At 41.7% G+C, this 72089-nt stretch overlaps 2 protein-coding genes across 2 annotated transcripts; both read right to left on the bottom strand.

The window, feature by feature from the left end:
* Positions 1 to 5020: 5020 nt before the first annotated feature.
* LOC141802656 (microfibril-associated glycoprotein 4-like) lies at positions 5021 to 28757 on the bottom strand. Its single transcript, XM_074686230.1, has 7 exons — positions 28316 to 28757; positions 10209 to 10237; positions 8755 to 8904; positions 5963 to 6001; positions 5793 to 5889; positions 5415 to 5582; positions 5021 to 5274 (listed from the first exon to the last, which is right to left on the bottom strand). Exons 1-7 carry the CDS (start codon positions 28755 to 28757, stop codon positions 5021 to 5023), a joined length of 1179 nt encoding a protein of 392 aa, XP_074542331.1.
* Positions 28758 to 57755: 28998 nt separating this feature from the next.
* Positions 57756 to 59165, bottom strand: LOC141803402 (E3 ubiquitin-protein ligase TRIM39-like). Its single transcript, XM_074687398.1, has one exon. The coding sequence runs from the start codon at positions 59151 to 59153 to the stop codon at positions 57756 to 57758; it is 1398 nt and encodes a 465-aa protein (XP_074543499.1). The 5' UTR covers positions 59154 to 59165.
* Positions 59166 to 72089: the final 12924 nt, after the last annotated feature.

Raw genomic sequence — 72089 nt, forward strand, 5'->3', positions numbered from 1 at the left:
ATCACTAATCTTTACGTTGTTATTGCAGAATTCGTCCTGGCAGACTACCTGCGTTTGTTTATATCTGGCACGCCGTGCACGCGGACTGATACACTAAGCAGCGAGCGCCTCGAAGCCAGCTGTGGCTCTGCAGCGGAGGTAGCGCCGTCTTACGACACGATGAGAACTTGAGCCTTATTTAGCTGTGTTTTTGTGTGAAAGTAAAGCGCTGAAAATTCTCTAAATAAAGCGTGAATGCAGACCAATATCTGATTTTTTTCGGTGGGAGTCCGTTTATTTGTGTTTTTGGTCAAGTAAAATATGGCCCCGTCTGAGTGCAGAGGAAACCAGCAGAGGAGCAGGGAGGGGGTGTTTGGCGTGAGCGCCCTGGGCTTCTGCTGCACAAAAACACTGCTGTAGGGGTAATTTCTGTCTTAAACTTTGTGATAGGACCCAACTTGTTCCATCCTGGAGTATCACTTTAAGGGATCTCATGAGGGGGCGGCTAAAATTGAGAGTTTGACTGCATCTTACAACTACAGCTGTACTTCAATGAAGCAGACTGTCACAGCTCAGGCGGCACAGAGGAGACCACTGTCCGAAGCCAAAAGTAGATTACTGGTAACTTCCAGTGCAGTCTCTGTGCAATGGCAGGCCCTGAACCCAGACTGAAAGATGGAAGAAACTCACAGAGCGTACTGGAAACAACCCTCTCTATGATTTTAGAAATGAAAGAGAGGTTTGATATTCTCTTCACTAAGTGTCTCAGGGGGAATCACCTGTTTTCACCACTAAGTATTTTGGAGTCAAAGGTTTGTAAATCAAGTCAAAGTTTGTAAAGTGTGGCCTCACTGTAGCTGCCTCTGAGAGCTGCCCCTCTGTTAATCAGAGTGATTGTAATCACTGATAATAACAGTGATTACAATCACTGCTCACTCAGAAAGACGCTGAGTACATGCGTGTGGATTGATCCTCAGAGCTGATCATCCTGATGGACTGATTACATGTTCTCACCACGTGACTTGGTTTTTGTTTTTAAACTGAAGGGAAAAGAAACACACTGTATGAGCCCAGCAGCAGAAAAGCAATGAGCATTCATAAAGTGTCCCCATGTTCCCTCAGGTGTGACAGAAATCTGAGTTATCTGTGTGATGGTTAATCTAATTTTAAAATGTAAAGGAATTTCATCTGTTCTCGCTTTTTTATGTGATCTCGGCAGAGTAACGCTCCTCAAGGTGTCTATAATAAGGAATTGATGGACCCAACACATTCTGGCCTCCACATTGTCAATTAATTCCTCATAATGTGCGCCTCTTCAGGCATTATCACTAACGCAACATTTCCCAGCTCATCCTTTAACATATGTTCTCCCTGACAGCTTTTCACCCACAATTTCACACGCCGGAGCAAACTCACGAAATGAATTACATTTATCAAGCACAGCGGCTGCGCTTCTTCAGAATAATCAGTCAAAGTGAGATTTTCATGAGCTCTATCTCTCAAAGTCAGACAGAAAAATGGCTCCAATCACTGAAAACCCTTTTCAGAGTTTTTCTCATTGCGGGTGGCACTGATCCTTCACCCCTCAGAACAGGGAACTTGAGAACATTTCACAGAACAGTACACGCCAAAACTGGGGGATTTCATGTAGGCAGTGTTTTTGATTGGATTAAAGCACAAGTGGGAGAAATGGGATGCTGCTTTTAGCACACTTTTGGTCGTATTAAACAAATCTGCTCAGCGACAAAATGTTCTGAAAAGAAAACATTTCAAGTTTCCTCATTTTAACCTTATTACAGTACGTTCCCCCAGGTAACTGAGGTGGGATTTCATTTATGAGCCGGGTTACAGTGTGATTGTTGCCTCAGTTGCATACTGAAAAGGTCGAAAGTGACCTGAAGCATCAGAAAGAGCATGGTTAGCATTTAAGACAAGGGATGTTTCTCTAACTTCTGCCCAATCAGTTTTTCCCTGAAGCTAAATTAAAAACTGACTCTGACATTCCTCCCTTTGACTTCCTCTGAATGGGTGCAGTTGGAGTGCTACAAACACACAGGGCAAGAAAAATCTCATGAAGAAATACCAACTGTCAAGTCATACCAGACAAAACAATCAGATGCAGGTGATTTAATCAAGACATGTTGGAGTAAAAAAAAAAAAAAGGATGCTAATGGAATGACCAAACAGTGACAGGATTACAAAACACAAGTCTGAGATACACAGCAAGCGACCATGCTGTTGCGCGTACAGAAGCGGAGCACGGAGCAAGAAAAACACAACCAAAGTGAAACTTGGACAGCAGCACGAGATGAAGATCGGCGTGAGTTAGCTTTCTGCTAACCAGGTATGTGTCAGATACAAGGGGCAACAAGGGGTCAGTATAAATGAAGCCTATGTGGAAGTGCTAGAAGTCGCTGTTCGTCAAGGATTCGCAGGAGGCTGGCAGCAGAAAGACTGGAAGTCACGTACATACCCAGCCATTGAAACAGACTTTTACGGCATTAAAAAACATATTTACAGCCTGGTTCAAAAACAGCTTGGGTCTAAAACACTGATTTCTCTATCGACACACACTGTACGGTGAGGGATTTTTTTTCTATCTCAGAGGTTAATAAGTTAGTTGCTAGTTAGTTGCTAGGCGCTGCCCAAGTAGCTGCCTGTTGCAGCAGCTCTCTCTTCTTTGTCCATTTCTTGTAATTTTTTTTCGTCTCTTTTTCGTCATCTTTGTATTTGGAGTGGATCATCACTTTGTATGGTTCATTGTTGGTCATGGACACAAACTTTTTGTGGCTTCAGCAATATTTTTTACTACTTTTCTCTTGTGTTTGTCTGGAGATCCTACATGTAACCATGGCTGCATTGTTTACACGTGAAATTAGCTGTTAGCAGCCTGTAGCATGTCAATGCTAACTAATGTAAGGTTGATGATTTCCCTCAAGGTGAGGAGGAGGAGGTGAGGACGACGTGCTGGTTCTCAGGTGTGAGCTGGGAGGTGACGACGTGGACCTGTCCTTCCATCCATCGTTGTTGGGAACGTGGGATCTATCTCCGGTGGGATGGACGAGCTAGCCATGCTAGCCCAGCGGCAGAGGGGTTGCCTGAGGGCAGAGTGACATCGTGCTGTTCACGGACGTGGCTGACGGAGCTGACATTGGACGCCGGCACCACATTGGAAGAGCTTCACCTGCTGTGAGCAGACAGGATCCAGGAGACAGAGACTGAACAGACTGCTGGAGAGGCTCAGTCCTGGACCCTGTGGAGGTGGAGACTGGCTGGGCTGGAGAGTGGTGGACAGGATGTCGTCATCTATTTTCTTGTTGACCTTTTTGCACTTTCTATACACTTTCTTACTTTTGTTTTCTTAAATGCTGCAGTGACTCCTGAATTTCCCCTCGGGGATAAATAAAGTATTTTCTATTCTATTTCTATTCTATTATTAGGATTGTTCGATTTTTCAATCAGAGGCACAGCTCTGGTCACGTGACTGCCTGGCGCCCTGTAGCTGCTTGACACAGCTGGCGTCATGGCAAATGTGGCTGAGTTCGTGGATTGGCTTCATTTCACAGTTTCAGGAACACGTCACAGATGCTTTGTCCATGTTTTATACAGTCTATGGTCAGATAACAGTGATTAGCTTGTGCTAACATGCCAAGTCAGGTGCAGGGCTCTCGAGTCTGTCCCATGAAGAAACATAATGCTACAAGTGGTTTCTGGGCTAGTGAGTGTGTTCACGTAGTCACGGTTGGAGGCTGTGGGTGTGTGCTGCTGCTGGCACTGAGCCAAGAAGGAGGAGCCCAGTTTTAATGTTGTGTTTACTGACAAGTAGCGAAAGTTCCTGCTGTCCTTATCTTTAAAAACTCCTTTGGCCTAAACAAAACAACAACAAAAACAAAACAAAACAAAACAACAAAAAAAACTAACAAAAAAGAATTAGTTTTGCTCACAGACATCTTTCAGGCCTTCATAAAGCATCACTGATCAGCTTATGTCCTGTTGTAAAAGGTGTGTCTATGGTGCCACATCAAACTTGAAAATTTCACACTAACTAGGAACTCATTGTAACTCCTTCATAAAAGGTCCAACCTGCCAATTTCACACACACCATCAAGGCCCACCTCCCATCTTGAAGCTCAAATCTCTGATACTGCAGTAGCACCACGCTGCTTGGTAGTATCTTTCACATACATTGTCCAATCTGTTTTAAATTAACACGTGATCACAGTTTCAATCTGGATTCATAAAAAACATTTATTAAGGGGATAGGAATAGCACTACCTATTGGACACAAGTTATTTTACAACAATAAACACCTTCAAACATGCTTCAAATCATCCACATTCTTTAATTAACTCCCTCCCATATTACTGAAGATGATAAATATATCAAGTAGATGACAAACCTAGTGGTTCAAAGCAGAACTGCAACACACTCTATGTTTAAAATTACCAATGTATGCTTGCTGTAAGGGAGCTTATTTATTTACATGACATTTTACTGAGGCACACATGATGATGCACGTGGGGCAAGGACCTGCTTATCCACTGACTTTCAAATTAGTGATTTACCAAAAAAGCAGAAAAAAATACAGTGTATACAGTAATTTTTGGGATTGTTAAAATAGTTATTTATTCATGTTCCTGAACAGAAAAATATGTTTGAGTGGTTGTTATTTTTTGATTAATTTCTGACTTCTCAGTTTTTCTTAGCACAGTTTTTTTTTTTTTTACTGTGCCACTCAATTTAGCTCAAACAAGATCTTAAAAACTTGAGACATGCTCCAGATTTGGTTCATGAGGAGATCATCTTTTCATTTCAGAGTGAGGACACAAGGACACAAAGACACAGCTCAGACTTCTGCAGCAGCTCTTTTATGTTTAGAGAAAAGTGGTCCTATCAGGCCTTCAAACCTTCACTAAACCTCTCTTCAGGTCTTTGCTTTCTAGTGCAGCAGCTGATCTGAGAGCTGTTTTTTATTATCTGAAGGTTGGGAGGAGTCACACTGTTGTTCTGTAGATGGACTGCCAAGCCTTGTCCTGGAGACCTACTGCACAGGACGGATCTTCATACTGATGCTCTTCAGGGAGTAATTATGGCCTTTCCAAGTATACCACTCCACTCCAATAGCATGTAAAGTACCACCAGCGCCCCAGCGGTAAACCCCATTTGGATTAGCATGGTGGCAATTTGTGTACCAAAACCCTCCCAGAAATTCTTTGGCACAGCTGGTTTCGTAGATGTCCTGGTCTTTGTCGAAGGTGGAGAATTTATGTCCGTTGTGAACTCTCATTGAGTCTCCTACAGAGACAGTGAACAGTGACATCATAATGTGATAAGTTTAGATCTGACCAGCAGAGGCATCATCAGGTCACGTGTTGTCTTGTTGGTCAGGATCCTGATCTTAGACAAACACAAAATGACCTCTGTCACTGACTCACCTGCTCCTCCATCAGTGAATCCAGAAACTTCCAGAGTATATCCATAGATCTCTGGGCCGACAGAGAAGGAGGAGTAGCGAGCGTACGCTTTGTTCCCCTCAAAGTCCTCCATGTCCACCAGCAGCTCATACTTCTTCCTCAGAGTCAGGTGAAAGAGATTCTCCAGACCTGAGAGAAACAACACAGAGAGACATGAAGAGGTCTGTCTCCCCTGGTTCTTTTACTGTCAGCAGACTGAGATACTCAAGCATCTGCACCCAAACCCGCAAAAAAAACTTTAATCAGAGGAGCAATCATGAGCTGGTCCAGCTGAAACTCTGAGCTTCATCGAGAAGGAAAGCTTTAAGAGAGTCCATAGAGTCCTGGCTCATCTCTTACCAAGCCAGTACTCTCCAGCAGCAGTCCCAAAGCCCGTCTTGTAGTGGTCCCAGGGTCTGTAGAAGTTCACCGAGCCATCCATCCTCCTCTGGAAGACCTGGAGGACCAGGGAGAGGACTGGTCAGCTCACAAACCAGATTCCAATTTTACTTTTGGGTTAAAGCACTCACCGTCCAGCGTCCTCCCTGGGAGTCCATGTCACAGAACACCTACACACACACACACACACACACACACACACACACACACACACACACACACACACACACACACACACACACACACACACACACACAGACAGATTAATAGACCAGGGCCCTCATTCATAGAAGAGTCTGTGACAGGTTCAGGCTGGAGTCTGCAGCTTCTTTCAGAGCTCACACATTTTTAAAAGCCAACTCTCCGTGTTTCTGGACCTGAACTGAAACAATGAATAATATTTTGACTTCTAATAGTCAAATACATTTGTTTACAGAATAATTAATCAAGATATAAATGATGGCTATGTAAATGAAATGTCTGAAACTCTGCTGTATTTTAGTTTGGGAAATTAGTAAAATTCAGGAGACAAACTGTTGAAGGACAAGTGTCCAGTGACTCTGAGAGGGAAATGTTCCCAGGAGAAGAGCAGTGTGTTCTGTTTAGAGTTTTTTTGGTTTAAAAATCTGTCATTGATTCAAGAACAGTTCATTGTTAAAGCGTAACCATTATTGCAACCTTGAGTGAGGAGGGAACAGGACAGCTGCATACGCCACATAAAAACTGAAAAGATTTACCTGCAAATTCCAGTTCAAAGCATTAGATTATGGACATAAACCCTTATAAAACAAGCTACAAATGTAGTTATAGATAATATTGTCATTTGACACCGATTTGACTGTGATTTAAGGGAGCAGACAACGGTATTTTTTTATTTAGAAAAAAAAGAGAGAGAGAAATAAACATAGCATGTCATTATTGGCATAATACTTCAAAAATAAATAAACAAACAAACAAACAAACAAATTAATTAATTAATTAATTAATTAATTAATTATTATTATTATTATTATTATTATTATTATTATTATTATTATTATTAATAATAATAATAATAATAATAATAATAATAATAATAATAATAATAATAATAATAATAATAAACATCCAGGTTGTTATTTTACAGATATTTCTGTAGTTTTAGTTTTGTATACTTTTTTTGAACAACAGAAAAAATACCTTTAAAATTTAGGATCATCAATTATTTAGTTAATATTTAGAAATCACACTAGCATTGTTTTTTGCACAAGCCGGCTTAATCAATGCGGTCCCTGATCCCTGAACACATGGATCTGTGCTGAAGTCTGCTGAGACCTACACTGTAAAAAATTACCAGGATTTCACAATGTTTCACTGTATTTTCTCACAGTAAATTGCTGTATTACAACTTTACAGGACTTAACTGTAATAATTACAATATAAGACTGTAATTTTAAAATTTACAATAACAACAGTATTACTACAGTCAACTGCTGTGATATTTGCTGTTTCAATTATTACCAGGATTTTACAGCATTTTATTGCATTATTTCACCATGAAATGCTGTATTAAGACTATCCACTGCAAAAACACAGCAAATTCCATGAACTGAATTGTGGGACGTGCAGCAGATTTTCAACATTTTCAAGGCTGATGCCACCAAAGTAAGTTAAACATATTCTGTCAAGTTATTGTACCCTTGTTTTCCACCTTTACTTTATCTACATATTGTCATTTTGAACTGGTGTGAAGTTCATCATATTAATTCCTCTTTTCTCTGACGCTTTTTTGTTTGCTTTTCTGACGCTTTTTTATTGCGGCCGAGGCGCAGCGACTGCTTGGTCTGAATGATCCATGCCAGCGCGGAAAAAGTGTGCTGGAAAGACCCGGTAGCAGAGACGGTCAGAGCCTCTGTTACCTCAGCAACCGGGAGAACAGACTGACCATCGCGGCGCGCATCAGAGGCCATGAAGCGCGTCATCGTGTGGGTCAGCTCCCAGCACAGATGTAAACTGTTCCTTTGTCAATAATAGGAGTACAAAATCTTTTTTAGATCACGTTAGAAACAAAGACTGTATGTCAGCTTACACTGTGAAAAGGGAATCTCTAGTCAGTTGAGGTGATGTAATTTTTTTAATCAATCCAACTCAAAATTTTTAGATTAAGGTTTCCAATGTATTTTTGTGGATCATGTCAACTTGAAATTCTGCGTTAGTACAACTAATAAAAAGAAGTAGTTGGACCAACTTAAATGAATTGCTTCAATTGGTCACACCTAAATAAATTAAGTTCTTTGAAATGAAATAAACTAGTTCATTTAACACAACTTAATAGGTCAAATAAACTAAATATTTTAATTCTTCTCAAATCAACATTTTGCATCAGTCCAACGTAAAGTTTTCAGTTGTTTCAACTCAATAATCTGCAAAACCCGAAAGGAAAACCATGGGTGAGGAGGTAACACTGTGGATATGAGACCCTGATGCACATTAAGATACCAGACAGGGACAGTGTGTCTGTGCTCCATGGCATGGACCAGCTAGCTGTCTATGGGCCACTGCACTGGCTGGCTTTATGTGCTCAACAGCATAGACTGCCTGGCTGTGCCCAGTGACATTGGCTGCCTGGCTGCCTGGTTGTGTTCCACAGCATAGGCTGCTTGTCTTGGCTACCTGGCTGTGCTCCATGACATAGGCTGCTTGTCTTGGCTGCCTGGCTGCCTGGCTGTGCTCCACAGCATAGGCTGCTTGTCCTGTTTTACGGTAATTCCTTGGGCCTGGCAACCGTGAATTAACAGTAAAGTGTTGTTGTTTTAATGTAAACTACTGTGAATTACTTACGGTAAATTGCTGTGAAAATATTTGCAGCAACTTGCTGTGAAAGTAATGCAATTATTAACCAGTAACTTACTGTAATTTTACGGTGAAATTTTTTACAGTGTACCTGGACCGCAGACGTGGCTCCTATGGGGTAGATGGTGTACACCCCACTAGGCCGAGTGTTGTCATTGTTGTAGATGTCACTGCAGTCAACTGGCAGGAGCAGCTGGGCGCTGATCAGCTGAGGAGCCAGCAGGATGAAGACTGACAGCAGCTGGAGGAGAGGTACAGACTCTGAATCATCCAGCAGGTAAACCTACAGACCACCTGAGCTCCTGGAGGGAGGGGCTCATCATCACCTTCAGCAGCCAGGTTCAAGTGAGACTGGAACTAAACTGATGTTACCTGACTGCACTGAGATCAGGAGACAATATTACATCCTAATGACAACACAGAGGGACACAATGGACAGTTTTAGGAAAACTCTCCTAAAAAACTCACACTCAACCCTCCTAACAGCCTTTCTCCAAAAAAACCTCACCCAAAGGCCGAAGCAGCTTCTTTCATGACCCCAACTGGTAGACATGTCACCTGTTCACATGATGACCTAAAGACATCCCTTTCCTCAGTACAACATGGCTGTCTTATTTTAGCAACAGAAGCTATCCTCCTAAGCTACATATTTGAAAAGTGTGCAATAAGGAGCTGTAATCACAACTCAGTAGCATTCTGATGATTTCATAATGGAGTCCAGTTTGGGGTCAGGCAAAGGTCAAAGATAAACCTGTGTGACCATGTGAACACACTCACTAGCCCAGCAACCACCTGTAGCATTACTTTTTAGGAAGGAGGAACAGTGCACCTGACTTAGCATGTTAGCACAAGCTAATCACGGGTATTTGACACACACCTGGTTAGCAGAAAGCTAATTTGCATCAGTCTTTGTCCCGTGCTGCCCTCAAAGTTTCTAAAAGTGAGTGAAAGTGGAGCCGAGCTTCAACTACGTTTAGGAAAAAGCTTTGTCTATTTTGAGTTTTGTTTCACTGTGCTACACCAACTATCGTAGTCGCTCAGAATAGCTTTCTCCACTTGCAGTTATCAACATGTAAAGACTTGCGCACTGGGCGTGCTGTGATTGGCTGAGGTAGCCACATTAGGCAGAGGAGGGGGTTGATGCTGATAGAGGCCATGGGAGACGATTGAGCAGGATTAATCCTGTACAAGGTGACTTCTTCTTGTTTTAGGAAAATCCTGCAGACTTTATTTTTAAACTATGGTAAAGGTGCAATTAGGAGTGTTAAAACAGACAGCACAGCTGGTAGAACAGAAACAGAGGGTACACATTACAGGTAAATACTGATCAAGTCTAAATATTGTACAAAAACACAATTAAATGCACCAATAAATTAACCACAAATGATCCCTTTATCACAGATTGATATGCAACACAGCGAGTTTCATTCAGTCCAAGTTCAAAAAGAGTTAAAAGCATGCATTTCTGCATGGACCCTAACATGTGAATAACATTCATTAATAACACAGGTAAGCTGCTGGACACACGGGCAGCGACAAACGTACCTTCATGGTCAGGTTTCTGATGGAGTCAGCTGATGAAGCCGTGGATCTCAGACCCTCTGATGGCTCCCAGCTTCACTGAGCTGTATTTATTCATCCTATTATCTGAGTAACATATTAATAAATGACCAAACACATGCTGTTTCACATCCACAAACCACTCTGAAATCTGATGACCTTGGCTGTTTACATAACTTCAGGTTACAAAGGTTTTATCCAGGGACGTTAACCGGGTGTGAGTTTCCCACGTTCCTCTGATTCTGAGTGTTTCTCGGGTCAGAAGAGGACAGGTTCACTTAAACACATGTCAATATTCTACTTTAAATCTAAAAAGGCAGACTATCTCATTGATCACAAGTAAATAGTTCCAGCTTTTACTTGTAGAATAGAATAGAACTTTATTTGTCATTGCAACAAGTGCAACGAAATTGCAAGTTTGAAAAAAATATGTTTGAAGTTTTGATAATTTTGTCTCATAGCTCATAAAAATCTAAAAGCTGGTTGCTCACATTATGTGAATAAGTTCTAAGAATGATTTAAAAAGGATTCAAAACACAGATGCTTCCAGCTTCTGTGAAGTTTGATCATTAAAACACTCAGAGATTGGTTGGGGTCCTTCAGTATAAATTCCTGCTAATATATTTCTATATCATTGTGCCTGAGGTGAAGGTACCCAGCTTGGCAGATAGATAAACCATTCTTTGTGAAATGAGAGTCCACTGTTCTGGTGTTGGTCGTTTAGACTCAACACACAAAGGCAGTATGAAAAAGAAGATGTTTCCCTGGCTCTGAAAAATGATGAGAAATTATTTTAACAGCAAACATTCAACAGCTGCTTCTTGCTGCTTCTCTGCACGCTGTGTCTCACTGTCTACTATATGGGAGCCCTACATGGCCAAAACACTGAAGCTCTAAAGTCGTGTGAGAACTTAACAGAGAAATAATGAAATTGCATCACCACCCCATAGAGGGAAGCACAAATGTATTAGAGCTGGGGATGGGATGAGGAATGAGGTCCTTTTATAGGTACCGACCAAATTCTGCCAAAAGTACCAGGTTCTGGATCACATAAAATCAAAAGGTACCATGTTTAGGTACCTAAAGGTATCCTTGTGACTGTGAGGGAGTGGAAGAGTAGATGATTTTCCATGCTGGTCATGAACACAGCATTGCAAGGTTACATATTGAAGAATAAATATGTCCAATTGAAAAAAAAAATAATAAAATATATATATATATATATATATATATATATATATATATATATATATATATATATATATATATATATATATATATATATATATATATATATATATATATATATATATATATATATATATATATATATATATATATATATATGTATGTATATAATTAAACAAATTGTGTTTATTACCACATGAACACAAGAAAGTACTGAAAATTGGTACTGTTGAGTACTGATACCAATGGCCTGGTACCGGCTACTGAATCATTTCAAATGCGAAAGGTACCCATCACTAATTAGAGCACTGGCCAATGTAAAGTGTTTGCCACCGCTGCCCTAAATGAACAGTAGGGGAGAAAGGGGTTAGTTGTCACACTCATTGTATCTCACCACCAGAAGGCATTATCTCTGAAATTGTGGTATGGAAATTTACAGATTCATACAGCTGAACATGAGGTTAGAGGACTTTTGTGTTTATCATGTCAAATTGTAAATATTAACTCCCTTCAGTATTTCTCTTCTTGGCTGTTACACACTGAGATTTTCCTCACAAAACAACTGTTACCCTTAAAGAGTGTAAAGAGAAAGCTATAGTTTACATTGTTATTGTCTCGCTATCTAGTTGTTATACAGTTGTTAGCCTTGATGCTAGCAAGAAATTCCAGTTACCATGCCAGTTACCATTGCACCACATCTAAAGGACACATATATATAGAATAATAAAAGAATATTCAACTCTCACCTTGTATTTTCTAACTTTTACTAAAAATCTTTCCTCTCCCTAAATTTATCACTACTGAAACATGGGATTACATAAGAATAAAAAGAATTTAATCACACTTTTTTTTTTTTCTGTTTCCTCTTGAAGAGATATTTTTTCAAAATGAATAGCTTTTAATTGGTCAAGCAAACTTCATAGCACAGCATCACAAATAAGTGCCAAACAGGTCAGTCTTTCTTCTGTCTGCAGGATCTAATCAGACGGTCCAGTATATAACATCTTATCAGTGCTCTTACTGCCTGAGGCTGCCATCTTTAATTTAGCTCACTGAGCTGCTGTCACTGTCAGCAGCAGCAGCAGATAGCGAGTCGTCAGCTCAGGAATTTTATTCTTTAATATCTTAGTATTTGTCTTTGTGAAAAATGTTGCAGCATTTGTTGGTGTGAACATCTTTTGGAGAGAACGTTGAATGTACAAGCTAAGCTAACAAGCTGCTAAAGATGCTAAATGTATAGAAACTATTTAGAGCAAAACTGCATGACAGGAACAAAGAGTGACAAAAAGTTGACAAAGTAGATGAAGAGAATAACAGACCTGTGGTTGTTGTTTTGTGATCAAATAAACAGACTTATTGACCATTGTAACAGTGAAAACATTGTGTTGTCTGACCCTTACAGGAGTTCATGTGTCCTAAGGGCTCTAAATCAGTGTTTCCCAACCCTGGTCCTGGAGGACCCCCTGCCCTGCATGTTTTACATGTTACCCCACTCCAACACACCTGATTCAAATGAATGGCTCGTTATCAGGATCTAGCAGAGCTTGATGATGAGCTGATCATTTGAATCAGGTGTGTTGGAATCAGGTAACATCTAAAACATGCAGGGCTGGAAGTCCTCCAGGGCCAGGGTTGGGAAACACTGCTCTGAATAATTGTTGATTTACATAAAAATGTCAAAACAACCACCCTATACAATCCTCATGTAGTTCAGCAACTGTGGTGTGCAAAGACTTTTTGAAGAGCAGGGGTTAAAAGAGAAAAACAAGACAATACAGCACATCCTTGTCATTGAAAAGGGCACTAAGTTCCCTCTTTTTGATGGCACATCAGAGAGCATTTTATGGTCCCAAGGGGGGCACTTTGAGGCCCATTTTTGCCTCCTAGAGGGACTTCAGTGGTGCTTTTGCCTCCCAGGACGACACTTTAGTGCATATTTAAGCCATTGCCCTGCCCATCCAAGAGGGTAGTTGTATTTTTCCAACTTCTACATCAGCATGTGTTTTTTACTCCCCAAGAGGGCAGTTAAGTAAGCATTTTGGACCCCAAGGAAAGGGGGAACTTTAGGGTGTTTTGGCCCCCAAAAAGGCATGTAGTGTGTGTTTTTTAACAAATGGTCCACAAATGTGGGTGGCAGAGCAGGTGAACTGGTTGGAGCAGTGAGGTGCCTGCCTCTGTCACTCTCTGTTAAAAGTCCCATCATGCTGCTCCGCCCATTACTGCTCAGCACTCGACCAAAATAGTCCCCATGGGAGATATTAAAACATTAAACTTGGATTCTGTACTTACATTGATTTTGGCCTTGACGTGGGCATTGTTGGAAATGAGGTGAGGTGTACAACATACATCTAAGTGTCAATTTTCCTGTTTTCCTACACTTCCATACCTGTTGGAAGGAATAGGGTACAATGCAACTGTAAACTCAGCTATTCTTCCAACACTGCTAGAGCAGGGTACCTTTTAACAGTACGCTCAGTCATTTTCCCACACTGCTATCCTGACAGGGTACTCTTCACTGTAGGTTCAGACATTTTTCCTACGCTGCTGCCTTTCAAACCATGAAGGGTACTTCACAGATAGTTTGTCACTCAAAATGATGTCTTTGTTCTAAATTCCCCAAATATTCAAATTACTTCTTGTTGGAAATGTGATGCTATCAATCCGACCAAAATATCTTGAAATTATTAATCTGTCTCCATTCTCCTCTCACCTCTTTCCGCACAGTTCGTTGATGGGGAAGGATCAGGAGACGTCCTGGTTCTCAGTTGAACACAAATTCATTAACAATAGGTCAAGAATATGCATTTACAGAGATCTCTGGTGCAGCCTCATTTCCCTGTTCCCTACATGTTGCAGAGACAGTTCATGAGACTGACCCTGACTCTCTCTCTCAGCACCAATATATAGTCACTAACAGAGTTTCTCTAAGGAATGTAGGTTGAGTCATCTTCTTATTGGCTCTCCAGGTGTTGTCCCCCTCTGATTGGCTGCTGGCCGTCTTCTGTCTCTGTCTGTGACTGACATTCATCAAGTGGGTGATCAGCCCCCCTCACTTATCTATAGAAAAACTGTTAGAAACACATCTCTATCTTCCTTCCTTCCTCCTTTTATTTATTTACCTTTGTCATTTCGACTGAAACACCTTGACTTTAAAAGAGTAATTATTGACTTGCGTTATTAGTGTCATGGTTACTTCTTTTTATTATTGGGTATAAACATTAACTTCAACTGTGGTCACTCTTTACTCTTGGTGCTCCATAAAATCCCGGGAGCCCCCCCCCCCCAAGTGTCCTGCAATTCATATCACCACAATGTGCATGTGTGTACAACCAAGTTAGTAAAAGCACATCTTATAGTATTGTTAATAAGAACATGTCCACACAGGCTATATATTCTTTCAGCATCCATCAGACTCCTGTTGTGAGCAGAAACGAGGGGAAATCGAGCAGGATGGTGCCCTGCTCATTTAAAAAAAAAAAAAAAAAATCCTGCTTTGCGCTCTTTTCAAAGTTTGGCCGTTCTGTTCCCTGCTCGTTCCGCTCACATGCTCACACATCTTGTCAGCTGTGTCTGAAAATGTATGACTGAGATGAGCTAAGACTGATGGTCCCTCACTGTAGCAGCTGCTGCCATCAGTGTGTGAATGATGTGTGAATCTGTGAGCGTGACCAGCTGTGTGAAAATGCCTGAAGCACCCACCCATTCATGAAGAGACACCACAAGACTTGGAGGCTTTGATTATATTCCGTCACTTATATATTTACCTGTTCTACTGTAAGCAAAAATAAAGACTCACACATTACAAGTCAGAGGAATGGTTCTTGTTGAACCTTTGAATTTTACTTCATTGATGCTGCGTACTGCCCCTTTAATGCACTTGCCTTGCTTTGTCTTTCTGTGCTTCTGACCTTACTTTAGACGACATTACTAGATAACGTTATTTCAATTTTGAGCCTCATTAAACATCACTCAATGCTGCAAACTGAACACAGAGGAGCCCCTGGGTTGATGAAGTCGCACATTTTTGTTGTTAAACTGCTGCAGTGCCGTGTGTAAGACTCGTGTTCTGACCTCCATCCTGGTTCATCTGCTGTGAGCTGAAAATCAAATCTCCTGCAGCAGCTGTTTCAAACTCTGAAACGGGCAACAATAAAGAAAATAAAATGTAGCCGAGAGAAAAACGTACGAGCTCCATTCCCATCGGTTACTTAGAAACAAGCGAATGGGAAAGCATAATATTTTCTTGTACATGATTGCAATCATAATGGAATAATCCATCTTGCACGACCGGGGTTCAATTAGAAAAGTGGAGGGTGCTTCAAAATAGTCAATCGTGACATTGAACTGTTTCCACCAGTGCTCTGATAAACACAGAGAAGATGACTCAAAGCTGCCCCGAGTCCCAGAGTGTGCTATCCAGCGCTATCAGAAAATTAAACATCCGACTCCGCATCTCTCTGCATCCTGCCGTCGCCATGGAGACTGGAAGCACCACAGCCACAGCAGGCTCAAGAGAAAGAGCTGGCAAATTTCAATTTAATTATGGAGGTTTCCTTCCCAAGCAGCCACTTATCAATTACCCTGACTGCTCTATCCACAACAACAGAGAAGGCTCCCAGCAGATTAACCGAGGGCTGGCCACTTTACCCGCTGAGGGGAGGGCTCACATCCCAGAAACCCAGCAGGAGCTCAGTGTGCAGTTTCTTAAAGTGTGAGAAACTGAGCTGCAGCTAGAGCTCTCATAACAACACTCCGGATCTGTATGAGTAACTGGGACCAGTTCCTACACGGTGGTAAAATTGCAGCGCTGGAGGGTTAATCCATATTATCCATGTACATGATGCTACACAGCCTCTGAGTGTGAATCACTGAGTGTAACATGTACATATAATTAGTTTAAGGCCAGAGCATGGATTTTCCTTCAGTACTGGTCAGGTCACTTAAGGTGCTGTGTGTGTGTGTGTGTGTGTGTGTGTGTGTGTGTGTGTGTGTGTGTGTGTGTGTGTGTGTGTGTGTGTGTGTGTGTGTGTGTGTGTGCGCGCGTGTGTCTTTGTTCAAAGAGGGGGTATTCTGCTTTCCCATATCCTACCATGCATATACAATAACAATGCTGGATGTTCAGACTGAGCGTGTGCAGATTTTTAAAGCTCCACTTGTTCATATGTTTGACAAATCCCTGAATCTGTCTGTGAATGGATCAAAGCATGAGATCTTCACAAGCAAGATAAGATTTTCAAGAACGAAATCTTCACAAGGGCTTCTCAACTGGTTTGTGAAACATTTGGAATGTAAGCCTCTCTTATGACGCCTGATTTCAAGGTCAAGGGTCAAGGGTCGATGTAAACTTTATTATCCCCAGGGGGCAATTTGTTCCATAGCCATCAGTATCACATGGACAACAAGACAAAAAAAAATAGTCCATTAAAGACAGTAAATACAGCGCCCACATTACAAAGAGATATTCAGCAGAACAATGGCTGCCGGAACCAAAGAATTCCTCATCCCATTGGTTCTACATTTAGGAAGACTGTATCTGCGACCTGATGGAAGCAACCTGACCTCATCATGCAGGGGGTGACTACGGTCATCAAGAACTGACTGAGCCTTCTTCAGGGTCCATCTCTGGTACAAGACAGTCAGGTTATTGAGAGTGAGCCAGGGATTCTGCACACTTTAGTGATGCCCTGCAACCTGTTCCTGTTTCTGAGAGCAGCCCATACCAGCTGATAAAAGAGAAGGTCAGCACAGACTCAATAAAACAAGAATAAAACATTCTCATAAAAGTGTTATCCATAGTAGAAATAGATCCTCTGATGAGCTTTTTTACATATAGTATCCACCTGAGACTCAAATGTTGGCCTGTGGTCCAGTACCATTCCAAGATATTTATACTCAACGGACTGGTCATTAATAACGACAACCCCTGTGGCGACCCAGTGGAGGAAACAAAGTTACAAATAGTATAAGACCAAATGTATACCCACCCTTAGTGAAGACCATTTGGACTCTAAAAGTCAACTGGCAGCCATGAGAATGGCAAGTAGCAGGGCCATGAATTGTGAGACAAGAGTTTTTGTGCTTCCCAATGAGGTCTATCTTTATTCATGTTGAGCTGTGAAACCTCAAACCTGTTGACTCCTGGTCTGGTAAATAGACCACTACTTATCTATTTTTTCTAGTCTCTCAAACTTAAAGTGCTGCTCATTCACTCATCCACACAACATTTACTGACTAATGGCATGGAACCCACAGTTCATCTAACATTTTCATACCCATTCCAACACCACTGACCAACAGTAGGAGCAATTTGGGGTCCAGTGTCCTGCTTAAGGACACTTCAGTATGTGACTGCAGGAGCTGGAATGGAACCTTCAACCTTCCACTTGGGAGGCGACAACTCTACCACTGAGCCACAGTCGCCGGCATAAAGTTACAGTCAAGCTAAATGCCACTTGTTGTCGACATGGTTTATTTCATCTTAAAAGTTGAGGGATGTTTCAATGTGGTTTCAGTGCACAACTTCCTGTTCCATCCATTCATTCTGCTTTGTCCAAATTAAGACCAGGTCCACACGTAGCCAGGTATCTGGAAAACAGCATATATTTCTAACCCTTTAGGCCTGTCATCCACACGAAAACAGTTTATATCTGGCATGAATTTGGCGAGCATGAATGCTGCAGGCTTGTTAGTTTTAACCTGTTTTGTTCAGTTCATACTCTAAAACGTCCTTGAAAAGTGATACCACTACTTTGTTAGTCCAAACAAAGGATCCAAACGTCATGTTTGAGTCTGTAGCGGAACAGACAGGCTGAATAAGGGGTTCATTCTGATTGGCTGGTATGGGTTTCATGTCTGAAACACACTGCATGTTTAGAGCTGCATTTATCAACAGATTTGCCTAGTAAAGTGCAGGCCATTTATATTTGCAAGCGATCAGAAGTAGATGAAGTATCGATAAAAATGAGTGTAGGGAGGGATACTCATTTTTTTTAACACACCCAGCTACATATGTACGAGGCCTAACACATTGTTCCGGCACCCAGCAACAATAGATGACTTGTCTATCTTATCTGGAAGGCTCTGACCTGCTGCAGCAGAGATGTAGCCGGAACTCAATGGAGTAGAACTGGTGCAACAGGGTGGAAACAGACCAGAGACGCATCTGGTGCATTGTGGGGTGTTCTAACCGAGAAGAGATGAAGAACTGAACAAATCCACCTTTAACTCAAGTTTGTTTTATTAGCACAAAACCAAAGACTGTCAGACAATACCAGAGTAGTTTTATGTCTCCAGACTGTGCAAGTACAGAGTAGTCTGACACAGATACCTCTTTTCCATCAAAAGAACCAGGAAGCACTCATTTGGTGTTAATAGTGCTTGTAGTTGGTTCTAATCACGTTCTTCCTGAGAACCGGTTTGGAGCCAATTTGAAACCATTAACCCCAGTTTCCACCAAGCTGTCCGGTTTAGATCAGTACGGTTTGGTAAGCCTGGTCTTGTTTGTGTTTCCACAGGCAACCATGCCCTTCCAAGTAGGCAGTGTGTAAGCCGGATGCCGATAGCTGCTTGTAGTGTGACACCATGTAGCGCGACACAGTGTTCCACATTAATAAATCCAACAAAGAGGAAAAATACAACACAGTCAACAAAGAGCAACGATGGAAGATGTCCAGCAATTTTTCTTCTTTGTGACTGGCATGAGGCTCATTGATACAAAGAACAATCAAGCTTTACAGCAGCCGCTGTCACACAGGAAGTGATGATTCTTTACACCAATCAACAGACTGCAGTGTTTCTAGCTCCATCTTCTGGGTTCAGATCGGTTTTCTCTTGCACCCCAGCAGAAGAGTGCCGTAAAGAGGGACGGCTCGTCTTGGTTACTTAGGAATCTTTGCCGGGATTAGTCAGTGGAAACGCCATGAAATGTGTGCCATGCAGAGACAAACCAAACTGAACCATTTTGTGGAAACAGGGCTGTTGTGCCACCATAAAACATCAGGATATCGCTGCATACATAGCCATGCTAGGAGGGCTTAGAAAAGGCAGAGTTCTGTTTTATACATTGTTTGTGGTGGTTGTGACATCATTTTTCCCAACTCTGTCACCCACAGGATGATGAGCATGGACAGAGGGTGCTTTGCTGCCTTTCACCTCAGCAATTCAGTGTGGCTTCTATGCCTCTGTATGACTTCTTTTTAACATCTACAGGAAGTTGACATGAATTAATCAAGCCACTTTGGGAGCTGGACTATTATCTGATGATGGTGTTAGCTATCATCTTCTTACATAACAAAAACTTTAGTGCTAATCAGATCTTAAAGCCCTTTTAACAGTCTAAATGAGTTTCTGTGGGATAATGCAAACTGCAAATGTTGCATTACTCGCAGTGAGAAATAAAAGGGCATGTAGCATCATTTCTGTGTGCCTGATGAACAGTTTCTTGGTTATGTTTGGTGAAGACTAGAATAGCCTGTATGCCCTTATCAACTACTGAGAAGCTGAGAGAGACTTGGACCTTAGATTGCTGTGTTTTCACTTATATTAGTAAAATGTATGATATTAAAATTCTTGAGGAACAGAGACTCAACACAGAAATTAGTTCCACAGCAGAAATTGCCTGAAAGTAGAGCTAAAAGTGGAAAGGGATTAATTGTGCCCATGTTGGGGATAAATGGAGGGAACTTAAAGCCTCTGGGGCTTTGCTGAAGCATGGAGCACCCAGTCCCACTTACCTAATGGACTAACACTTTTTGCAAACTGTACAAGAACAGCTCATTAAGGACAGAACTTTTCTGCCCTCCTCTGCTTGGTCCATTTTTCAGGAATAAAAACATTATTCTTTGTAGCTAACCCAAATGAACGCTCCCACATTTTCAAAGGAGCTGGTCTAAACAAAGCAAATATTTCTCTTCATGGCTGAGAAGTTCAAAGTCCTTCTCTGTGTTGTTTTGTTGGTTATCTCTCTTCAATTTCCTCTTAACAATAAAAAAATGAATACATTATCATACTGATGTTTCTATTTAAATCCACAGATTTGGTCATTTTCATCATTTAACTTTGGTATATTAGCATACAATTAACAACTGGTTGGGCCATGGGTGATGGATGATCTCCTGTGTTGCTGTGTGGTGAGTAAATACACTAGATGTGTCTCTGATCTGGTTCAGATGGTGTATTTACTCACACTTAGGGTGACCATATTTTGATTTCAAAAAAAGAGGACAACGGCACTGGCCTCGAGGCACAAATTCAGACAGGCTTCTTATATTCTTAATATTTTCACTGCCCCGTGGTCACTCCCGTCTGTGGAAACACCACAGTACTGGATTTTTTTGAGTACTTCACGAATGACTTCAACAGAATGGGGGGTTATTACACCTAGAGATGGGTACCGAATCAGGTACTTCAAAAGGTACCGACCGAATTCTGTCAAAAGTACTGAGTACCGATTCATGTAAAATCAAAAGGTACCACGTTTGGGTACCTGAACACATCCTTGTGACTGTGAGGAAGTGAAAGAATAGTCGATTTTCCATGATGGACATGAACACAGCATTGCAAGGGTATATACTGAAGGATATATATGTTAAATTGAAAAAAATATATATAATATTGTTAAAGAAATTGAAATTTTTTACCACATAACTACAAAAAAGTACCGAAAATTTGTACCGTTGAGTACCGTTACCGATTGCAAGGTACCGGGCATTGTTGCCAGCACTACTAAACTTTTTAGCAACGTCAGAGTCAGGAAATGTCTTTTTAGCAAGGCACTGGTGCAATCCATGGACCTGCAGCTGTTGTGGTGTTTTACAGTATGAAATGCCATTGTCATGTCATGTTTTTCGGTGTCCATGTGAGCTTTGAGATCTCCAGCACCTTTATTGGACACTGAGACATATGTGCCAGCTTTGCACACGGTTCACTCCGCCTCCCACTTGTCCCGACCGGGACGGTATGTCGGAATTTTTTTTTTGCAGTTCATCTGTGAAGCTGCACTTACGCTCAGGCATCTTCCGTGCAATACAGCTCCGCTGTTTAAACAGCCACGTCTTCTCCGCTCTCCGTCTATGTCTCTCTCTCTCGCCTTCTCTCTGAGCCTCTCACTCTCTATGCGTGTGTGTGCACGCGCAGAGCAGACCTGCCCACAAGGCAGCCTCTCGGTAAGTGATGCGCATGATAGTATTGTTTGCAAGCGCCGGTCAATTAACGGATGTGCGTAATTGTCCTATGAAAATCAGTGAACACCGGACATTTTCGTGAATTTATTAAACCCGCCCGGACACCCCGGACAGGACGTGAGCAGAGCTAGGCCAGGAATCAGCATGTTTGAGGTTTTACAGCCCAACATGAACAAACTGGATACACAGCCAGTGTGGTTTGACAGATGAGAGAGCACACAGACAACACGCAACAGGGGGTAGCCAGCTCTCAGGTGCATCTGGTGTGTTCCTAACCACATTATCTTTATTTCTTTATCTTTTGAAAAGAAAGTCAACTCCTAATTTCCTCTCATGGGGCGGCAGTGTTAAGCACCTGGAGGCTTCTTCAAGTCCTCTCAGAGAGCACATAACTCAGCCCAAAAATTCCTAGCTTGGAATCTGAAGCCTCATTTCCCCCAAGCAGATCGGTTCGGTTTGTCCCGGTATGGCGTGCATTTTGTGCCGTTTCCACTGACTTATCTCGGGACGGATCCCCAAATAATCAAGACGAGACGTCCCACTTTTTGGGACCCTTTCGTATGGGTGCCAGACTGAACCAATCTGCTCTTAGAAGGTGGAGCAACATACTGCAGACCATTGATTGGTCAAAAGAATCATCACTTACCCCGCGACAACGGATGTATTTCTCCTGGCGGCACACAAGCTCTTCTGAAACAAAGCTTGATTGCACTTTGTATCAAAGAGCTACATGTCAAACACAGAGAGAATGAAATGCTGCATATCTTCCATCATTGCACTCTGTTTACTGTGTCACGTTTTTCTTCTTCGTTGGATTTATCGTCGGGGTAAACTGTGTCACGCTGCTATAGCGTCACGCTGTTGTTTAATAGCTGCGGCTTTTGGCATCCGGCTTACACCAGAAGAGGGCACAGTTTGCCGTGGAAACGCAAATGGAATCAGGCTAAAAAAAACTCAAACCTGTTGACTCCTGGTCTGGCTCCACTCATTATGTCCATTTCTCGTCATAGTCAAGATAAATGCAAACCGATTTTGACACAGTTTGTTTTATTTTAAAAGTCAACTGATGTTTTTAGGCAATTTCCGGTCACAGCTTCCTGTCCGGCTGTCCTGTCCTGAATTTATGCGTCACAGCTCTGCATCTGGCAAAAAAAGGATGGCTGTGTATTGCCTGCAATATGCCGGACCAGCCACGCAAACAAACTGCAACAGAAGGGATCCAGTGGAAGTTGACAAGTTGACTTGAATGGAAACCTGATCTGTTGCTGTGACAGAGCGGAGACGCACTGCAGACACATCTGGTGTATTTCAGCGATCAGCTTAAGATTGATTCTGAGTTTCTGAGAGCAGAATGAGCAAAGAAGGGACAGAAACTTTGATCTTAGTGAGGTGGTGTGGTTGGCCCAGTTGCTAGATATGACGCAGTCTTTAAAAGCTGTAATTGGTTGGTACAAAGAGGAAAAAGACAAATGCGGACAACCGCATTAACCCCTCATGGGGAAATTAGAGTGCACTCAGGAATATCAGCTTTAAGGGTGTGAAGGTGAACTGACTATTTTTTTCAAATCACTGATTCATCATGTAACCAAGACAAATATGTGAATAGATAAATATAATAGTTCATAAGTTCATAAGAGATGTTACAATTCAAAAGATTTAAAGGGATCAATAAGTTTAAAGTTGCATAAATATTGTTAAAATTGTATTTCATGTGTGTTAAAAAGGTTTAAAAGCTATTAAAAGTACCTGAGTATCAGTTAAAAACGAGTGATGAGTATCAGTTAAAAACAAGTGAAGTACAAAATGTTTTCATGTATTTTATGAAAACATTTTTTGGTTTTAGTGGGATGCGCTAGCTTAACCCTTAGAGATGCAAGTTGAATCCACCATGTGGCTGCTGTTTTTGATTAATTAGAACAGTTTTCTGGACTGTTAACTCAGTGGTCGTCAATGAACACTCATCTGTTGCTTTTGGATTACCTATGGACAATTTCTTCCTGAAGTTTGCCCTGCAGTAGGTTGTTTAAAGAACTTTTGAAGCAGTTTAGCACCGTAGCTTGTAGCATTCACTGGTCTAGCGGATGTTGCGCTGCCAACAGACTAGTTTCAGCTTTCTGTGAAGACTTCTTTCTCATCATTCTGGACTAGATATGAAGATTGGTCGTTGTCGAAGTGCTAATAGACTGCTGGTAAAGTGCCAAGTGTGGATTTTTTCTTTTTTTCACCGCTTGCTAAAGTCTATTTCTGCATTCGCTGAAGAGGGAGGATCGAGCCGCCATCTTAGGACACGGTTTGGGTTTCTCTTCAAGTGAACTTGGACTGGAGGCTGTGAGTACTGACTGAACTACAAGCTCAGGATTATTTTATTTTGGTTTGCTCATGCAGTGAAGCAGCCGTTAAGTTTTGGGCCTCACTGCTCCAAGGCATCGCTCAGGGCTGCAACTATAGGGTTTTCTAAACTTTATAAGCCGGCTTGGGTGACAGTGATTTGGTTTCTCTGCATGTTAAATCCTAATAAGAGTGGGTTTCAAACATTAAAGAGACACTTGGAAATTTTTACACAGTAATATAGATAAAGCAGTATCTCTTCATTAGTTCTCAATATAATATTTAAGAATCTAGGGGCCCCTACCTAATATAGCGGGAAAACGTGGGCCACAATCAATCATAATTTTTTCCTGTTTGCTCTTTTTTCTGTTATGTGGCTCAACCTGAATCAAATCCCCGAAACAGCACACAAAGCCATTACTGTTTGAAAGCAAGCCTCCCGGTTAAAAATGAGGAGGAAAATGGGCTAATGGAGTGGGGAGGAGATGGAGTCCTTGAGTCCAAATGCCTCCTAGAAACATTCGTCAGCTGTAGGTAAGTGCCTGTGAAAATACTGAGGCTCAGAACTTGTAAACAAGAGATCGATAACGTGGAGCTTGACTGACACGATGCTCTTTACACTGCTTAGATTCCACAGAGTTACAGAGGGAACACAGAGTGCCGTGATAGAAGAAAGAAAAGTGTTGGAGGCTTATCGAAGGGCATAGAGTCATGAATAATGTATGTCTGAGACACAAAATGTCTTGAGAATGAGAATACAATCGTACAAGAGAAATTTAGACTACAAGAGTCCTCTTTGGGTCATTACCTCCTCCTGCCATCAGCTCTTTAATGTAAACAGCATGAGGGTGATGAGAAGAAAGTCAGGGCCTCTAGCTCTGCTTAGTGGCAGCCTCCCTTTTTCCCCCCTCCCTTCTCTCTTTTCCTCTTCCCAGGTGGGCGCGAGTGAGGTGTGTGGAGTGCAACCAGGTGCAGGCAGTTGGTAATCAACAGCAGTTCCCTTCCTCTGCCTTAAAGTCAGTCTGCAGCCACCACTTGGAGCCAGACCGTTGCATACCCCGCTTCTGGACCCACTCAGCCTGAATCACCTGTTTTGGATCTCTCTAGCCTGAAGCCTCTCCTGCCTCGCCACACACCTCCTCAGCCTGCCTCCCCTCAAGCTCTCCTCTCGGTCAGGCTGTCCTCCAAGGCTGCCCCTCTCTTCCTGGGTCGGCTACTCTCTAGGGAGAACTCAGTAGGCAGTTAGTTTTTGCCCAGTTTGGCTTTCATCACGCAGGTTGCGTGCTTCTTTCTTTAGCTTAATTCTAGTCTCAGTTTGGGTTCTCATTAAATCTTTATTTAAATCTCAGCACAGCCTCAGTTAGCTGGTTAGTTTCCTTTGTAGCTTCTAAGTTAGCCTGACTCCTTAGTTGTTAGCCTCTAGTGTCCAGTGCCTGTTTTGTGCCCTCAGTTTTGTAAATAAACTTTTTGTTGTGGATTTTCTGGTCTGCTGTGCCTCCTTGTTGTCCTGCATTTGAGTCTCTGATTTGCTCCGTGACAAAGAAGAAATATGATACAGCAACAATAACAGTGACTGACCCCAGTTAAGTCAGTCGCCATCAGGTTTTTTGAGTGTCACTGGTCTGTTTGCAAACTAAGCTGTTCAGGTTACCATTCACGAAAACATGGGCACATTCAGTGTGTTAGTATCATATTCTTTAGTGAAGAAGACCAACAACCTGCAGAGGGGTCAGTCAAGTGAAAGGGATCATGTTTTTATGTTACATAAAAGAGGCAAGAAGTAGGATTTTCTCTACAGATTTGTGGATTAAAGTACAGATCCTTGTATTTACTGTGTCAACAGCATTACTATCAGAAGAAACTAGTGAAAATAATATATATTTCTCAAAGCTTGGGTGATCTTAAAAAAAAAAAAAAAATATATATATATATATATATATATATATATATATATATAGCTTTGCATATTGTAAATTTGTATTATTGTATATTGCTTTTTATATTGCTATTAGTTGCTAGGCGCTTCCCAAGTAGCTGCCTGTTGCAGCAGCTCTCTCTTCTTTGTCCGTTTCTTGTAATTTTTTTCGTCTCTTTTTCATCATCTTTGTATTTGGAGTGGATCATTACTTTGTACGGCTAATTGTTGGTCACGGACACCAAACTTTTTGTGGCTTCAGCGATATTTTTACTACTTTTCTCTTGTGTTTGTCTGGAGATCCTACATGTAACCATGGCTACACTGTTTACATGTGTAATTAGCTGTTAGCAGCCTGGAGCATGTCAATGCTAACTAGTGTAGGGCTTGATGATTTCCCTCAAGGTGAGGAGGAGGAGGTGAGGACGACGTGCTGGTTCTCGGGTGTGAGCTGGGAGGTAACGGCGTGGACCTGTCCTTCCATCCATCGTTGTTGGGAACGTGGGATCTATCTCTGGGGGGATGAACTAGCTAGCTGTGCTAGCCCAGCGACAGAGGGCATGCCTGAGGGCAGAGTGGCATCATGCTGTTTATGGACGTGGCTGACGGAGCTGACATCGGACGTCGGCGTCACATTTGAGGAGCTTCGCCTGCTGTGAGCAGACAGCATCCAGGAGACAGAGACTGAACAGACTGCTGGGGAGGCTCAGTCCTGGACCCTGTGGAGGTGGAGACTGGCTGGGCTGGAGAGTGGTGAATATGTGGTACATATATATATATATATATATATATATATATATATATATATATATATATATATATATATATATATATATATATCGTGTCGTAAAACGGTGCTACCTCCGCTGCAGAGCCACAGCTGGCTATGAGGCGCTTGCTGCTTAGTGTATCAGTCCGCGGTGTGCTAGACATAAACAACGCAGCTAGTCTGCAATGATGAAGAGACATGATGAGAACTCGAGCCTTATTTAGCTGTGTTTTTGTGTGAAGGTAACGCGCTGAAAATTCTCTAAATAAAGCGTGAATGCAGACCGATATCAGAGTTTTTCAGTGGGAGTCCGATTATTTGTGTTTTTGGTCAAGTAAAATATGGCCCCGTCTGAGTGCAGAGGAAACCGGCAGAGGAGCAGGGAGGGGATGTTTGGTGTGAGCGCCCTGAGCTTCTGCTCCACAAAAACACTGCTGTAGGGGTCATTTCTGCCCTAAACCTTTTGATAGGACCCAACTTGTTCCATCCTGGAGTATCACTTTCAAGCAGAATGTGAAGGAAAGCCCTGAACCTTCATCAGACTGATTTTTATGTGGAAAGACTAACATCCTCACAACAGTGGGAGACGGTGCTTATGGGAAACAGAGTCTTTATCCTGGATAGTCTTCTGCCCCTTTAAGGAAAGGCTTTGTCAGAAGTTTTAAGAAAAAGTGAACGGACGTGTTCCAAGGTCGCACAGGGTTTGTATAATCGTTTCCCTCCTCATCAGACTTTTATCACCAACACTGACATGGACCATTAATCTGCACTGCCCTCCAAAGGTGATTTACCTTCTTCAGGTGTTATTATTTAAATCAGGGGTGTCCAAACTTTTTGCAAAGAGGGCCAGAATTGATAAAGTGCAGATGCCCGGGGGCCAGTAGTTCCTTCTGATGTTTTTTTAACCACAAAAGTTACATGCAAATGTACACTATTGTTAAACAATTTTCATTGTCACAGTTCTCTTTATTTTTCAAATGGCAGTGTAAACAGATATAAGCCACTCAGGCAGATGCAAACAACTCTAAAAACACAATTCTGCCTAGTTTAATTCATATCTGGAGAGTCAGATAACATTGAACATTGAACTGTATGAAATACCTTAAATTTCCATGAGTTTGGTAAATATCTTTGCCTTGTGAACATTTTAAACAGGAGTTATATGTAATGCAAAGTTGTCTGTTATTTAAGTTTTAAACAAGTGAATTTTGCACTTTTCTTTTACAAGATCTTTCACAGAGTAATAGTTTGTGTCATATCTACAGGTACACAACAGCAACAGTTATAACCAAATCTTATTCAAGATGTTATATAAAATAAAAAAAGTGCCATCAGTCCAAGTGCATAAGTATGCTTTTGGCTCTTCACTGTTAACTGTGAAATATTCAAAACATTTAATTTCATACTGATCAGGAAACCATAGCTTGCTGACACTAATGAGAAGGGTGATACTGAGATCTGGATTTCAGTAAAGAGGCCAGGTCTGGTTTGAGGGAAGTGGTTGAGATGCGTAAAATGTCACGTAAGTGGGAGTCACTTAGTCTTGACCTCAGTCGGTTCTTGTTTAAGTTCATGACAGAGAATGTCTGCTCACACAAATATGTGGAGCCAAATAAGCTCAGCATTTTCTTAGCAAGTGTTCGCATTTCTGGAAACCTGCCTTTATCCAGCTGCCCATAAAAGTCAACAAGAGAAAGCTGCTGGTGCTTACCGCGCCGCTCATCATCACACTGCAGCTCAATGAGCTCCAGCTGCAGCTGTGGAGGAGCATCATCAGGGTCCACGGAGAAGGGAGAAGAGAAAAGCAACATGTCCTTTTCAATAACTGCAAAATCCTGAAAGCGTTTGTTAAATTCCGTAGAAAGAGATGCGATAGCTGTTGCATAACTCTTCATTTGCACAACGATGTTGTCCTGTGGGAAACTGTCAATGACCTCTTTCAAAGCTGGGAAGTGCGCGGTGCAGGGCTCTGTTTGGGACAAGTGTCTGTGGAAAAGTTGCAGCTTGGTTCCAATGGCCTTGATGTGAGCGTACAGCTGGCTCACCACTGCATCTTGTCCTTGCAGCTTAACATTCAGCGCATTCAGATGCTTCGTTATGTCCACCAAAAAAGCCAAATCTGCCAGCCATACGGGATCGGACAGTTCTTCCATCGGTTGCCCCTTTTCACCCAAAAAGTGTCCAATTTCCTCTCTGAGAGAGAAAAATCGCCGCACGGCGGACCCCCGACTTAGCCACCTCACATCGTTGTGATATATTACGTCTCCGTATTCAGCCTGAATGTCAAGCAAAAACTGCTGAAACTGTCGGTGGTGTAGCGCTTTGGAGCAAATAGAATTGATAGCCTTTACCACTGGTTTCATAACATGATCAAATTTGAGATGCTTGGCGCAGAGAGCCTGCTGATGAATTATACAGTGAAGTTTAATAGCGTTACCTCCGTCTTCGCAGACTTAATTGCAGATCAGTGTGGACAATCCACTTCGCTCACCAGCCATGGCAGGCGCACCATCGGTAATGATCCCAGAAACTTTGCTCCATGGCAGTTTGAGATCATCAACAGCTTTACAAACAGAAACGAAAAGATCTGTTCCTCTGGTGTGGCCTTTAAGGCTTGAAGGTCAAGCAGCTCCTCTGTTACGTTCATGTTGTCATCAACTCCTCTTAATAAAATCAAGAACTGTGCAGTGTCCGATGCATCGGTGCTTTCATCGCAGGCTAATGAGAAGTAATCAAAAGCCGCTCCCCTGTCCCCCAGTTGTCTCTGAATATCTGATGATATGTCCTCGACTCTCCGTGCCACAGTGTTACGTGCCAGGCAAACATTCATAAATTCTTGCTTCTTCTCGGGGCAAATGTTCTCCACCACTTTTAAGACACTGTCTTTGATAAATGTGCCTTCAGTGAAAGGTTTGCCATGTTTAGCTATTAACATGGCCACTTCGTAGCTTGCTTTGATGATACTTTCCTTTGACTCACAGGCCCGCGTGAAGAATCCCTGTTGTGATGCCAGAGCAACTTGGAGTTGCTTCACTTTTTCAGCGCGGTCGCTCCCTGTTAGCTTGTGGTATGTGTTAGCATGTTTAGTTTGGTAGTGCCTCTTTAAATTAAAATCTTTAAACAAGGCAACAGTCTCTTGACAAATAAGACAAACACAATTTCCTCGATTTTCAGTGAAGAAGTACTGTAATTCCCATCTTTCCTGAAAGCGGCACCCCTCACCATCAACTTTCCTCTTCTTTGCAGTCGCCATGTCAGTTATGAACGGAGAAAGGTTTGCGGCAAGGATGCAAAGCCAGATGGCATTAAAGTGGTGCTGCCACCATGTGGTGAAATTATGAATTACATTCTAAAGTTTTATGATTTATTCACAGTGCCAGCGGGCCATAAATAATGCATTATAAAAGCCAAGTTGGGGGCCGTTTCAAATCTTTCCGCGGGCCGGACTTTGGACATGCCTGATTTAAATCCACCACTTCCTGATCTGCCTATCACTGCAACAGATGCAGAGGTTGTTCTTTGTCTCTAATTCCCATACAATTACTTCATTCTTGGTTTTTCTTCCTGTAACCTTCAAAGCAGTGTTTTTTCAATCCATAGAGCATTTTAGACTCATCTCCACGGAGCTCTGTCACAACACACTAATCTGCACCTGTCAACAGCGGGCAGTTAGAATAAAACCATCAGTTTTTATTAAACCTTTTACCACACAGTGCACGCACTCCACCGCTCCCTGTGTGATGCATTTAAATAGACAGACACCACACTCACAATAGAAATAATAATGACTCAAGAGATATTAGACCAAAAGCAAATGTGTATTTTTATTGATTTCTGGTTTGAAATGCAACAAAACGAGGACAAAGGGAAATAAAGAAGATATTGTGTATGTAATATAGATTTCCTGTTCAAGGTGAAACTCAATCCCTTCATTGCAGTCAGGGTCATGTCAAAGAGATGTGAGAGTCTGATGGGGTTTTCATATTGAATGCTGTTTACATGTTTAACTGATGCAGCATTTCATTGACGTGTTTTCAAAATGAGTCTACATCAGAACAAAAGGTGCTGCTGAAACTGCTCAAGTAGAAAAATCTGAGAATGAGAACATTCCCTGGACTGTGTCTTGTTTTTGTGCTGCAGGTGAGGGCTTCACTACTGAAATGTGTGTCCAAAAAGATAAAAAAAGAAATGTGCTGATCTCTGCATGCACGTTCAACCTGAGGGGATCATTCACATGGCACAGCTTCATTAATAACTTAATGGTACATTTAGTTATTAGTTTATCATGCAGCGTACCTGTTTGCAAAAGAAATCACTAGAACACAAATATCATGTTTGGCATCAACACTTTCTTTAGAGGAACTTTTAAAAACATGGTGAAATTAATGAACACAAGTAATTGAGTTAACCATGACTCTGTGGTTATGTTTCAGACAATCGTACCACCAACATCTTCAGTTATTGCTTTCCTTCTCTCCCAGCTACAGCTTCACCTTTCAGCCAGACTCTCTTATAGATTCCCTTTAAAACTTCGAAAGGATAAGCTACCAGCATTACACTCAAAAGTAATACTTTTACACAAGTTTTACCTTGGGTTAATAATTAATCTGGCACTTCAAAGTACTTTTTCAGCAAATTTTAAGGTATAAATGACCTGAACAAGAGGTGCTTTTGGACTGCAGGGACTTTGAGGAACTAGGACTTATTTGACAAACCATGAGATTTTCAACTGTATGAACTAGGGTCTGAATTTAGTACTAAATGTGTCTCTGTCAGCTCCCAGTGTTCCAGTGTAGAATAGAATAGAAAATGCTTTATTTATCCTTGAGGGGAAATTCAGGAGGAGTCACAGCAGCAATCAAGAAATCAAAAGTAAGAAAGTGTATAGAAAGTACAAAAAGCTCCATAAGAAAATAGATGCTGACAGCTTGTCCATCATTGTCCAGTTCAGCCAGTCTCCACCTCCACAGGGTCCAGGACTGAGCCTCCCCAGCAGTCTGTTCAGTCTCAGTCTCCTGGATCCTGTCTGCTCACAGCAGGTGAAGCTCCACCAATGTAGCGTTGGTGTCTGGTGTTAGCTCTGTTAGCCATGTCTGTGAATAGCAGCTCTTATTGGAGATAGATCTTATGTTCCCAATAACGATGGATGGAAGGACAGGTTGATGTCGTCACTTCTTAGCTCACACCTGAGAACCAGCACGTCGTCCTCCCCTCCTTCTCCTCACCTTGTGGGGAAACATCAGGCCTTACACCAGTTAGCATTGACATGCTATAGGCTGCTAACACCTGATTTCACATGTAAAGAATGCAGCCATGGTTACATGCAGGATCTCCAGACAAACACAGGAGAAAAAGTAGTAAAAATATCACTGAAGACAAAACCAGTTTGGTGTCCATGACCAACAAATGAGCCACACAAAGTAATTACCCACTCCAAATGCAAAGAGGACGAAAAGAAAGTGACCCTATGAAGTGGAGACCTTCAGCTGAACTTGTCAGTGGATATCCAGTTTACGGCAGCTGTTCAAACACAGAAGAAGTCTTCGAGAAATGTATCCGTGCATTTCAAAATATTCTCATATGATGACATTATCTCCTTGGGAACAGCAGAGAAGTAAATCAAAATCAAAGAATCAATGAAGCCAATGTGTTTTTGTTATTCATCAATATAAAGGTTTATTTTACATCAACAAATGAAAGCTAAGCCAAATAAACAAGGTGGGGGTGAGGATTGGACAAAGTGGTTGTGACAAACAAACTTAACAAAGCAAAACAAGACCTAAATAGTCCCTGGGGGGTATTGCACAAAACCAGGATAAGGGATTAAGCTGGCAAACATTGGTTATCCTGGATGAAGTTAGCCTCAAATCGGTTGAACAAAAGCTGGTCAAGTTTATCCCAGACTAGTTACCATGGTGATTTATTCTCTGCAGCTAGCCTGCTCCAGACCAGGCTAACTACCAGGATAAGATTAATCCTGTGCTGGCTCTGCTCTCTGTAATGTAAGAAATGAGCGTGGTTTACAGCATTTCCATGCTTTTTCTACACATTACACCATTTAATCATCCTGCACCCAAATCTTACAACTGTAGTCATTGCATTTGCTGGTTGACTTTAGTGTTATTTATTTGCACAGATTATATGAAGACAAAAATAACTTTTAACACAGACAGTTGATAATCTTTTCTTTATAAATACAAGTCCCACAATAAAAATTAAAATTATTATAAAGAAAATGGAAAAAAAACAGGCCTTACTGAAATTGGTACTAAACCAAACGGATGTAAAAAAATAAAAAAAAACAACCCTAAACCTACAGAATGAGAAATAGGGGAAACAAAGGAAATATAAAAATATCACACCACTGAAATGGACTACAACAGAGGACAGACAGAATATAACTTTGTCTGAACTGTCTCCTGAAAATAGGAAAAGCGTCCTGTTTTAGGACTCCACCTTTCGGAGTGAAAGGGTCCCACATCATTCTGACTCCACTTTCTAACTTAAACAATCTTTCTATTCATTCATTCGGTCTCTTTGTCAGCCCTACTGTTGTATTGCAATACTAATAAAGACAGCTTGTCAAATTGCTGTCAGAGGTTTAATTAATATGTATATCACTATCTGTCACAGTCCCCCTGGATTCCCTCCATCACTGGCCTCCTTTTATTTAAGTCAAGTGCCAGCTCCTCTGCTGGGGTCAGGTCCTGGCTTGGTGGACCACCCCCTGTGCTGGTTTGATGTGTCTTTTTTTCACAGCTAAAATCGTACAGAAATTCTTTCTCAGCAGACAACAAATGTATCACTTCATTTGATAATTGCTCTTTGGGCTACGCATGAGTAACTTACCAGACTGCAGAATATCTTTATATTTGGTTTTCACCTGCTGCCAGGTTCTTTTCTGGCCAGACAGATTTGTTCTTCATGACAGATGAGGGATGAGATATATATATACACATACATACACACACACACACACACACACACACACACACACACACACACACACACACACACACATACATATACATATATATATATATATATATATATATATATATATATATATATATATATATATATATATATATATATATATAGATAGATAGATAGATAGATAGATACTTTATTGATCCCCCGTAGGAGAACTTCACTTGTTCAGCAGCTGTACATACACACACATACTCATTCAAAAACAGGTTAAAAAAGAACACAGAACACAACATAAGATGAATTGATTCAATAGATAACACCGACACAGAGTTGAAATTTTCTTTGAACTTAATTATACTTTTAATAACCTGAGTAACATGCACTTCTATGGGCCACATTAAAGAAAAAACATAAGTAGGTATTGATTAGCGGACTTGAAAAGTCATCAGCTTCGCATCCTAAAACTGTAATTATGACAGTGTGCGGAGTACAGTTTCTTAATTTCACATGTTCGCGCTACTTGCGCATTAAGCCGGTCCGTTATTAACTGTCAGGCTTTTTCCCCCTCTGCTTTTTTTTTAACCACACTCGTGTTACCTTTCTTGTGGATTATATGTTTTCCTTCTTCATATAGTTGAAGAAGTATTGCCTGCTCGTCCCGCATGAAGAAAGATGCACGTCCTTGTTCCATTTTCAATCTATGATTCTGTGATCGATCTCGTGGTCTTCTTAAGAAGGCTGTGAACGCGCACTTATCCAAATGATCCGCACCTGGCTTGACTAAACCGCGTCTTTTCATCCTGGCTCGGCAAACGTGCAACCAATTAATCCGAGAAAGCGCAGATTAGGCTTATTCAAGCCGCGCCTGCTCACTTTTCCTGGATGTATTTATCCTACTTTTGTGCAATACCCCTCTGGTCTCTTAGAAAGAGATCCAAAATCAAACCAAACAAACTTCTCTACAAAATGTTCAGAGAGAAAACTGCATGGGTGGCATAATCCACACTTTTCAAGTGTTTTTAACTAGGGCAGGTACACTCTACAAGATAATGGGGCTGGTTTTTGTCATGATCCCTCCTTATGATCAAAGCCAGCAAAGCTCTGATTGTCTGATGTCTGCAAAGTACATTGTGTGTGATTTTCCTGCGGTGTGGGGTGTGTTCAGAGTGATATTGTTTGGTAGTAGCTGCTCCGAAGACTTCTGATTAAGAGCTCTTAGATAATGAACATGTTTAATATTTGAGACTAGAAACCCTGCAGTGTGTGGGGCGCTCCGAGAACACGCTCAGTGTGTAACATCAACAGTAATGGAGCAAATGCAGGGGAACCCCAACTTTCCTAGTCCAGCCGCACAAAAATAATGAAAGGAAAACCTTCAGATCATTGATGCAAAACAAAAGAACTGACAGAGAGATGATTCAGCAGGAGTGGCAGTGAGCTGGTGCTGCAGAGGTGGTGTGTCTGTTTGGAGATCTCAGGTGCTGATCATTAGTTGCTGGGTGAAACAGGTGAGGTTGATTACAGTGATTACCCAGAGGAACAAATCATAAAGGGAGTGAGGTCTCATGCTGTCAGACATGTAACAGATGGATAATTATTGACAAACTAAAGCTGTATGAGAGGGCTGTGTCCCACTGAAAATGATCAATCAACAAAGTCGCTCTTTAACCCCTTACTGCCTGAATGAATTTACAATTATAAAAAATTTTTTTTTGTATTTTTGCGTCCTTACAGATTATAAACTGTGTAGAGATTGTAAATTCAAATACAGCTCAAACAATAGTTATAAATTAATTATAGAATAGAAAAGAAGATAATAGAATAGAAGAATATAGAACTTTATTGTCATTCTAACAAGTACAACAAAATTGAAGTCACAGCAGCAATCAAGAAAACAAAAGTAAGAAAGTGTATAGAAAGTACAAAAAGGACCATAAGAAAATAGATGATGACAGCTTGTCCTTCATTGTCCAGTTTAGCCAGCCTCCACCTCCACAGGGTCCAGGACTGAGCTTCTTCAGCAGTCTTTTCAGTCTCTGGCTGTTTCCCAAAGCCCAGGTACCTTGCCTTGCCTTGCCTTGGAAGGCAGTGCCTCCGAAGCCACTTCCTTCCAATCCAAGGCAAGTGTCCTGCCTCTGCTGAAAAGGAGATGCTAATGGAACAGCCTACAAAGGCACATTTTGGGAGGAGCTCAGACGGCTACAAATATTGTCATGGCTTGCCACTTTTCTACACTTTTTGCTTTTTTATTGTCACATCATTGACACTCTGCAGGTGCAGCTTCTCAGTAATTATAGTTACGTGAGTGACACACAAAAGAGTTAAGTGGTGGACATGATATAAGTTGTTATTTTCAGAGGTGTATTTTGTTACTTAAATTTAAATAGGAATTTACCACGCGCCTCTGCTGGTGCGTCTTTTCCTTCCATTTTTTTCCTTTTTTTGTAGATTCAGGCGTTGTATGTTGGGTATTTATAGCCATGGCAAGGCAGCGAAGGATACACCTGTGTATCCTTGGTCAATTAGCCACATGCTAACCAAACGGAGGACATATGCCTCAGGAGAACATGAACATTGGAACAGCACTTGGGCAGCGACTGATGATGTGGATGCCTGCACACGCCCACCCCACGCCCACATCAGACCAAGGCAAGGCAAGGTACCCGGGCTTTGGGAAACAGCCCCTGGGTGCATCCGAATAGTCCTTTTTTGATAAGGAACCTTCCTAACTGAAGAAATGACCCGGAAGCATTTAAGCGTCGGCCATGATAAATGCTGTTCGAATTCTCCAAAAGTTAAGGAAAGGAGGGTCGTTGCTTCCTTTAATATCTCCTTTAGCTTAGGAAACACCAGACCATCCTTTTCAAAAGGAAAGGAGAAGAAAACGCCCCATAATGCCTTGCGGCACGTGACGTGTATAAATACGGCTCCTGCCGAAAGTTTATGGAAACTTAAGATGGAGAAGGGACAGAAATGATGTGAGAGACTGTTGCTTTTCTAACATTTACCATCATGTGTCTGCCTGAATGGGTTTATTGTGTTCACGATGTATGAACGTCAAAAAGATTTATAACCCCAAACGTTTGGTTGCAATTCCGAACTGAAACAATGAATCACTAGTGATAGAAGTAATAACGTTTATAAAAATCAATAAAAGAAGGACAAATGAGGACTTTTACAATACTCCAAATATAATAAATTCAAACGATGTTCATAATGATGTATGTGAATGAAACAGGGAGTGTAGTGTTTCTGACAGTCTGCTGTATTATCCAAGACAGTCCTCTTGTGTTATCAGGCTTCAGACTGTCAACATTTATAGATGCTCTCACGAACCTCACAGCTGTGAGCAGGAAACACACACTGCATGACCAAAGACAAAACACCATCACATCTCCGCCGATCATGGATTATTGATGTTAGCCGGTGAATCCAAAAAACAACCATGTGAGATAAGGCACAGGACAAATGCGCTTCTTGTAGTCCATTTTCAAACATTGTAGTTCATCGTGGCTTACCTACGTCACAAGTAATTGTCATCACATAAATATGACATCAAAGTGAAAGTGCAGTCGAATTCTTCTTTGGCCGCAGTTCTCCTTTCCTCTCATCTTTTCCCCTCCTTCCCTTGACCCTGTGACGTTTTTTGTCGGGGTTAAGGTAAAGTGGATAGAAAAGGACTTAGGAAGGACTATTCGGATCCACCCTCTGTCTCCTGGATCCTGTCTACTCACAGCAGGTGAAGTTCTTCCAATGTGGCGTTAGTGTCTGGTGTTAGCTCTGTTAGCCATGTCTGTGAATAGCATGATGCTAGCTTGTCCATCTTATTGGAGATAGATCATATGTCCCTAATAACGATGAATGGAAGGACAGGTCCATGTCGTCACTTCTTAGCTCTCACCTGAGAACCAGCATGTCGTCCTGGTACAGGCTGCTAATAGAATAGAATAGAATAGAATAGAATAGAATAGAATAGAATATGTCTTTATTGTCCACCAAGGTGGAAAATTGGCTTTATAGCTGATTTTACATGTAAACAATGTGGCCATGGTTACATGTAGGATCTCCACTGAGGCCACAAGAAGTTTGGTGTCCATGACCAACAATGAGCCATACAAAGTAATGACCCACTCCAAATATAAAGATTACGAAAAAAGAGACAAAAAAATTAACAAGAAATGGACAGAGAAGAGAGAGCTGCTGCAAAAGACAGCCATAGCTAACAGGGTGCTCCTAACAACCAATGTTTTTATTAGGTATACGTTTACACTTTTACCAATATATTGACACACAGTGCATTTGATACCACCCTTGGTGTGTGTAGAATATGAATCAATAGGCATTAGTGGGACACAAAGATAATCTCAGCTGCATCCAGACCTGACAGGGTATGTTGCAAATTCACTACAACAAGCATAAAGGGGTTAAACTGAGACTGTGTTTGGTTTTGGTCCTATTCTTATTCTTTCTCTGTAGCACTTTGAGATTGTGTGAATGTAAAGTGCAGTATAAATAAAATGCATTATTATTATTTCTACCATCTTCATGTTTTAGAGGGAAAAGATTGACCAGTGTTACCCTGATAGAAGGCACTTTGAAAAGCCTGAAACTGACTTTTAAAAAAGAAAACGTGTATATCTTCTTCTAAACATTGCTTCATCAACTCAATCTGCAGTGCAAGAAAGGAAACCAGCACAGGCTGAGTATCCACCATGCTAATAGGCTAACTGTGGTGCTGCATGTAACCATACTGGCCTGTCTTCACCATCTGCGGTGTCATTTTTACGGAATGGCTTTTGTGTTTGTCCTGCCCTCTGCTGGCCTGGCAATGTAGTGCAACTACTTTTATTTTTCAGGTCTCTTCGAAAACACAAACAATGAGCCACAGGAGCCATGTAACTCGCAGTAGTTCTGGTTGAAAAACATCTGTATGTTGTGGATGAAGCAGACTCCATGTCAGTTGGACCTTACCATGTGGATTATGCAAAGATGAGGCACACATTGAGTTCATGTAAATCTGGCGTGGATTCACAGCATTGGAGGTGCGGCTCTTTGAGGAGAATGCTACGAAATGTGCCTGCAGCTAAACTTAAAACCACTGCTCATCATTATCTACGTTTCAGCCATGTCATGGACTGTATTGAAGTTGTCATGACTACGGAAAGCCCTGCCAGTTCTCATCCAGCATGGCTCCAGTAGTGACTGCTGGACCGCTGATTGCTTTAATCCACGGAGCTAACCTCTGGTAGGGATTGGAATCAAACGCAGATAGGCCTCATCGTTTACAGTGGGCTGCATGTGGACATAATGAAGGGGCTTACCCTGCAGCTTACATTTAGCCACCCACTTATCAGACACACACAGGGGTGGACTTCGGCCTGTGTGTGGCTGTCAGCGCTGATAGAGGCAGCTCTCGCAGATCGCATGAGCGGCCTCATGGGAGCCCAGACAAAAGAGCCACTCAGCAGCAGCCTGCTGCTAGTTAGCCAATCACGACCTGTTCGCCTCTCTATTAGATGAGTCTGCAGCTCTGCATAGAAATACAGCCACATGCGCTTCCTCCTGCCACACCTGAGGACACCTAATTATACGGTCAACTGGCGGGAGTCAGTGGGGTACAGAATCGAGGGTTTTTTCCATCCAAGTTATTCATTTTCTCCCTCTATATTTTCTCCCACTGCCGTTTAAGAGAAAAAAATAAAAATTTAAAATCAAACTAAATATATAAAGCAGAACTATTATTGGAGAATAAGAAGTATAAGGAAAAGTTACTTGTATTTAGACAGTATTCTAGTTTTAAGCAAATTTTCTTGTTCCATGGGCAGATTTTTTTTTTCACTTGTTACAAGTAATCCAGACCTCATTTTTGTCTTTAAATAGCTTAAAACAGGACATTTTTCTGGGCTGAACAGTTCAGTGTGGCTTATATGAAATGCAATTAGACAGTTTACCTTAAAATAAGACAAAAAACACTTGATGAGATTTCAGTTTATTGCAGTGCACTGCGCAGGCCTGCTCATCATAACTCCAGTCTCTAAAAGTAGCATGGGAGGTGGAGCCTTCAGTGATCAGTGTTCAGTCCGGCCCTTTGTATGACTGACAGGCAGCAGGAGTCACAGACCGAGGAGTTCCTGCACCTCCCACTCCTTTGATAAGCCTCTTTTCATTCATGTTGGGCTGCTGACCCCTGATCTGGCTCCACTTATTACATCAGTCTGCTGTATAATCCAGATATGTGCAGGATGGTTTTGACCAAGTGACATGGTTTATTTGAAAGTCACTGAGCAGTTTTAGATGGTGTTCGTGCACAGCTTCCCATCTTACTCAATACACTTTTAGTAAAGTGACACTTAGGCCAGGGCCAAATTTTGCTGAACGATATCTTGCCCCATAATTACTGAAAATAAAGGATATTATTGACTAAATTAAACACTGATATGAAAATAATATATTATCAAAGGACAAAACACCCTTTCAAATGTAATACACTTTTACTTCTTGTCATTTTTTTACTATTGTAATTGGAATGCCAATAACTTTCAAGTATCCTAAAAATTCAATCATAAAACAAAAAATAAAATAAAATAGACTCTCAATCAATAATTGCACTACAATAAAAAATTGAATTGAAGGGCAGAATTTGTTGTGTGGTGTAGTAAACTACACTTTCTGTGTACACGTGGGCATGTGAGTTTGTTGTGTTGCCTTTTTTTTGTTGCTGCACACTGGCTGGTCCGTGTTGATGGGCTCACCTTGATCATTTAGTTGGAAGCTGAAATACTTCTACACTGGAGCTGTGGTATTTGGCTTTACAGGCATCTTTTTTCCTCCTAATAGCTACTACATTAACCTGTGTTGCCCCTGATTAGCTCAAAGGGCTCACTTGCTGCGCTCTGTGTGTTTATCAAGTGGCAACCTCAGGTCTAAGAATATGGGACAATGAGGAAGTGTGGAAGTGCTAAAATCTGCTGTTTCTCTAGTGTCCACTTGAGGCTGACTCTGGAAGTACTGGAAGTCACATACACATCAAGCCAAAAAAAGCAGTTTCAAAGTAGAAATTAACCTATTTACAACCTGGTTCAAAAAAGTCTCCTGTCTAAGTCACTAATTTCACTATCAGCACACACTGTAGAGGGGGTAAACTGTTTTCTAACTCAGCTGTTCAGAGGATATTCCCCCAATCAGAGGCACAGCTCAGGTCATGTGACTGACAGGCGCCCTAGAGCTGTACGGGAAGCCCCAGCCACTACCAATATGGCCGCTCTAGCCAATCTACTTCGTTTTCCATTTCAGAAACAGATGGGTGATGTCGGGGAGAGTACGTCCACGTTTTATACAGTCTATGGTGTTTATGTTAGCCTAATGCTAGCAGCTCCACCTCCCCCTGAGGCAAAGATTTTGGTTGACTGACAAGAGGGTTTACTCTGTTCATTTTGTAACAAAGGCACCCAGATAGTGAACCCTCTTATCATCCAGCCTGTGTGGAGGAGAGACATGAGGAACACAGACACACATGCACATGGCAGCGTCATGTTTTTAAGCAGCAGGAACAGGGAGACCAGTCAGGATTGAGGGAAAGATGCAGCAAAATACAGAGACATCCTGGATGAAAACCTGCTCCAGGGACTTTTAGACCTCAGACTGGGGAGACGGTTCATCTTTCATCAGGACAATGACCCTAAGACCACAGCCGAGATACCAAAGAAGGGGCTTCAGGACAACTCTGTGAAGGTCCTTGAGTGGAAGGATTAGAAGCCAATCAAACCCCTCTGGAGAGATATGAAAAGTGCACCGACACTCCCCATCCAACCTGATGGAGCTGAGAGGAGCTGCAAAGAGGAATGGGTCAAACTGCAGATACACTGTAAAGACAAAAAAGGCACAATACCCACCTTTTCAACTAATAAAAAGGTCTTTGAGTGCCTTTAAGCTCCTGTTCTCTTATCATCTGAGAGCAGCCAAAAATCTATTGGAATTGAAGTGTTTCCAGCCACTGAAGTCAATGTGTCAAAAAACCATTTCTGAACTAATACTTTGTGTCATGTTCCTTATGCTGTTGATTGGTAGGGGGGTTATAAATAGGATTTAGTGAAATGTTCAGTTTATGAGTGGTTTTACAAATGAGCATTTCTTCACTTCTGTAAAGACATGACAAGCACCAAAGACCATCATCATCATCATCATCGTCGTGTGAAGCCTCTTATTTCTGGCAGAACCCCCTCATCAAGAACCTGAAGCTCGAGTTCATGTTTCTCTAACTGACAGCCATTAGCTGAGGAAGGGTTTAGGCATAAATCCATTGAGTGTGTCTGCAGCTTCTCTCAGAGGACATGAAAGAATCTCTCTCTGAACCATTTGGGCTCATCAATGGCCTGGTTTCGCTCATCTCAGCTCAAACATTTCCCCCTAATGATACAAACACTCCTGCTAATGACTCTGAGTAGGTGGCCCCAACTCGACATCCATATCACGAGTGGAATCATTAGATGTAAAATGAAAAGGGGAGTGTCAAGATGCCATTGTCCATTTGTGCTGCTGCAGTTCTGCTGAAGCAGAGAGAGAGAAGAGAAGGAGGAGGAGGATGTGCCACAGCTGCGTTTCCATCAGCACAAAAAGTGAAAAAAAACCCTAAAACCAGAAAAAAAAGAAAACAGTGCATCCATTCAAGTCATTATGATTTAGATTTCCTAATAATGGCCACCTGGCCCATTAAAAAGCAGTCAATACCCCCCTCACTGTGATGTGCTCTGTTAAAGAGCTGGCTCTATTATACAAACTAAAGACTGTGTAAAGGTGGCTCCTACATAATGACTGCATCAAAGCCACAAGAGTCCAGAAATAATTGTCTCTATAAAAGATTTGTGGGCTGTGGATTACAGGCACAGAAAAAAGTCTGACCCAGCTGACATTCATTAGAAACCTTCAGTTTGGATCCTCAGGTGGATGATTCAGGGTGCTTCGTGTCAGTCTTATTCATGAAGAATTAGAATAGCAGGTCTTACAAGAAGTCGGAGGAGTCATGCAGAGTGTAAGGACTGTGGTGTAACCCTGTAACTCCCCCAGGAAGTCTGGGTTGGCAGAGTTGGGGCAGTTGCAGTGGAGGGTGCCGTCCAAGCTGTTTAGGGTTGCCGGGCAACTATAGCCTGTTTCCACCAAGTGGTACAGTTCAGCTTGTCTCAGTACAGCACACGTTTTGTGGCTTTTCCTTTGACCAAAACTAGAGCAGGTCCCCAAATTACTCCTTCTTCTCCTCAGCTTGCAGGGAACACTGGGCTTAGCACTAATTAGCATGTACATGCTAACAGTAGAAATCTTATGTGTAAACAATGGAGCTATGGTTACATGTAGGATCTTTATAATACTGGTTATAGGGCTGTAATGGTCCTATGGTCCAATATACACAATATAAAGACCAAAAAGAACAAAAAAAAATCCATTCAATATATCCGCTGCAAAGCTGCATACTAGTTGACCTATCTTAACTGCGCATGGTGGTTTGGATGGGTACATGAGTCCATCCAATCCGTCTCCCTCGCTTCGCACTGTCACGCCCATGGTCCCACCTCGTCCTTCCCCACTACCCCTCTCACATCAGCTAGCTTCTCAGCTACCAAAGCGTCATGGAGCCAGAGAAGACTGACTGACGCCGAGACAGCCGAGTTTCTATTGAACAGTGAAACACTCAGTTTGACCTTTCAGGCGGAAAAATGATCACTTTCTCTAATTCCCTCACTAGCGGCCATGGATCCAACACAATCACAAACACTTCTCCCCCACGCCACAGTGCCTCACCACCACAAGTGCCTCGTTGTATCCACAAAAAGAAATAAGTGTAATCTTACCGGCTGTCCGTTCAGCTATTGGATTTTGGTACACACACAGCTCAGTAGATAGCTTGATGAGAAACCCAAACTGATCTGACCTGCTCACATTTACCGTCTCCTTTCCTCCTGCTTGATTTGACACAGCTGAGCAATTAACGTGCACATGAACCAGCTGACGGGACGGGCGCGCTTTGGCGCAACAGTTACACATAGGGCTAAACACAAACTAATTAGCTTTAACAGTGGATACTACTACTCCCACTGTAGTCGAACTCATGCCGAAATACTTAAAAACCCACCAGGACCGCTCCAGGGTGGATATAGGTGCCTACCTGCTCTGGTGAGTGCTTCAGCTGGCAAACAGCTGTTCGCCGCAAAAGGTAATGACTTTGTTTACCACAGTGGGAGATGTCAGCTGAATAACTCTGGTTAGCCTGTACTGGCTAATGACAGAACGCTGCTGGTCGGAACGGGTCGGCTCTGTCAATAGATTTTAGCATAAGTTAGCCACACATCTTTAGCATTGTAAACTGAGCTGGTGAAGACGAGAAAGGTAAAGTCTCGCCCACAGTTGACTCAGCTGGCAGTGGCAATGCCAGACCTGCTTCACTGGCTAATTCATGGTTTTGATCGCGCCGGTCTAATTGAAAAAGCTACCACTGTGTGTTACCAGGAGGATAACTGTCTTGTTTGTTACATTTTCTGCCAGCCAGCTTCTTGGTCTTTCGGAGGGTGTGTGTTGTTAGGAGGCAAAGAAGAAGAAGGGCCATATGAGCAAGGGGGCGGGATCTTGGAACATGGAGGGGAGGGGTGAGTGAGGTTGCCCTTTTCAAATATGTCTCATCAGCCAAACTGGGTTTCAGATCGTAGACCATAGCTTTAAAAAACAAGAAAAAAAAACAGAGAAAAAAAAAACATAAAGAGAGAGCTGATGCAACATGCTGCTGCTTGAGTATTGCTTCACAACCTATCCAACCATGTCCATGCAGACACTGATTCTTTCTCACACTACTTACTGTTTGACCAGCTGGTACCAGGCTAGTCAAGCTCCCATAAATCCACTACAGGAGACACTTGAAGTCCTCAGCAAACAACCAGAGCAAGTCCAACATTGAGCAACTTTGGAAAAAGACAACCTTCTAAGCTGGGAAATGTGGTTTCGCTCATAAATTCATGTCTGAGCGTCGACAAATTCACACATGGTTTGTCTCCTTTCACTACTCTGTGTGATTTTGTTGGCATTTAAACAAGAGGACACGCGAGGACTCACAAGAGGGGACAGTGATATTCCTCTTAGGAAAAATGCTTTTGGACAGACAGTCCTTTTCTGTCAGAGCATCATGAAAAAGAAGCAACATACTGACATTTATCAGAGAGCTCAACACTCATTTAACACAGTGGCTCAAACCTGTCAACACTAAAACCATTCCCCACTGCAACTAATCTAAAAACTACTGTTGCATGTAATTACTAATGAGTTGTGGTGTGTTCCTGATGCAGCTTATTTGCAGAGTTTAAAATGTATACGCTTTTTTAGGATGATTAATATGACCGCTTGATTGCTCTCTGTATATCTTGACCTCTTTAACAGCATTTGATGTGCTGGTGCATGTTTCGCTTCATGAATTACAAAATTTGTTTAGTCCTGCCTGGATGCCTTTCACTATTAACCCTTGTTGCATCTTTTTGTTTTTTTTTTTTTTCATTATTTTTCCTGTTGTAGCTTATTTTCCCCTGTGTGCCCTGTATTTTTAACATCACCTTCATGCAGCTTTTTGCTTCTTCTTTCATATATTTTATATCTCTAATTACTTACCTACTTGCTAAATTACTGTCATGCCACTCAATAATAATGATGATATTAATAATAATAATAATAATAATTAAAAATAATAATAATAATAATAATAATAATTATTATTATTATTATTATTATTATTATTATTATTAGTAGTAGTAGTAGTAGTAGTAGTAGTATTAGATAGATAGATAGATAGATAGATAGATAGATAGATAGATAGATAGATAGATAGATAGATAGATAGATAGATAGATAGATAGATAGATAGATAGATAAGTACTTTATTAATCCCAAAGGGGAATTCAATTATTCAGCCGCTCATCGCCACTCACACCACAGTCACAGCTAGGAAGTAAAAAACACATAATAAAGTGCAATGATAACACACAGTGCAACTTACAATAAATATACCATAAATAATAAAAAACATAAAAAGACACAATAAAAGCACAATAAAAACAACAGTGAGTGCATAACAAGTGTGCCCCCACTATTCATCTCCCCTCCCCTCCCCTCCCTCTTGAAGCTGTTGTTTATGATGGAGAGCAGTTTATGCAGTGCTCTCCTGTCAGCCACAGACACCACAGAGTCCTGCTCAGCAACAATGACAGAGGAGGCCTTCCTTATCAGTTTGTTTAGTCTCTGTGTGTCCCTTTGCTTGACACTGCACCCCCAGCACACCACTCCATAGAAAAGTGCACTAGCCACCACTGACTGGTAAAAAATCTGCAGCATCTTTTTGCAGACATTAAATGATGCCAATCTCCTGAGGAAGTAAAGCCTGCTCTGCACTTTCCTGTACAAAAAGTCACAGTTCACAGACCAGTCCAGTTTGTTATCCAACTGCAGGCCCAAGTACTTGTAGGAAGTAACCACCTCAATCTCCTCACCACTGATGTTCGCAGGCAGAGGAGATGGGCAGCACCTTCAGGTGACCCCCCCCCACATACACCCAACGATGGCAGTGTCATCAGAGAACTTCTGCACATAACACAGTTCTGTGTTGTGCATGAAGTCTGCTGTGTAAAGGGTGAAGAGGAGGGGGGCTAACACAGTCCCCTGTGGCACCCCGTGCTGCTGGTCACTGTGTCTGATGTTGCAGACCCCAACCTGACAAATTGAGGTCTGTCAGTGAGGTAGTCTGTGATCCAGGGCACAAGGGTGGGGTCAACCTGCATGGTGGTCGGTTTGTCTTTCAGGTGGAGAGGCTGTATAGTATTGAAGGCGCTGGAGAAATCTATAAAAAGAATTCTCAAAGCGCCTCTTTCCCTGTCCAGGAATGTGGGGGTATGGTGCAGAAGATACAGCACAGCATCCTCAACTCCTACATTCCTCTGATATCCAAACTGAAGGGGATCCTGGGCCTGCTGCACCTGAGATGTCATGATGTGCAGCACCAGCTGCTCCAGAGTCTTCATTAAGTGGGAGGTGAGGGCCACGGGTCTAACATAAGAAGGTGATTTTTTTTTTTTTTAATGGGGATTTTAAGTTGATGGGTTGATTGTTTTATGAGGTGGAGATCAGGGGTTAATGTGTGAGGAATGGAGGTAACAGGAAGGAGTGTGAGGGTGTTGGAGGTCATTGAGGTAGGAAGGGGCGAGGAGGAGTATTTAAGAATGTACGCAGAAGAGGAGTTGTTGGTTGGAATCCCACTTCTGACACCACTTGTGAGAATGACCCTGGATGCAGTCTTGACCATATAAGGAGGCAGAGGCAGGAGATGGATTTAAACCCCCATGGTCAGCATTTATTTACAGTGCACAATGACAAACACCATGTTCATAGCATCATGCAACTGACAGACTCCCCACTCACACAAACACGCTCCCTTATACATATACTCTCCCCAATCGGGTGCCACTACATGCAGGTGCAAGAAACATGAATTTTTTTTATATTACCAACTTAAAACCATAACCCTAAAAAATACCTACAGAAACTACCACAGGGTACCTCCTCTATGTGACTACTGTTTTTTAGGTTACTCACAGTCTCTCAAACCTATTACATGAATATTACATGTAGCACCAATCACCCCCCATACCAATCTATGCAATGGAACCCTCTTTTACACGCACACCCTCGGAGTAGAGACAGAAAGGCACAGGTAAGTGACAAGCATATCATAGACTATACAAAAAAAAATGGACGTCATCTTGCTCGGCTCACAGTGAGGTCTCCACAAAAACTGCCACCCCTAGTGGCTGGGTGCAGTATAGGCAAAAAAAGGCTTTACAGCTATTCCAGATGGGCTGTGGTCAAACTCTAAAAATTGATACACCTGGTAGAAATGTTTCTCAGGTCAGAATGTTGTGGTGATTTGAAGATATGATATGGCTGCCTTGTATTCAGGTCCTCTTGTTTCTGAAAAGTTTTGTTTTCATTAGTTATAAGAGGTCAAAAATAAGGTTTTACGTCATGTTTAACAATGATTGACAGCTGACATTCTTGTGTATTTTTTGGGGGGGATCGTAAAATATGTCGGGAGGTAGAGTCAAGAAGAGATTAGACCCTCAAAAGAAAAATAAATAAATATCATTTTTGTCACCCGACTCAGATTCTTCCAGAATCCCTCACAGTCTCTACTGCACAGACTCTGGCTCCTATTGCTGCCAATGGCAGCGCCTGTTACGGGGGAATTTTGGCTTCGAAACTGTACAATGATAAATGGCAGAGCCACGCTGTTCACTCTATATACAGTCTATGAAGCATATTCATGTTAGCATTTAATTCATACTGAAATATTAACTATTCTAAACAAGACCACAAATCTCAAGCTCTCAAGCTCAGTAAACTTATTCTGTGCTCCTCATAGGTGGTGCGACCAAATCCTCCACCCTTCTACTGATCGTCCATGGGGATTCACAGTTTACAGATGTGAGGTGAGGGGGATAGTAATGAGTTATTGAATGTGATACTGAAATTCTGAATGTGACTGGTGAGGGACTTGGGGCAGATGGTTATGAGGTCAGATTTTCTTGTAGTTAAGTGATAGGAAACTGTAGTGCATTCATGTTTTATTTCAGTGAGGCAGTTAACAAGGTGGAGTGTGTGTCTGTGATTATGGAGTTTGTGGAAATGTAGAGCTGAATCTCATCGGTATAACAGTGAAAATGAAGGCCATGGGAGCCAATATATGATGAACAGGAGGGGACCAAGCACCAAACCCTGGGGGACGCCTTGAGCCAGAGGAGCTGTGTCAGAGGAGCAGTTGTTGATGTGAATGACCTGTTGATGGTCAGTGAGGTAGGATGCCAGCAGGACAGAGCTGTTCTAGTGATGTTGAGGATATGTTCAAGACGGGAGAGAAAAATAGTGTAGTTTAATGTGTCATGTTCAGTGGTGAGATTGAGAATAAAAACGTTTAGGTGGCCATAATTGAAGGTCATTTGTGATTTAGAGAAGTTCTGTGTCTGTGCTGGGGACAGAAGTGAGATTGAAATGGTTCAAAATTTATGTTATCATTGAGGTGGGTCTGGATTTAAGGGGCAAGAGCACTTCCAGGATTTTTGAAGATATTGTTGTGATGGTAACAGTTTTTGACCAGGGGGGTATTGCACAAAACCAGGATAAGGGATTAAGCTGGCAAACATTGGTTATCCTGGATGAAGTTAGCCCCAAGTCGGTTGAACAAAAACTGGCCAAATTTATCCGGGACTAGTTACCATGGCGATTTATTCTCTGCAGCTAGCCTGCTCCAGACCAGGCTAACTACCAGGATAAGATTAATCCTGCGCTGGCTCTGCTCTCTGTAATGTAAGAAATGAACGTGGTTTACAGCATTTCCATGCTTTTTCTACACATTACATCATTTAATCATCCTGCATCCAAATCTTACTACTGTAGTCATTGCATTTGCTGGTTGACTTTAGTATTGTTTATTTGCACAGATTGTATGAAGACAAAAATACCTTTTAACACAGACTGTTGAGAATCCTTTCTTTATTAATACAAGTCTTACAATAAAAGGTTTAAAATTATTATAAAGAAAATGGAAAAAACAACTGAAACTGAAATCAGTACTAAACCAAACTGATGAAAAAACAAAAAACAACCCTAAACCTACAGAATGAGAAAAAGGGTAAACAAAGGAAAAATGAATATATCACACCACTGAAATGGACTACAATACAGACAGAATATAATTTTGTCTTTACTGTCTCCTTAAAATAGGAAAATCGTCCTGTTTTAAGACTCCACCTTTAGGAGTGAAAGGGTCCCACATCATTCTGGCTCCACTTTTTAACTTAAACACTCTTTCTATTCATTCATTCTGTCTCATTGTCAGCCCTACTGTTATATCCATCCATCCATTTTCTATACCGCTTATCCTGTTACAGGGTCGCGGGTGGCTGGAGCCTATCCCAGCAATCATTGGGCGAGAGGCAGGGTACACCCTGGACTGGTCGCCAGTCAATCGCAGGGCTGACACATAGACAGACAACCATGCACGCACACACTCACACCTAGGGACAATTTGGTGTGACCAATTAACCTGATGAGCATGTTTTTGGACTGTGGGAGGAAGCCGGAGTACCCGGAGAGAACCCACGCATGCACGGGGAGAACATGCAAACTCCACACAGAAAGGCCCACCGGCCGAGGTGGGGATATGAACCGGTGACCTTCTTGCTGTGAGGCTGCAGCGCTAACCGTTGCGCCACCGTGCAGCCTACTGTTATATTGCAATACTAATAAAGACAGCTTGTCAAACTGCTGTCAGAGGTTTAATTAACATGTGTATCAGTATCTGTCACAGCCCCCCCTGGATCCCCTCCATCACTGGCCTCCCTTTATTTAAGTTGAGTGCCAGCTCCTCTGCTGGGGTCAGGTCCTGGCTTGGTGGACCACCCCCTGTGCTGGTTTGATGTGTCTTTTTTTTCACGGCAAAAATTGTACAGAAATTCTTTCTCAGCAGACAACAAATGTATCACTTCATTTGATAATTGCTCTTTGGGCTACACATAAGTAACTTACCGGACTGCAGAATATTTTTATGTTTGTTTTTCACCTGCTGCCAGGTTCTTTTCTGGCCAGACAGGTTTGTTCTTCATGACAGATGAGGGATGAAACAGAACACAACATAAGAACAATTGATTTAATAGATAACACGGGCACAGAGTTTAAATTTTCTTTGAACTTAATTATACTTCAAATAACCTGAGTAACATGCACTTCTATGGGCCACATTAAAGAAAAACACAAGTATTGATTAGCGGACTTGAAAAGTCATCGATGACTGTGCGGATGCGGAGCTGATCAGCTCCACACCCTTAAACTGTAATTATGACAGTGTGTGGAGTACAGTTTCTTAATTGTACATGTTCGCGCTACTTACGTATTAAGCCGGTCAGTTATTAACTGCCAGGCTTTATTTTTTTTAACCACACTCGTGTTGCCTTTCTTGTGGATTATATGTTTTACTTCTTTATTTAGGTGAAGAAGCATTGCCTGTTCATCCTGCTTGAAGAAAGATGCATGTCCTTGTTCCATTTTCAATGTGTGATTCTGTGATCGATCTCGTGGTCTTCTTAAGAAGGCTGTGAACGCGCACTTATCCAAATGATCCACACCTGGCTTGACTAAGCCGCGTTGTTTCATCCTGGCTCGCCAATCGTGCAACCAGTTAATCCGAGAAAGCGCCGACTAGGCTTATTCAAGCCGCGCCTGCTCATTTATCCTGGATGTATTTATCCTACTTTCGTGCAATACCCCTCAGGTTGGTTGGGAAGGACTTGAGAATACACGTTAGATTTGAATTCATGGAGTTTTAGTAATATTTAATATCAAGCTGTTATTTTTATTTTTTTCCCCTTTTATTTCTTTTTGGATCGCCTGTTCTGACATTTGTCCAGGGACAACGGATTAGCCTATCAGCTAACTCTAACTCTAACTCCAACTCTAACTCTAACTAATGTGCGTGTTCACTGTGAATAAAATGATAATGTAAACATGTATTTTTAAATCTTTCCGTCTGATCTTCTGTGTAGTTGGATGTAGACACTTAGATGTGACTAATTGCTGTCCTGACTGCAGTATGAAACCCTGAGTTTGGTATCTGGTCACGTTTCCTGGAGCTGAAAGTGATGGGGTGAGGATGAGAGGCTGGAAGAACAGCAGAGCAACGGGTCTTCAAACACCAAGTTATCAAAGCTCAGCAGTCATCAGCTTGCTAATTAGCTTGTTTACCACTGTGTTTGCCACAGGATGAGACTGTATTTGTGCTGATGGCTGAAGACGCTGAAAGAGAGAGTGATACAAAGCTGACACACTGCTCTCAGGTTAAATGTTAGCTGGGTAAATTACATATCCTCTGTAACTTCAAATAATGTCCTGGTCATCTCTGTATCCTACTTTAATCAGCCTGAAGAAACGCCATTGAAAAACAAACAGATCAAGGAATAATAAACACTGGAATAGCAAATGAGCTGTTTAAAGGTGACGTGCCTCATGTACAGGGGCCACGGAGAAGCTGTTCTGACCTGAAACCTGTTGCATGTGGTCTGTACTCTTCAGTTTTCACCTCTACCCACTGTTTAAAGCACTGTTTCTCAATAAAGACTCAGAGCTCTAGAGGCGTCGGTGGCGCAGTTGGAGAGTGCGCTTGATCGTTAATCGGAAGGTTGCAGGTTCAGGCTCAGCATGGCGACGTGTCCTTGGGCAAGACACTTAACCGCAGGTTGCTCCCACTGCTGCGTCAGTGGTGTGAGAATGGGTATGGAAGGGCATGTATGTGTAAGATAGACATACTGATAGTAACACTGTGGGCCACCAGTGAGTGAATGTGAGCGTGAATGGGTAAGTGTGACCTGCGGTGTAAAGCAGCTTTGAGTGGTCCATAACTAGAAAAGTGCTATATAAGCTCAAGTCCATTTACCATTTAAACAATAGCTGAATTTTCATCACTGAGAAACTTGAGACTAAACACACCTTTAAATATTCACTAAGTTTTTGGTCTTTGAACTGTAACCTTTTTTTTTTCAATTTCCTGACAGGTACCACATGACATTTCCAAACACACAACATGAGAAAGGCTCAAAATTCAACTCAGGTGCTTGGTTAGAGGAGGCTTTTTATCTAATGGCGCATAGACGCATCTGGAACCATTATTTTAACACCTACACTGCAAAAAACTGAAATCTTATCAAGTGTTTTTGTCTTTTTTTAAGTAAAAATCATCTTATTATACTCGATATGAGCCACTTTCAACTTATCAATCCAGAAAAATGTCTTGTTTCAAGTTATCAGAGTACAAAAATGAGGTTTGAATCGCTGTAACCAGTAAAAAAAATCTTCCAATGGAACAAGAAAAAATTGCTTGAAAATTTCCTAGAGACTAGAACAATGTCTTAATACAAGTAACTATTCTCTTGTTCCATTGGTAGATTTTTGTTACTGGTTACGAGCAATTCAGACGTCATTTTTGTCCTTAAATAACTTTAAACAAGACATTTTTCTGGATTGGTCATGTGAATTTGGCTCATATTGAGTCTAAAAAGGAATTTTCTACTAAAAATAAGACAAAAACACTTGATAAGATATCAGTTTTTGCAGTGTATATGTTTATTGGCAGTATAAAACAAATTAAACATATAAGTGTGTGTGAGTGTTTAATGATATAAGCAATAGAGATATAAAACAAGCAGCAAGGCTAAGACTTCAACTGACTTCAACTGAGTTGTACTGACTCTACTAAACATTACATCATCAGCGTTTGAGCAGAGCACTGGGCCAACCTCTCTGTCTAATGTCGTCACAGTCTCTTTTTCTGTAGATAGTATCTTAAAGGCTTCAAGATGCTCTTGTGTTGGGGTGGTCCCCAGTCTGTTCTTTACTCCGGTGTAGAGAAAGTCCACTCAGCGACAGCGTAATCAGAAACTGATGGATAAATGGTAAATAGACCAGTACTTACATAGTGCTTCTCTAGTCTTTCCGCCCACTCAAAGCGCTTTACACTGCTAGCCTCATTCACCTATTCACGTTCACACACTGATGGCAGAGGCTTCTATTGGGAATCCATTTTTTAACAAATGCATTTACACCCACGCATACACCACTGACCAGCAGCTCAAGGACACTTCAGCCTGTGACTTCAAGAGCTGGAATTTAACCCCTGACCTTTCCATTGAGAGGCGATGACTCCACGGCTGAGCCACAACTGCCCCATAAACAGGCAGGAGTCTAGTGATTTGATAGACATAAGTTAAGCTGTGCTTGGAGAGTATGTGCTAAACAGAAATTGCACAGTGTTTACAGAATCAGAATACTTTATTGATCCCCGAGGGGAAAATTCATTTCAGTTACATCCTTTCCAAGACATATAAGACGACAAACTTATATGGGAAGAACAGACTGGAATGGGATAAACCCAGGAGCTGCCAGCTACCCAGCGCTCCTTTGCAATAGATATGAAATAAAACATTGGGAGGAGAGAGGGAAAAAAAAGTAGATTCCAGACTGTTCCCCAACAGGGGGCGTAATTTAAGATCAAGAAAAAAGTGGCAAAAGTGTTGTCTGCATCTTCTTAAGTTTGCAATAAATCAGGAAATCATCAGCTCCAAACAGCAGAGAGCCTGTTATCATAAATCCAAATATGTAGAAATCTTCAGCATCTTCAACGGAAAGGATCGACAGGCAGATGGCCAACCAGGTATCCCAGGAGTCTCGATCGTATACCCGGCTGCAAATGTTCTGCCATAGCAGGCGGGCTCCCCTTTGCCCAGTTGCCCAGTCGCGAAAATTTGATCAATTGCGTTGAGAGACCAGCCGATCAAATCCATGGTCTTAGGTTTTAGATAGGATACAAAGAGAGGCTCTGATAGTTCAGACAGAGACAGACCAAGAGCAAGCAGGGCAGATAGGGAGGAGGGAGCTAGAACAAAAGCGCCTGCCTTTGTTGAGAAGAGAAGAGAGGTGCAACTAGTGTTTGTAAGCTTCATCTTCCCCCTCTATGCTGTCTCATCTGCTGTCCAGACCGTGTATGACTTCAAATGAGGCAACTTAAGTCCCTCCCAGTGGCTGGAAAGACTGCAAAGCTCAGCCTTTAGCCTCTGGGCCTGACTCAGTCACTAAACCAAAGGAGGCACTTTCTGAGCTGTTGGAGTGATTTAGGTGGAAGCCCCCTGTCTCCTTGGGCACGGTCACACTGGCTTTTCGTACCTCAAGCGCCATTCCCCTGCTGCGGCCTGTGGTCACACTACTCCAACACCAACCAGATGTAAGGTACACACATGGTCTGCCTATTGTGAAACGTCTTGTTAACGTTCAGCAGATGTCATCAGAGTCATCACAATGAGACACAGAAAGCACCGCTACAGCTTAAGAGACTTTTTGGCTTATGTCAAGATGTTTTGCTCCAACACAGCTCTGTGACACCCCTGCTGTTGTCAAAAATGACTGTTGAGAAGAGCGGTCAAAGCAGTCACACATCATGAATCATACCTCGTGTCCGCATGCTTGTAGTCGTGTGTGAAGCACAGCTCTCTGAAGCGTGCCGAAGAGAACAAGTGAATCCTGCTCAAGCCAAAGCTCAAGGTGAATGTGAATATTTGATGCTTACAGGAGGTCTGACCTGCTCTACCCGTTACTTAGCCCCCCAAAAATGACAGAGGTGACAAATCAATGAATTATTTTTCTGTAAGACTTGTTCAGACTCTTAGCCTAGAGTCTCATGTGATCATGGTTTTATAAATCATTAACCAAGTGCCTCTCTCAGCACCCTGACCTGAGCAGGTTTGTGAGCCTTTGGCCCCGCATCCACCTGGCCCCTGAGGATCTGCTTGGCCGTAGTTGTCTCTGCTTCCATTGGTCATGGCACACCCTTGGAAGTATTGACCCTAGGACCTGATATGACAATTCCCTTCTCTTCCAAACTTTTTGCCAGCTGCGCTTTCATCTCTTCTTTCAAGGTATATAAGGGCAGAGACACATTAAGTAAAGTGGCTATAAACACTAAACCTACTTTGGAGTGCCAACTTAACTTTTCAAGGGTGGAATTTTGTGCAAACTCATCTGAGTTCATTTACCCCCCCACACAGAAAACATTACCAACCAAAAATGCTGAAAAATGGTAATAACTCACCAAACACTTTGGAAAAAATACTTTTCAACTCTACTCAATAAAATATAACTCAACCGTAAACAACAGATAAAAAAGGACAAGCCCCAAATTATGTGATACACATCCAGAGGGCAGGTGCATACCATGATGTTTTTCTCTAAAAAAGGTATTTTTCCCTGTCGCCAAATGAGCAGAGTCAAAAGGGTTCTTAAAGTGATACTCCGGGATGGAACAAGTTGGGTCCTATCACAAGGTTTAGGGCAGAAATTACCCCTACAGCAGTGTTTTTGTGCAGCAGAAGCCCAGAGCGCACACACCAAATACCTGCTAGTCAGAAGGTTTCCTCTGCACTCAGATGGGCCATATTTTACTTGACCAAAAACACAAATAAACGGACTCCCACTGAAAAAATCTGATATGGGTCTGCATTCACGCTTTATTTAGAGAATTTTCAGCGCATTACTTTCACACAAAAACACTGCTAAAAAAGGCTCTAGTTCTCATCGTGTCTCTTCGTCCTGGCAGACTACCTGTGTTTGTTTATATCTGGCACGCCGCGCACGCGCACGGACTGATACACTAAGCGGTGAGCGCCTCGTAACCAGCTGTGGCTCTGCAGCGGAGGTAGCGCCATTTTACGCCACAATTTGAAGTGTTTTTGTGTGAAAGTAACGCGCTGAAAATTCTCTAAATAAAGCGTGAATGCAGACCCAGACAGATTTTTTGGTGGGAGTCCGTTTATTTGTGTTTTTGGTCAAGTAAAATATGGCCCCGTCTGAGTGCAGAGGAAACCAGCAGAGGAGCAGGGAGGGGGTGTTTGGTGTGAGCGCTCTGAGCTGTATTTCAAAGTAAAACAATCAGCTGGATCACCACCTGTTGACACACATCCACTCACACAGCAGACTGCACACTCGCTCGGAAATACTCCGGATTTACAGAGGACACACTTTCACTGGACACAGTACAGAGATCCCCTCAAGCACAGTACCTTTACTCCAACACCAAAGAATGACATAACATACCACAATTTTTAATGCCTTGATTTTTTGACACAACTACTGAAAGTTATTAATGTAAGATTAGGGAGGGGTTCCTATGATTCCCTAAATGTTAAACATGGATTCAAAGTAACAATGCTGGATGTTCAAACTTAGCATTTGCAAATTTTCAAATCTCTACACACGAGGTAAAAACAAACAAACAAACAAACAAACAAACAAACAAAATAAACTGTAAAAGCACTGGCAGCAAAGTTTCCGGAAGATTACCATAAAATTACAGTCAGACACTGTAACACAGAACTACATGAAATAACTTTCTTTTTATTTTACAGTCAAATTAATTAAAATTCAGTATTTCACAGTTGATTAATGTCCATTATTCTGTAAAATAACATACAAATTCAATAAAAATATGTCCAGATCATATTCCTAATCTACATTAAGGTATTGGGTTAGGGGAAACAGGCTGCCTGTGCAACACTGCATGAACTGGCTGTGTAATCTTTATAACTTTTTTTTTTTAATTGACCAACATAGCATAGCTCAACACAACGTGTTTATTAGAATACAAAACACATTGTAAAAATCACTGGACACATGGTCTGCACCATGGAGCACAGACAGCCGGTCCAGGCCATGGAGTACACACAGTGGGTCTGTGCCGTGGAGCACATATAGCTGGTCTGTGCCATGAAGCATAGGCAGCCAGTCTGCACTGTCGAGCACAGACAGCCAGTCCGTGCTGTGGAGTAGAGACAGGCAGTCTGCACTGTGGAGCACAGACAGATAGTTTGTGCTTTGGAGCACAGACAGACTGCTCTAAACTGATGGAGGACAAAGTAACCAATGATGCATAAGAGGAAAGTGGTTCCAGGAAAATTACAGTGTTTTGTTTGGAGGTTTTTTGTTTTTAGAAAAATATGTCATTTAATAGAATAGAATAGAATAGAAAATACTTTATTTATCTCCGAGGGGAAATTCAGGAGTCACCGCACATACACTTGCAGCTCGTAACTACATACAAGATTTACCTGCCTATACCCAGTTTAAAACATGTAATTATTAGTATCGACATAAACTCTTATAAAACAAGCTACTAATTTGGTTACAGATAATTATGGTCATTTAACATCAAATTGACTGTGATTTAAGAAAGGAGAAAAGAAAAGACAGATTTTTGGGGAAAATAAAAGTAATATGTCATTATTGGCATAATACTTAAAAACAAATCTCTAATCTTACAGTTTTGTATACTACTTTTGAAAAACCAAGAAAATACATTAACCATAGATGAGGATTTTTTTTTACAGTGTAAAATTACTGAAAATATCTGTGAATCTACCAGCATTTTGTTGTTTTATAAGAAAACAGGAGAAATCAAAAACAATATTACAGAACATTTCCTGTAAGATTATTTTACAGTGTATTTATATGTTGTAGAAATCCCTGTCTGTAAAACTAAACAAAAGGTATTATTATCTTCATCACCATCACCATCTCAAACATCATCATCACTATCATCTCCCATATCTTTACTGCTCCACTGAAACAAAGAACTTCACTGGTAATATCTTCAGAGGAGCTAAATCCATACACCAAATGAATGGAAACGTGGTTTGAGTGAAAGTGTGTGTGAAGGTGTGTATGTGTGTGTTAGTGTCAGGATCAGAGAATGCCAGCTTTCCTCCGTCCCAGTCCAGATGAACTCTGATCCTCTGAAGACGTCCTCTCACTGACAGAAAGGTTTTATCTTTGGATGAGGTCCATGCTGTGTATTTATTAGAATAAAACTGTATTTTCCAAAGTCCTGAGTAAATGTTTCCCTTTCTATTTGTGGACTCCTCATACACACCAACATACCAGCACACGTTCTCTCCAACCTCAACGTCCCAGCAGTGAGACCCTGAGTTGAAGCCCTCAGAGCCCAAAACAGAGCCAAATAGACCAGTCCTCTCTGGATTATCAGGAAGTGGTCTCTGACCTTCTCTTCTCACACAGGTCAGATCCTCAGACAGGATGAGACTGGATCCAGCAGTGTTTGGGTCCAGAATCACAGGACTGTAGGAGACCATGTCCTTCATCTTGATCCAGATGTTGAAGCTCAGGTTTCCCAGGTGTTTGGCCACATCTATCAGAGCTCCGGAGGGCAGCTGTGGATGCTCCAGCAGGGGGCGCTGCTGGACTCTTTCCACTGCAGCCTTGTAGTTTTTTAGGAATGGGACGTCTCCAGCTCTCAGCTGCTCCTCTGTGGCTCTGACTGTGTCTGAAAGAGCTGCTGTCTGTCTGCTCACAGCCTCCATCTGCTCCTTCATCCTCTGACTCTTCTGCTCCTCTTCCTCCCTCAGCACAGAGATTCTAGCCTCCTCTTCCTCCTCTAGAAACAGGTGAAGCTTCTTGAACTGCTCCTTCATCTGCCTCTCTGTGTCTGCAGCCTGGGCCTTCAGTTGTCTTCCTATTTGTATCCAGTCCACTTTGACTATTTTAAAGCTCTGCAGTTTGTTCCTCAAGGCTTCCAGAGCTTCCTGGAGCTGCTCCCTGAGATCCTGAGCAGCTACATCGATGGGTCTGAATGTGTGGTTGGAGTGTTTTTTAGAGTCTCTGCAGACCAGACACGCTGTCTGCTGATGGTCCAGACAGAACAGTCTGAGTTTCTCAGAGTGCAGACTGCAGAGAGCCTCAGAGTCTGCTGCAGCTCTCTGATCTCTCTGCAGTAAGAAGGCCTCACACAGATTCTTTAACACCAAGTTACAAGGAGGGTCAGACCTTGAAGATCTCCTCTTACAGAGTGGACATTCCTGGGTTTGGGTCTCTGACCACCAGCTCTGCACACAGGCTTTACAGAAGCTGTGGCTACATGACAGGATCACAGGATGTTTGAAGATGTCATGGCAGACAGAGCAGCACAGGTCCTCCTCTGAACAAGAAGCCATCCTGTGAGTGAAGTTACTGGTTGAAGTGTCAGCATCTCATGATCCTCCAGCAGTCCTCTCTCAGTGGAAGCCTCCAAACTATGAAAGTCATTGTCTGTGTGTTAGTGTGAGTCTTTCCAGAGTGAGAGCAAGACTGTTTCCTGATTGGTCTGAATCGGGTCACGTTCTTTATTGTCTTGCTGCTGGTCTCAAAGTCTGACTGTGATAGAGACAATAATTGTTGATCATTAACCCTAAGGGGGCCCTTTTATATCCTAACACATTTGCCCCTAATGGCAAAAGGTAACTTTTCCAAACACTGGAATAATAATAATAATAATAATAATAATAATAATAATAATAATAATAATAATAATAATAATAATAATAATTATTATTATTATTATTATTATTATTATTATTATTATTATTGCACCGGTATAGTGACTAGTTAATATCCCACTAACCATCTGTGTTTCTGAGGTAAAACATAGATATCATGTTAACCTTGTGCTTTAAATTGTAATCACTTAAATACATTTTCCAATACAAACATTTTCCCCAAAAAGTTCTAAATGACTGCCCTCAATACTTAGTTGACCTGAATATACTCATTATTTTAACCTCCATGAAAAATAACCTCAAACACCAGCTGGAGTCCACATGTTTAAATCAAATCCAGAAATTAAACTCTTTCACATTTTATTTTATTCTATTTTATTTGGCTTTAATCCTCTGATTTTTTCACTCCAATGATTTGCTGTATATTGTTAAAATATTTAATTTTGGTAGTGGTTTGTGGTCATGCCCAATAAGTTGCAGAAAATCATTTTTAATTGAGTAACTTTACATCACCAATATGTCTAGTACACTGTTTTCCAACCTTTTTTTCAGGTGACCCACTTTTTTTTTTCCCCATCATCTTACATCTTTTGTACTAGCTAACATTCCTAACATATTTGACAAATGCGTCACAGCTTTGTTAGGCCTACGCTCTGAAAATACTTTCATTTTTACTATACAGGTTAGCCTGCTTGCTTTTCAGAATTGTATCCCAGTCATGTGATATTCAGGGCAAGATATTAAGCTGCAATGTTCATCCAGAAAAAAGGTAACAGCATCCGCCAATGCCTCTTTTTCAGCATGACGTCACTGTAAAGCTTTAACAAGCTGTAACAGCCCATTTCTGCACCTGGTACCCGTCCAAGATCCAACATTAACTAATATTAACTTTGAATATGACTTCAAATCTTTCTTTTGGAAACTAACAATGAAAGTATCAATGGGTCAGCTCTTTCACCTGTGTGATGGTGACACAGTGACAGTGTTTTCCTCTGAGTGCTGTAAAACTGTAAAACTGTAGGAAACATACGGTGGTTTGGCTTTGGCTGTTTGAGTGGCGCCAGTTCATGGCCTCAGACTTTTGAAAAACAGTTACATGTTTCCAGTTACAGTAAATATTGCTGATGACCCTTCACAATGAAAACATAACTAGCTGTAACAGTGTGAGGAGCCAATCATCAGTGAATAAATTGGCGAAGGGAGACTTGTTCTGGTTAAGGAAAGCATTTTGAAAACTAATCTGGTGGCCCATAAAAAATCTCTGGCAAACCACCTTTGGGTCAGGACCCAGACTTAGGGAATGACTGGTCTAGTTTATGCAAAAAAAAAACAAAAGAAAAAGAAAAAAAAAAAAAAAAAAGAGAGACAATGATTAGAAAAAACTGTGGGAAAAGTTAGTTTTGGATACAAACTATATATAGATCATCAAAATGGAACATTCAACCCAGATTTTTGAGCTTCCTGTTTCGAAATTCACTGTGGCCATAAGAGTCTTTTTTGTAGGGCTTGGCATGATATTTGTGTAAAAAAAAAAAAAAGAAAAAAAAGTAGCTGGGTTGGGGGGCTGCAGTTTTAAATCACTAGGGGGTGCTATGGCGCGAGCATCAGTACAAAAAAAACGTCTTGAAGTTTCCAGAAGGCCTTTGCCCCGTTTTTCAGGCCGGGGCCCTAATGATATATTTTATTGCCTTTTGAAGTACTCAAGGACGCCTTACAAGGCAGAGTAAAAAGACACATGCAGAGGTCCGCTGAATGAGAATCAGAGATGGGGCTCAGGCGAGCTAGAAGAACACTGGAGAGAGCGTCCGGGTGCGTAGATGTGCTGGAGTTCAGAGCGGTATGGAGGAGGAGCGAGATTATAGACGGCCTTAAAAAGTGAGGAGAAGAATCATAAAACTGGTTCGATATGTGAGCTGGGGCCAGTGAAGCAGCTGAAGGACAGGAGGGATGTGATTCATGATTCATGGAGGGGTCTGGCAGAGTTCTGAGCCAGTTAGAGTTTATGGAGGGCCTTGAAGAGGGAGACTGAAGAGGAGAGAAACACAGGTTCAGGGGGTGTTTGTATACCCTGTTGCACTAAGCCGTACATGCTGCATTTTATTTGTTGATCAGTATCACTGCATGCATGCTCACTGCATGTTTGGACCATGATCTTGTGGAACCTTTTTTTATTTTTTTTGGAGGTTTTATTAATTAATTGAAGGTTCAGAGTAAGTGCCAGAAGGAAACATGGGAGTTTTTGAAGGTTGTGAAGTGACTGAAGATGCACACTCATTGCATGGTACTCATATATATTATATTATATGAACAATGGTCTGACACTGCTGTGGAATACAGAAGCCCCTGAAATTCCTGGACTTTAGAGGAAAACCGCTATCGCTTTATATTAAGGTCCTGTACTGTAATAAGCATTAATAAGACCTTTGTAAGTACTCATACGATGCTTATTCACATTATTATTTGTTTATAAGACTATATAACTGCTTAATAAGTGTTTAATAAGGTCATTGTAAGGGTTAAGCCCCACAGGTTAGGTTTAGGCATGGGGCCCTGAATGGTTAGGTTGAGGGGAAGGGCTGGGGTAGGGCTCATGAGAGACAAAAGCAGAAGACAAAAAACAAAGAGGGTTAAGGTTAGGTTCCATATAGCTTATAGATTAAGTTGTCTTGTAGTAACTATTACAATGACCTTATTAAACACTTATTAAGCAGTTATATAGTCTTATAAACAAATAATGTTAATAGGCATCTTATAAGTACCTACTAAGGTCTTATTAATGCTTATTACAGGACCTTGATATAAAGCGTTACTGGAAAACCTCGCCATGGGCTAGAGAATGCCTTGTATTACTCCCTTGCTGTCCTACAGCCCATTTTGAAGCGTTCATGCTTTGTCTTCTAAAACAACCAGGGACTTTCCACATGTGTATCACTTGTATTGCATACAATAAATAAGTTGAAACAAGTGAATATGTTTCTGAAGCAGCCACCTGCCTGAATATACCATTTAAGGAGATGGATAGCAAAAGGAAACCATTTAAGCCAACGTTTTGAAGGGAATGAAATATGTAACACAGTCTCTGTTTTCCATTCTGATTTTGCAGAATTAAAACTCAGTGAACCTGTAGACCCAGTTTGCTGATTTCTGACTCTTGACTTGGCTCAACACTTAGCACAATTTTCAAGGATTGGACTTAGACTGAAAATGTTTGAAGTCTAGCAGTCAGATGCGACGAGGCCTTGGCCTTGACGACCCACTTCAACCTGAGCCTCTAGAAAAGACTTGACTATCTATCTAATACTTTTCAACGGGCTGATGCAGGCTAAGCTTTATGAACCTTTTAAAATCCACAAATAATCACTGAATTCCATTTGTGGTGATGAATTGCATTTTAAATCATGATTAAAATTTCATTGTGTTGCTTTTATACCACCTTACAAGGGCTGTGAGGAGTTTCTAAGTGATTGTGAAAAACCCTCCCTTCTAGATAAGTGCCTCATTGTAATCCAGACTTTAAAATGAGATTACTAGCACTAATATTACAGGTTATTTATTAATGCTATGATTAGATTGATTTACAGCAAGTCTAGGTCTCTATAACGACACCGGGCCGGCTGATGAAGTTTAGTAGGGAGAAGAGAGATCTGTGTTTTTCTCTGCTGAAAACAATTCCTGTGATTAATTTTGTAGTGATGGTGGACACTGGAGACTAACTGTCGGACAGAAAAAGGACAGAAGAGCAGAAGTAAGATAAACAGGAGATAGATAGAGCATAAGCTAAAGGCTAACACAGGAGCTAAACTGTTTGTGCTAATGTTCATTCCAACCCACAGTCAGCAGTTATTCTGCAGTGGTCTGTTCAAACTTGAGAGTCTGTCAATAAAATGAGGAGTGAGGTTACGTTAGCTCTGATTGTAGATGACTGGCAGGACCTGTTCCTGAAACTGTGACATTATGCCACTCCGTGGATGCAGATATGACGCCGGCTGTGAGTTTCCTTTTGAACAGGGCGCCCATCAGTCCCGTGACCTGAGCTGTGTCTTTGATTGGACAATGTCATGTCCTGGCTCACAGATCACAACAAAAATAAAGGGGGAGCACACGATCAACTTAACTTAAATATTATTTAAAGAATATGCAAAGTATGTCTGGTGTGGGTGGATGAAGTGAATGTGTGTGTAGCATGTCCTAATGCACAACTCACAAAGAGGGCCGAAGCCAATCAAACAAAAACCATGCTGCCGCTCAGGGCGCCTGGAGGGAATGAGAGAGAGAGCGGGTGATCAGCCACTGCATAAATCCACCTGGGGGACTAGACAGGTACTCCCAGGTACGCTGAAACCCCAGCTAACAGCAACCTGCAACATAGGGTGCAACTCAATGCGTTAACTTTGCGCCTCCTCTGTCCTATCTCCTCAGCGGCACCGGAAGTACTTTTTTAGTCCCCATTTGAAAGACTGTCCCAAAGCGATAATTGCGCTCAGAGGAGAGAGGGGAGAGGATAGAGGAGAATGATCGGAGGAGCTATGATAGAGGAGACACAAGAGCTGGCTTTGTGGAAGTCTTTTCACACAGACACGCCCCCATATGGAATATCAGTCTCTGATTGGACGCTGCAGCGGCTCAGACTTTACATGAAACTTCACCAACACAACAGAGTTTAATGAGAGAAAAGACGAGCTGAGGACAGGTACAGAGGATCGTTCAGAAACTGATCATAAATCTGGTAATAAAGTGTTTGTTTTGAGTTTAAAGCACAAAACATTGAACACAACTATCATCAAATCAATATAAGAGAGGATTAATATTGAAAACTCAAATCTAATAAATAATATCTTCCTGAGACACAATAAACTAGGTTACATCGATAAGTTTCAGAGTTCACGATCTAGACAAAGGCTAAATAATTCATAAATAATCTCACGATTATGCATTTTACCGGTAAAACGATCCTTGAGCTTCTAAACAGAACACAGAATAAACAGAGAGCAGGTTTTCTTCATGGTAACGTGTTTGTTAAACTGGTTAAAGGAACAGACAAATCTCTGTTGCTGTTTCTGTTTGATCAGAGTTATTACAGCGCACATGTGCAGACACACAAACAGCTGTTAGAGCTGACTGACAGATGATCCAGAGGTGATCAGCTGATGCCGTCATCACTGAAACACGTCGCTTCATGTGAGGCTCTGAAGGAGAGGATGTCCCATTGCTCTAAAAATGAATCTCCTCCATCCTCTCTCCTCTCTTCATTTCCTTGCGTCTCCCCATCATCTCTGGTGGGAGGGACTAAGACGCAAGTGAATGAGGCGAGTGGAGGAAGGAAGGATGAAACTTTAGAGCTTTGAGACTCACCCACAGAAAGTAAGAGACACAGAACCCAGGAAAGAAGACCAACACACACTACAGCGGGCCATCACAACAATCATCCAAATAACTTCTAAAGCGCTGAGTTAAACAAAAAAATCAATCACCGTTCAGTGTGTGCTGATAGTGAAATCAGCATTTTGGACCCAAGCTGTTTTTTGAACCAGGCTGTAAATAGGTTGTTTGATGCCGTAAATGTCTGTTGTTGTTTTTTTTGTGGCTGGGTGTGTATGTGACTTCCATTCTTTCTGCAGCCAGCCTTAAGCAGAATTTCCATGAACAGCAACTTTTAGCACTTTAGCATAAGCTTCATTTTTATTAACTGGATGTAGTCCCTTGGTTGTAGAACACTGGCTGTCAGCACTACATAGACGGCTACTAAACTACTTACAAACTGACAGTGTTTAGAATAGAAAATACTTTATTTATCCCCGAGGGTAAATTCAGGAGTCACAGCAGCATTTAGGAAAACAAAAGTAAGAAAGTGTATAGAAAGTGCAAAAAGCTCCATAAGAAAATAGATGCTGACAGCCCGTCCACCACTCTCCAGCCCAGCCAGTCTCCACCTCCACAGGGTCCAGGACTGAGCCTCCCCAGCAGTCTGTTCAGTCTCTGTCTCCTGGATCCTGTCTGTTCACAGCAGACGAAGCTCTTCCAATGTGGCTCTGGCATCCGATGTCAGCTCCGTCAGCCTCGTCCGTGAACAGCACGATGCCACTCTGCCCTCCAGCAGCCCCTCTGTCGCAGGGCTACCACGGCTAGCTTGTCCATTCCACCGGAGATAGATCCCACGTTCTCAACAACGATGGATGGAAGGACAGGTCCACGTCGTCACCTCCCAGCTCACACCCGAGAACCAGCACATTGTCCTCACCTCCTCCTCCTCACCTTGAGGGAAATCATCAAGCCCTACACTAGTTAGCATTGACATGCTACAGGCTGCTAACAGCTAATTTCACATGTAAACCATGGTTACATGTAGGATCTCCAGACAAACACAGGAGAAAAGTAGTAAAAATATCGCTGAAGCCACCAAAAAGTTTGGTGTCCGTGACCAACAATGAACCATACAAAGTAATGATCCACTCCAAATACAAAGATGACGAAAAAGAGACGAAAAAAACTGAAAAAGAAACTGACAAAGAAGAGAGAGCTGTTGCAACAGGCAACTACTTGGGCAGCGCCTAGCAACGAAAGGAGTTTACTTGTTGTCATGTCAGCCTTCAGATATGTAGGACTACTGGGCTGCCGACAGCGCTACCTATAGCCGGCTACTACAACGTTTGCGTGATGTCACGTAGGGCTACATAACTGTACTGATAAATACCTTACCTCTTTACATTGAATCCAGTAAAAAGCTGACTTGAACAAAGAAAATTTGTTTCTAAACAAACTCAGGCCTGGTTAAAAGGCAACATTTTTAGAATCAGAAGGTGGCAAGGCAGCACAATTGACAAAAACAAAAACAGATCCTCCTCACAGCATCTTTAAATAGTTCTTTTCTAACTTCTGTGAACCTGAAGTGGCAAAGTGTCAATGTAGACATGTAGCACATATTTAATTTGACAGCATCTGACTGACGTGTCTAACCCTTTAAAACCCTCTTTCATTAAATCTTCATGTTTGATGCTAAAGTTTATGCTCCCTGTAGGTAATTTTCCCACTTAATCTGACTTTGTAAACTCATTCCTTATTCTTTTTTCAATGTTTGGAACAGCAAACCAAACCCATCATCTGTCACAGTACAAAACAACAACAATAACAAGATCCAGCACTCTGTCAAATAAATCACGTAGGTATCTTCAAAAGATACATTTCTGCAGAGAACAAAGGGAGTGCATTCAGTGCACTCATTTTTCTTCTGGTAGCATGGAGGTAAGACATCTTTAATGTTCAATACCCAGAGAAAGAATAACAGCAGGAAGCGCACGTCTTTCATGAGCTGAAACTTCGTCAAACATACAAAAAGGCTTTCAACTCTTTCATCAAGGTTTCAGCAAACATGTTCTTGTTTATTCCCCTGTGCATCACATCCCTGATTCCCCCTCTGTATGAGATAAAAACACGCCCTGAAATCAATGATGGGCCGATAAAGGCATGAAGGAGAGACTGATGCGAAAAAAGAATTTGTTCCATGGGATGGAAACACATTTTGCTCTCGTCCTAGATGTCCTTCTTCAGGTCACACTTCTCTTTTTGAAGCTTTGGGATTTTTTAAAACCTGTGTCTGGACAATATTCTCTGACTCCTTACACTGCCTTCTCAGATAGTTCTCTCTTTTATTTTGAGAAGAGACTGGGGAATACTTGAGTCTTCTATAGGGGGTAGGCTGGTTTGACAGGAAGAGAAATGACCCAAAGGTTCTTCTGTTCCTCTGGGAACTGGTGGAGGACTCTGCTGGGGATTTTGTGCATCTGATTTTAGTACGATGGTATCCACTGTCAGGGATTGAGGTCTGGCTTTAGTTGATTTGATGCAGAGGAGAAGGTGTGTTGTCCCCCTTAAGGCCTGTTTGCTCCTCATCCTCAGAGTCCTCAAAGTTCTGCTGCTGTCCCTTTTCTGTCACTGTCCTCCCTATTCTCCACTCGTGCTCTTTCTCTGACTCCACCTCTGGGTGGACCTGTCCACTTCCTTATTCTTAGGCGCTTTGGAAGCTCAGTTGCACGTTGTAGCAGATGCTCTGTCATGAAGTTTCTGTCCCGCTCTGCCTTCTTGGCTTCATATCTAAGCTCAGCGTCCTTCCGTTGAAAAGTCTTGTAATTTTTAGCTTTCGGATCGATTTTGTCGGGGCGGCCTTGGACGAATCTTTTCCCCAGCTGGATGACCCTGTTCTTCAGAGCTTTGTCCTGGTGGATGACAGACAAGCATGTCTTCAGATCTTCTTCGATGCCCAGCCGGTTGTGGTGCTGTACTTGGAGGTCGTGTTTCAGGTTTTTGATTTGTACCTCTCTCTGCGTCAGACTGTCGTTGAGCTGTCTGAGGGTCTGCTCCGTGATCTTGTTAGCTCTCATAGACTCCTAAAGAACAGGTGTCATCTGTGTCAGTGATTCCTCTAACTCTGTCTTATTTTCCTCCAGCAGTTTGTAATCTGCCTTTAACGTCGCTAACTATAACTTTGATTTCGATGCCTGAAATGCAAAACCTCCCATCTGCAAAATTTTCTGATTTGCTGATTTCACTCATCTTCTCAAGATAAGAAAAAGGCATGCTTCTCACATTCAGTTTGTCTCCAAGATTTTTCAGCCTTTTTTTTGTGATAGAAAAGTCACATGAAAAAAAACTTCTATTAGGCTTGCTCTGAATAGCAAAAGCGCAAGAGTGTCCGCCTTAAGTTTTATAATAGTTAAAGCGCAAAACCTAACTACATTGTTTATCCTATCTGCATTTATGTAGATATGAGTTTTTGGGTTGGACCATAGACTGTAAAAAAAAAAAAGGACGTCATCTTACTTGGCACGAAGTGAGGTCTCCGCAACAACTTCTCCCCCTGGTGGCTGGCTGTAGTATAGGTCAAAAAATCCATCTCTCCAGTCATTCCAGATGGGCTGTGGTCAGACTTTAAAAAAATCAATACTCCTCGTAGAAATGTTTCTCACATCTGATTGTTGCGGTGATTTGGAGATATTATTTGGCTGCCTTGTATTCAAGTCCCCCTTTTTTTGAGAAGCTTCATTTTCATTAGTTAAACAAGGTTAAAAATGAAGCTTTGCATCGCGTTTAACGATGATTGACAGCTGACGTTCTCGTTCTCTGTACGTTTTCAGGACTGTAAAATATGTCCAGAGGTAGAGTCAAGAAGTGATTCGACTCTCCAAAGAAAATACACATATTATTTTTGTTACCCGGCTCCACTCACATTCTCCCAGACAATCTCTACTGCGCAGACTCTAGCTGCACGACTGCTTCAATGGCTTCACCTGTGATGGGGGAATTTTGGCTTCAAAACCGTACAATGATGAATAGCGGAGCCACACTGTCCACTCTATATACAGTCTATGGTTTGGACATGCTGAATTTGTGCAGAGATTTGATTTGAGGTGCTGCTTTGATGTAGATGCCATTATCATGATCTCATGACACTGCCTGTCAACGAGCACTCAGGGGCAAAAAAATCCAAGTCCCCAACAACTGCAAAATGTACATAGGGAAGCCTGTCCAAAGCAGCCCTGCAAGGTTGAGTACCTGGAGCATGACTTCTTCAAGACATACAATGGTCAAACACACTACAGTCATTGAAAAAAAAAGAAAAGAAATATAAATAAGATAACCCTTGATTTCTTCATTTTCTTGTTCATTTTAGGGCATGGTCACACTGGCCATCCAAACCATGCCATGCCTAAGCACGATTGTCCCCCTGCAGCGCTGTTCCCCAGCTGGTGAGAGCCGCCAGCGGTCACACTACTCCAATATGATCCAGACTTTAGCGGGTATCACACATGTGTGTGGCTCGCCTACATCATCGTGAAGCGTCTGTTTACATGAAGCGCGATCTCATCAGAGTCAGCACAATGAGACACAGAGAGCACTGCTACAACTTCAGAGACTTCAAGACTTATGGTAAGTTGTTTTCGCCTGACACAGCCCTCTAACACCTCTGCTTTGTTTAAATTGATTGTCGAGGGATGCGCTCACGATGATCATACGTCAAGGATCACACGCTCTGTCCGCGTGCTTGTGCTCGTGCATGAAGTAAACCGTGCTGAAGCCCACCTCTCTGAAGCGTGGCAAAGCACAGAAGCGAATTGTGCTTGAGCATGGCATGGTTGCGGTCACACTTGCCATTCCAAATGTGCTTTAGGGCTGAAGTTGCTTTGGCACAGCACAGTACGCCAGTGTGACCTCGTCCTTAATTTCCTGTAGAACTTAAGGTACATGTAGGGGCCAAGTTACATTTGTATATGCTGAGATAGATGTTTGTTGTAGTTTGGGTTGAAAGTTAATTTTTTTTTGAAGATTTCATAGAATAAGATAAGGGTATGATAAAAATAATTTAATTTAGTTCGTGTGGATTGTCTGTGAAGTTCCGTGGGTGGGCAGTGCGGTCTTGCTGTCTAAGCAGTCAGTCAACATACGCCACTTTGAGAGGGAAGGGCTATTTATGGCCGTGTCGGGGTGATGCTCTCATTCAGTTGCGGATCATTCAAGGACTGGGCCACACTGTTTCTTAACGTATTATTTCATTGTTTAGGAAAACTTGATTTTTGATTTTCTAGTACAACTGTTCTACAAACTGTGGATTAAAATAAATTTGTATATCAGTTTACTTTGGAGTCCAGTGGAAGATTTTCCTATTCAAGTGCAAGTAAAGGAGCAAATCCGAGGCCTTGGATCTTCTGTGCAGCACAGTAAATTTGTTTGAACAAATAGAAATGATAACAAAAATAGCTCATGAGAGGTTAATTTAAAAGCTGATACCTCGCCATTTTCTGTGGTTTTGTAAAATAACCAGCTATAGCATTGTACAGTGACAAAAACTGTGCTTTTGAGCATTCCATTTTTATTTAATTTATTTTATGTTATTGTCTGTTTAAGTGACAAATTCACACAGGAGTTAGTATTTGATTGCATTACCATTGTTTTTGAGAACTGCAGTCATGAATCATGGCATAGACTGATTAAAACATGAACGTAGCCTCCCAACGTCTACCGTCTGTTCCTGAAACTATGAAATGGGTTTCCTACCTTAATTCAAGAGCATTTTTAATGAATTTGAGAGCATTATTTTACTGATTTCATGCTCAGATTTTGTGATATTGTCTTTCAAAACTCTGCTCTTGCGCTCAGATTTGCTCTGTGCGTGCTCAAACTGTGTCCTCTCGCTCGGTTATGATGCTGCTTGTGCAGATTTCCTGCGCTCACACTCAGGTTCTTTGTCTTGCACTGAGGGAATTTCTGCTCACAGATCTCTGTCTGCTCTCAAGTTTATTTGTGGATCAACCAACAGAAGGCTGACTAGTAATGACCAATCAGATTATCCCTGTTTGTTTATGGGTGTGTTCGTTGTTCTTCACGGAGCATCACGTACGGGCAGGCACACTTTTAACTTGGTTTATCACCCCCTGACCTACGGAGCTGTAATAAATGTGATTTCTTCAATTTTTATGTTCACAGTTGGAATCAAATGTCATTCTATAAATACACAAGCACGTGTTTTTCACTGAAACAGCTATATTGTTTAATCATAGCCGCATGCCGCAGTGCTCTTTGCGGTGTGCTGGTGGAGAAAACTGTCACTGTTATGAAGCTAGCGGGACCATAGACTGTATAAAACATGGACGTAGTCTCGCTGATGTCACCCGTCTGTTTCTGAAACGGAAAATGAAGCACATCTGCCATATTGGTAGTGGACAGCCATAGGGCGCCTTTCAGTCAGGTGACCCTCAGCTGTGCCTTCTATCCTCTGAACAGACAAGTTAGAAAAAAAAAAAACCCTCTACAGTGGGTGCCAATTAGTGACTGGAAACTCAATTCTTTTTACTGAGTCGAGTTTAAATGAGTCACTCACCAAAGTGAGTTGGGTTTTTGAGTCATTTGAGTCACTAAAGTCAGTTACACAGAAAGTGCATAGAAATCTTTATTTCAGAGAGATTCATACCAGCGAAATGACAGAAAAGGACAATTAATACACTCCAATGTGAAAAAAAGAGTGAAAGATCAACATATATTAAAGAAACTTATTTTTCAAACTCACAAATAAAATAACATTAAATTAGATAAATATAACTGAGAAAAATTACAAAGTTCAAACAGTGCAACATTAGAAAAAACAACTATGTACAATATATCTCAAGTAAAATAAAGCCTCTTGACAAATATGAAAATAAACAAAAAAGGGCTTGAACAATAGTAAGATAAAAAAGTGTCAGCAGTCATTAATAAGTCACCCCTCCTTTAAAATGAATTGTCCTCACAACAAATTGGCATTCAGGAAAATGATCTCACAAACCTTTCCAGGACTGAGACGGTAATGCTACGTATGTTTGAGCTGGCGAGTGACTCGTATGTGCTTTGAGTCATACTGTGAGTGAATTAGTGATCCGTATGTACTGTGTGTGAGTTAATGACCCGTATACACTGTGAGATGAGCCATTCTCCTGTGATGTGAGTGTGGGGCTGGGCTACCATGAGCTTTGTACTGAGTCAGTAAAAGAGTCATTTGGGGCGAAGAACCATGATTCTGGAGTCAGTAAAGTGATTCCTAACCCTAACCCTAACCCTAACCCTATTGAACGATTTTTTCATGATTTGCGC

The sequence above is a fragment of the Halichoeres trimaculatus genome, unplaced genomic scaffold (genome assembly GCF_033239565.1).
Source record: "Halichoeres trimaculatus isolate MK-OKI-2021-1 unplaced genomic scaffold, fHalTri1.1 fHalTri1_scaffold_14, whole genome shotgun sequence".
NCBI classification, from domain to species: Eukaryota; Metazoa; Chordata; class Actinopteri; order Labriformes; family Labridae; genus Halichoeres; species Halichoeres trimaculatus.

Coding starts and splice junctions, on each gene's coding strand:
- LOC141802656 (XM_074686230.1), bottom strand. CDS start 28,757: ATGGAAGAACTGTCCGATCCCGTATGGCTGGCAGATTTGGCTTTTTTG. Junction 6,002..8,754: donor GAGCCACGTCTGCGGTCCAG/GTACACTGTAAA, acceptor GTGTGTGTGTAG/GTGTTCTGTGACATGGACTC. Junction 5,275..5,414: donor ATTCACTGATGGAGGAGCAG/GTGAGTCAGTGA, acceptor CTGTCTCTGTAG/GAGACTCAATGAGAGTTCAC.
- LOC141803402 (XM_074687398.1), bottom strand. CDS start 59,153: ATGGCTTCTTGTTCAGAGGAGGACCTGTGCTGCTCTGTCTGCCATGAC.